The sequence below is a fragment of the Pteronotus mesoamericanus genome, unplaced genomic scaffold, assembly GCF_021234165.1.
Source record: "Pteronotus mesoamericanus isolate MK-2021 breed Mesoamerican mustached bat unplaced genomic scaffold, CSHL_Meso_final contig_55, whole genome shotgun sequence".
NCBI lineage: Eukaryota > Metazoa > Chordata > Mammalia > Chiroptera > Mormoopidae > Pteronotus > Pteronotus mesoamericanus.
In genome coordinates, this window is record NW_026555198.1 from 8,767,194 (window position 1) to 8,839,282 (window position 72,089).

The window sequence follows — 72,089 nt, forward strand, 5'->3', positions numbered from 1 at the left end:
TAGCCCTGGGGCACCTCCGGAGTTTCCTCCTTCCTATCTCTTGCCTCAATATGGGTGTAAAACCTTTCAAAAATTTGTGCTTCCTAGCTCACTGATGCCTCCAAAGTTTGATTCTACATGATCAAATCATTCCTTGCCTAAGAAAATTTGACTTCCCTCTGCAAAATATCAGATACGCTAAAAAAACAGTGGACTAAAACTCCAAAGAATGAGTTGCCAGGTAGAAAGTATCTCTTTTCAGGACAGGTACCCCAGCCATCCACTTCACTTGTCCTGGAACCCTAAAGTATCCAAACCCATATAGAGCAAGAATCAAAGCTCACAGGTTGCTTGTAGACTATTGTAGGGGTTCAAAACAAGCCACACCAAGATGTGCTGTAGAATCTGGATTATTTTGAGCTAAAGGCAATTTTGGCTTCAGGCTCAAGAGAAACTTCTGCCCCTCCCTTTAACTGCCTAGAAAAACCTGAAAGAGGGACCTTTCCCCTAAGAGATTACCAGTAATACCCTTTTGACCAAGCTATATGGCAGGGATTTTTATTTACTAATCATTCTTCTTCTTATCAGCCTTCGAAGACCCTTTGAAGCCCCCAAGGTGCATGGCCTTCATCCCTAGCTGAGAATGTATTATATACTTGATTCCCCTTTCTATCTCTGACTCTCTTATGCATGTGGGGCCTCTGATTCTCTCATGCTCATGGGGCTCCCATACATAGGCATGTATTAAATATGGTTATGTTTTCCTGCTAATCTGTCTCATGTCTTTTTGGTTATAAGATCAGCCAGAAGAACATTAATGGTAGAGGAAACTTAGTTCCTCCCCCACAGCTAGTGCTGTGAGCAGGATGAACTCAATGGCTGGAACTCCGCACTTCCCCACAAGACTGCTACAGATGAAAAGATCCTGGGCCATCAGACACAGGCCAGCAGAAAGTAAGGGTCCTTACCATGTCAGCACATCCCAGATATCTGTCTGTTGGATTCAGTGTAAGTGAAAGTGGTTAGAACCTTTTGCTCTCACCCAAATTTAGATTAGCAAGAGAAAGTATTTGTGAAACCGAAACCAGAGAAGTCCGAGTTCGTGCTGCTTGTCACTAGCAGACCCAATAAGCAAAGACACGGATTGAATCATTATGGGCGCTTTACTCAGCTGGTTGGCAATCTGAGAAGATGGCAGGTTTGTACACTAACAAACCATCCTGAATTCAATTTTAAACCAACTCTTTTTATAAGAAGAAAACTGTAGGTAAGGGGTTTGGAATTCAGGGAAAAAGTTAATCAGATAAAAGGTGCAGCATTCCTTCACCCTTGCCCTGGGCAGTGGGCGTCTCCCCCTGGAGCACAATAGCTCAAATACCATCTTGATGGCTTGCAGTCCTCCTGAGGGGAAAAAGGTGGGTCTGCTTATGCTCTCCTGGAGTCCAGGTGGGTCATACCTTCAGCTCCTGAAACAAGAGCTCTTTATATACATTCATTACTAAGCTTATTAGCCATTACGTAAAACTAAAAATTTTCCAACATTTGAGTCCCCCATCAAAACCACTTTTTGCATTAGCAACTCTGGTAAGTTGATATGAGCATTCATGGGTTTTGTTTTGCTCTCTCTGCTTTCTTTCCTTCATCTTGTATATCCCTGAGAGCTTGGCCTTACGCCTAGTGAGAACATTTTCTCTGTGGCTTCTACCATCAAGAGGGTACATTTGCTAAGGTGTAACTTGCTCTCTATCTGGCCATGACAAGCTCTCAAGGAGCTTACTGTGTCTATTCTGATCCTAGATGGTCTATAGATTGTGGATCCAAGCTTAGGGAATCTTGAACCTTATTCTGTTCAAGATGGCAAAGTAAGTAGTACCCTGTGTTTTAGAACAGCTGTTTAAAGATAGGGCCCTCCATCTTTCTTAGGGAACTCTATAAAGAAACTTTCTTGTGAGGGTTGCATCTTTTGCACTCTCCTTTGGGGATGCCTTGTGGCCATAGCAATGGTTCAAGTCACTATAGATTCCAATGTCAAGGGCATACAATGGATTCCTTTTAATTGGAAAAACTTCTAAATGGAAAAGAAAAAAAAAATTTTAGAGAGCTGTCACATTGTTATAATAGCTGATCATTAACATACATGCTAAACAACAAAAACAGACCATTTTCTTACACCATAGACAACAATCAACTCAAAATGGATTAAAGGCTTATGTTAGACTCAAAACCAAACAAACCCTAGAAGGGAATCAAAAGAAAAAAAATAAACAAATGAGACTACATCAAACTGAAAGGTATTTGCACAACAAAGGAAACCATCAACAAAATGAAAGGACTGCCCACTGAATGGGAGAACATATTCACCACTGGTACATCTGATAAGGGGTTAATTTCCAAAATGAATAAAAAACTTATACAACTCAACACCAAGAAGACAAACAATCTAATTTAAAAATAGGAAAAGGACCTGAATAGAAACTTCTCCAAAGAGGACATACAGATGGCCAAAAGACATATAAAAAGATGCTCAACGTCACTAATCATCAGAGTAATGCAAACTAAAACCACAATGAGGTATCATCTCATACTTGTCAGAATGCCTATCATCAATAAATCAATAAACAACCCTGATTGGAGTGTCTCAGTGGCTGGGTGTCATTCCACAAACCAAAATGTCACTGGTTCCATTCCCAGTCAGGGCACATGCCTGGGTAGCAGGCTGGGTCCCCAGCTGGGAGTGTACAAGAGGCAACGGGTCCATGTTTTTCTCACACATTGATGTTTCTCTGGTCTTTCTCCCTCCTTTTCCCTCTCTAAAAATAAATAAATAAAAACTTGAAATCAATAAATCAAAACCAACAAGAGTTGGTGAGGATAAGACAGGGGAGCCCTCATGCACTGTTGGAAGGAATACAGATTGGTGCAGCCACTGTGGAAAGCAGTATGGAGTTACTATAAAAAATTAAAAATGAAACTGTCTCATGACCTAGCAATTCCACTTCTGGGAATATATCCAAAGAAACCTGAAATGCTAATTCAAAACAACATATGTATATCTATATTCACTGTGTGTTACTTACAATAGTCAAGATTTGAAAGCAGCCCAAGTATCCATCAGTACATGAGTGGATATAAAAACTGTGGTACATTTATATGATGGAATACTACTCAGCCATTAAAAGAAGGAAATCTTACCCTTTGCGACAGCATGGATGGACCTGCAGAGCATCATGCTAAGTGAAATAAGCCAGTCAGAGAAATACAAATACCATATAATTTCACCCATATGTGGAATCTAAAGAACAAAATGAAGTAACAAGTAAAATCGGGACAGACTCATAGAAGGAGAAAAGACTGATGGCTGTCAGGGGAGAGGGTGTATAGAATTGTACACGCAAAACCTATAATTTTATTGACCAACGTTACCTCAATAAACTTTTAAAAATTCTCCTAATCAGATGGAAAGACAGAAATTAGAACAAAAATCAAAGTCCATTCAAACACTTTCCTATTTACTTTTAGACATTTGCAGATATTGTAGAAGTCACAACATTGGAAATTTAATTTGTCCTGCACTTAAGAAGAAAGATGAAAGAAAAAGAATGGTAAAATCTTACTAAAAGACAACCTAAATATTGTGTGTCCTAAGAACTTGATTTGGTCACTCAGGTTGGAAGTTCCAAAACATGGCCAGACAGAAATGGGGACTAAACTTCATTTATGGCTAAGGTCCTCCCAAGCTGCTGCCAGCCATCAAAGAAATTATAAATTAACTCACAATGGTTATTACAAGGAATTTGCCAATTAGAAAAAAAATGAGCTAAATAAAATAGACAAGGTTAAAACGAAGGTTTAGTACACCACTACCAAAAGGCTGAATGGGCCAAGGTGACTCGTGTTTATCCCCCAAAATTAAAGGGTCCCAAATAAGTCTGCTACATTTACTCAAGTGTGGATAAATTTAAAAAACTGAAGGAAGGAATTATAATAAGAAACCTGACCAGCAATCCCTTGAGGAAACAGGCTGGTTAAATCAAATTAAAGATTGATAACAGGGTCAGGGTCTTTGGCTCAACTCCTCAATGAGGGCACAAAGCGTTTTTACTCAAGAGTAGGTAAAATGACAAGGAAATAGAAAGAGAAATTTTCAATACTTCTTCATATGGGAATTCCTGAACTGTGATAACAAAACCCATGGGTGAAGCCCTAACTCAGGGTACAATTAGATTTTTAAAATATGGACGAGTAAAGATTGATAAGATTTGGACTATTGTATACTTTAAACAGGCTTTGTTAGAGAAAGCAGTTAATGTCAACTTTAATTGATTGCATCTCTTTTACCTGAAAGTATTGCAAAGATAGACATTGTGCCTCATTCTGGAACTGGGACAGGCTGTCAGTTCTTTTGGCTTTCAGAAGGAAAGACTCTGGAAGGTCTTTACATCCTCTTAGGTCCATTGAATTGCTTAATAATGCCAGAAATATTTATTATATGTCCCAGCTAAAACCTGATAGGATATTTGAAAGGATTCAATAATTTTTTTATCAGAAATTTAGGCAAATTGGAAACTGTCACAGCCTGATAGGAATTTTTTATATTTTCAGCCCCTCCCAAAGCTAAAATAAATCTATATATTCAGCGGGGGGGAGAGCAAATAACAGATTATGCAGTGTGGAAGAAAAAGGAACACATGCAAACCTGACAAGCTCCTGGGAGGCCTGTGTGGAGGCCTTACAAACTCAGAGACCTAAAGTAACCACAAGGGAAGGTCTGAAATGAAAACTTTTTTACTAAAAGCAGGTCAGGGCTGATAGCCTTGCCCTAGGCCTGTATTTTTCTCTAACAAAGGTCAATCTTAACCTTAACTGAGCCTGTCTGTTGTCTTTTTGCATACCTTTGGAATGACTAATTTTCTTTTGCACCCTCACCATGGGGAGACCACAAATCCCCTCATTGTTATTGTTATGTTAATTATTGACTGTTGGCAGTACCTACCTATGTAAAAGATGGGTCTATCATTTTACTTTTTCTCAAATCCCAGATGTTTCTCTGCTTTGCTGCTTCCTGTCTCCCCAAACTATCACCAGTGGATTTCTGTAACCCCCTTAATGCCTCCTCTTTTGATTGCAATGTAGAAAATAAGGTGCAAAACTGCTATCCTTCAGAGCATTTTCTCAACTGGTTGAGGTTTTGCTTCCCAGCAATTGTCATCAGTTTGGTTCAAATAAACTAAGAATACTTCTCTAGAGGTTTGAATGTTTCTTAAGCTGACTAGTTAGACAGATAGGTCAACTTATAAAGTCACAAGTTTAAACTCAAATTTTGAGAGCAACTGTTATCTTACACATCTTTGTGAAACCAGAAGTGCAGCTCTAGAAGCAGGTCAAACCTATCTTTATCCTAATTCCAAAGACTGAAGATAAAAATACAGGAGACTGTATTTGTACTTTTGAAAGTACAGCCTGCTTCTATGGTTCCAAGTTCCTCTTGCTAAGGACAAATACAGGGTGAGACTAAAGTAGGTTTACAATTTTTCGTATGGAAAATGATACAGTAATTAATAAGTAATACAACAAGAATAAACTCTTGTTTCATGTATTCACAACTGTATACCTACTTTTGCCAAACTCTGTACACATCTTAAGTGGTTTTTCCACAAATATTTTTAAGAAAAAGCTTTAGGTACTTACACAGGTAACTTTAATTTATTCCAAGTCTCAGAAACATAGTGTGGATCCAACTATTCTTGAATAATTCGCATTACATAATACTTTTATTCTACATGAGTTTATAAGTCAAATAAATTCATGTTATCTCTGTTGCAGAATTTGTTGGCAAGGAAAATACCATAACTTAATATGAAGAAATTTCCGTAAGAAATTTTACCTTAATTGTTTGGAAAAAGTAAATTAAATAAATGTAAGTGGGATAAAAAGCTTTTTAGGTGAACTCTTTAGCAATAGTTATACTGTTAAAAATGATCTCCTAAATGTTTTTTGTAACTTAGAACTTTAAAGCTTTGTTAGATAAATTAAATGATGGCTACTCATTGAATGTCTAGACCATTTCCAAACAGATACAGATAAAATAATGAAGCATTAACTACTGAACATAGATTTATGTACTTTTTGCTTATTACAGAAAAAAATATTTGCGTCTATTAGCAAACATGTCTTGTGCCACAGTTTGAAAGATTGTGCTATGAGCTAATATAATATTTCTAAAAATTAGGATATGTGTTAATAAATACATCAATCTAAAAACTACTAATGTAACAGATAGTTCACAATTGCTAACTTCTTAGTTTCAGCAGAAATTAAGATCTTTTTTAAGGTTAAGAATTCTAATATGTAATTGAAGCTATAAAAATACTATTAAGGAAAACAACTGTGTATATAAGGAAAATAGAATATGTTTTGTGTTTTAAAACGGGGGGCTATGAGAGCTATGAAGATGTATTTTTGAGGGAAAATAAATTAATTTTGTCCTAAAGTAAGTAAGATCGGTTGTTTCAGAATGAGACAGAGGAAAAAAACACAAAAATTTGAATATGAAAAGGAAAGATACAGAATGTTTCTGAAACATAATCATGAGAAAGGAAATTTTAATCAAGTAAATGAATTTAAATATCAAAAATAAGCTGATGCAAAAGTAGAGTTTCATTGTTCTCTCTCTGGTAAAAGGACTCTTTAGCTTTCTGGTATTATAAAAAAACTGTCTAAAAAGCAAAAATTATTTTGTGTTCTATCAAAATAATTTTCTGTGTTGTTTCATTCAGGTCCTTGATTACTTAAAAAAAACTGACTCTCCTCAATAGTAAGTACTAAGCTTTGCTAACAATTAAATTTCTGTATTTGTGTTTGAAATGTTATATAGCCACTTTGGATAAATGGATAATTAAGTATTGCTTCATAAAGACATATAGATCCTCTCTCATAAAGATCCTATATAGTCGAATGTCCAAACCTCATATTTTGACAAATTTCCATAATTTAAATTATAAAGAGAGTTTTGATCTGGTAATAAATTTGAGGTTTATTCCAGAGGAGCTCCTGGAACACCTAAAAAGATTTGTTTTCTCTCCTAACACAAGAGAAATATTAAAGTAGTTAGGCTTATTTCTGGTGTGTTGAAATTGTGTGGGAAACACTGACAAGTAAGAAACAATATTGAGCCTTCTTTATGTTGTATTCAAGTAAGTATATAAGTGTTCCAGAAATTATGTGAAATTCCTGGAAATCTGATATGTTCTGCACCAAGTGTCAGTCATCAAAACTGAGGGACACACTGAAAGGGCTGAACCTGAGTCTCACATTGTGGCACATGAGGATGAAGTCCTGTCTGGTTTGGCAAAAATGACCCATCATTTGCCAGACTTTTGCCCTTCTGCTGTCCTGGTAACATGGCAACAGTCTGCTTCTGAAGCAGAGACAATAAGAAGGGCAAACAATCGTTATAAATTACATGAATAGTTGGTGGTATGGGAACCCCAAAATGGTCATTTGGTTCTTCCCTGATCCCTGGCTTTTTTGTTTTTGTTTTTGCATGTCTTCATCCACCATAGTACCTTTAAGGGGGACTTCATTCAATGCCCATCTATTTTGGATTATCCTGTTCCTGTTGTATGATATGGGGTTTTGTTTTTTTGTTTGTTTTTTGGATGAGTTGAAGCTTTCCTCTGCCACGAGGCTGATGCCCTCACAGTGGCAAAGAAATTATTCCCCGCTGGCGGTACACCTTCCACAATCTCTAGTGATCAACACGCCCACTTCACTGAGCAAACCTTAACAGTCTTGATGAACAGCTTTGCAAACTTCTTGGAATTATCACTGACCCTATCATCCTTAATTGTCAGGCAAGGTAGAAATAACTAATGGAAAAACTGGAGTCAAGCAAAAGAAGTTTAATTATACAGGAGTAAAGAAACTGATGTAAATGATTTTTTTTTTTTAAATTTTTGCTTGAAATTGCTGTTTTTCCTTTAATCTTTTGATTTCCAGAAAAAGGAAAACCTGATTCTCTCAAACTATATATGACTTAGCAATTGGGTTAAATGACAACTTTGTAAGCAGGACTTACACATTTACATTTTTCTCCCTCTCGGATCCCTTCAGCATTTAAAAATTCTTAATGAGTATTTTTACTCTCATGACAATGTTTGTTTTTGTAAATTCGATGAGAATCTGTTTTCTTTATAACAGGACATAAGGCTTTCACTGGAATGTTATATTTGAGAGAGACATGCACAGACTCAGATATGACCAAAAAGCTTTAAGGAATTAAGATTGACTTTGGAAGCCAATAAAGGCCCCTTGAAAAACATCCCGGTACCTTGCTTAACATGTTTTACAGTAGTCTTTCCAAGGATCAATGGTTGGTTGCTGGGAGATGATGCAAGGAAAGAACCTAAGGATGCACCACGAACCTCAAGAAGAGAGGAATTAATTCGAAATCTATAGGTATTGCAGGCCAAGTATGATGGTAAGTATGTGGGTTGGCTTTTTCTTGCCTTGAGAGGACTTTTTAAGTTTAATCTAAAGATTCCATATAAAAAACTCCAGTAGAGCAGACTTAAGGGAATCTAAGTGGTTAATTAGAATTCTTGCAAATAATCTTATAAAATGATTAGGCCAACTTCATGGAAACTAAAATTACTTTGCAAATAGTCTGAATTTGGCTATCTCTTGTTTTAAAAAATAAGGGTCATTTTAGAGTGAAAACTTGTTTTGACAGAAACTGTAACATATCCTTGTGGATATTAGATTCTAGTGCTATTCATTGTCTCCTGAGTCTTTTAAAAATTTTTCTACCTATAAATTAGACTGGATCCTGAATTTTCCTAGTTTTCTTAAATCTTTGGACGCAACCCTCCAAACTAACATTTTCATTTTCCTATCCTTTGACTTGAAAGCACTGAGAACTAAAACTACCCAATTCCTAAGGCTATCCCAGCTAAAGTGAGACAACTTGATGTAGACTTCAGAGAAATCCCCACAACAGCTCATCTATGGACAATCATCCTGGCTGCTGCACAAAGATCACCAGAGACATTTACACAATATGCCAACAGAACCTATCAAATTGTAACTGCTTGCCTTCATTCTATTTGAAGATGATTTGAGACAGACATCTAGAATGCTTATTGACTACCTGCCTTCAGAATTCAGAGACTCACTTCAAATCGAAAAGACACAACACAAACTGAAAGTAAAGGGTTGGAAAAATATAGTTCATGAAAATGGAAACAAGGAAAAAGTTGGGGTGGTACTACATATACCAGACCAAAGAGACTTTAAAACGAAGGCCATAACAAGAGACATAAGGACCCAGCAATTCCATTTCTGGGTATTTATCCGAAGAAAACCAAAAACACTAATATGAAAAAGCATATGCACCCATATGTTCATCACAGCATTAAAAAGCCAACATATGAAAGCAACCTAAATGCCCATCAATAATCAAACGGACAAAAAAAAAATGGTAGTAGATATACACGATGAAATATTACTCAGTCATAAAAAATAATGAAATCTTGCCATTTGGGACAGCATGGACCAAGAAGGTATTATGCTGAGTGAAATAAGTTAGACAGAGAAAGACAAATACCGTACAATTTTACTTATATGAAGAATCTAAAGAACAAAATTAATGAACAAGCAAAACAGAAATACGCATAGATACAGAGAACATTTTGACCATTGCCAGGGGGAGGAGACTTGGAGGGAATTGGTAAAAAAGGTGAAGGGATTAAGAAGCAGAAATTAGTAGTTAAAAATAGACATGGGAATGTAAAGTATAGCATAGAGCATATGGTCAATAATACTGTGATTACTATGTGTGGTGCCAGATGGGACTAGGTTTTTCAGGGTGATCACTTAGTAAGTTATATAAGTGTCTAGTTACTAGGTTATATGCCTGAAACTAATATAGTATTGTACATCAACTGTACCTAAAAAATAAAAATTATTTCAAAAAAGAAAAAAATACTTTTGTGTGCCAAAGTATGTTGTTAAGAAAATAAAAAGATAATGTGCAAAATAGGATAAAATATTTGACAATTATGTTCTTATATCTAGAATCCAGAATATATTTAAAAAACTCTTACAACTTAACAACAACAACAAAAAAAAAAACCAGAAAAGACTGGAAAAGACATGTCTCCAAAATGGCTAACAAGCATATGAAAAGATGCTCAGCATCATTAGTCATTAGGTTAATTAAAATCAAAATCACAGTAAGTTATCACTTCATACCCACTAAGATGACAGTATAAAAATGAAATGCAAAAGAACAAGTCTTGGCAAGGATGTAAAGAAGTTGGGAGCCTCTCCTCCACAAAATATTAACAGACTAAATTCAATGTTAAATAAAAAGAATCATACACTATGGTCACATGCAATGTTTCAAGGGATACCAGGACGGTTCAGTATCTGCAAATCAATCAACATGATACATCACATTAACATAATGAAAAATGAAAACCATAATTATCTCAATAGATGCACAAATAGCATATAATAAAACTCAACATCAATTTATAATAAAAATTTAACAAGTTGGGTACAGAGAGAAAATACCTCAACATAATAAAGGCCACATGTGACAAGCCCATAGTTAATTCATACTCAACTGTGAAAAGCATAGAGTTTTTTTTCTAAGATTAGGAAAAGAAGGTAAGAAAAAAATAATACCATTTACAATCACATCAAAAACAATAAAATACTTAGGAATAGATTTAATCTAGGAGATGAAACATTTGTACACTGAAAACTATGTCTGATGAAAGAAATTAAAGACAAATAAATGAAAAGATATGCCATGCTTATAAATGGGAAGAGTTAATAATGTTAAAATGTCCATACTACTGAAAGCACTCTACAGATTCAAGGAAATCTTTATCAAAACTCCATAGGAATTTTTTCCATAGAAAGAAAGTAAAGAATTCTAAAATTTGTATGGAACCACAAAAGACCCTAAAGAGCCAAAGCAATCTTGAGAAAGACAAACAAAGCTAAGGACATCATATGACCTAATTTCAAACTATATTAAAAAGCTACAGTAATCAAAATAGTGTAGTAATGCTATAAAAACAGACATATAGTTCAAAAATAAATAAAAACAGAATACAGGGCCCAGAAATAAATACACATGAAATAGAAACTGAACTGTGTCTGTTTGCAGTTGATACGACCTTTTATACATAAAATTTTAAAGGCTCCACTAAAAACTGTTAGAATAAATAAATCCAATAAAACTACAGGTTATAAAATTAACATGAAGAACAGCTGTATTTCCAGCCCTGGCTGGTATGCCTCAATAGATTGAGTGTCGGCCTGCAAACTAAAGTGTCGCTGGTTTGAATCCCAGCCAGGGCACATGCCTGGGTTGTGGGCCAGGTCCCCAGTTGGGGGCGCGCAAGAGGCAACCACATATTGATGTTTCTCTCCCTTTCTTTCTCCCTCCTTTCCCCTCTCTCCAAAAATAAATAAATAAAATCTTTTTTAAAAAAGCCCCGGCTGGTGTGGCTCAGTGGATTGAATGCCGGCCTATGAACCAAAGGGTTGCTGGTTTGGTTCCCAGTGGGGGCACATGCCTGGGTTGCGGGCCAGGTCCCCAGTGCGGGGAGCATGAGAGGCAATCACACATTGATGTTTCCCTACCTCTCTTTCTCGCTCCCTTCCCCTTTCTCTGAAAATAAATAAAATCCTTAAAAAAAAAGAACAGCTGTCCTTCTATAAATTTACAAAAATTATCTGAAAGTGATATTACGACAATCTCCTTTAAAATAGCATCAAAAAGTAAAATACTCCCATTCCATCCATACTGTCACAAAAGAGAGGAATTTCTTTCTGCTGTGTAGTATTCCATTGCGTAAATATACCACAGTTTTTAATCCATTTATCTACTGATGGGCACTTAGGCTGTTTCCAACACTTGGCTATTGTAAATTGCACTGCTATGAACATAAGGGTATATAAGTTCTTTTGAATTGGTGTTTCAGGATTCTTTATGCTAAGTGAAGTAAGGTAGTTGGCAAAAGACAAATACCTTATGACCTCACATACAACTGTAATCTAATGAACAAAGTAAACTAAGAAAAATAGACTCAGAGACATGGAAACATGCAGCAGACTGATAGCTATAGGAGGGGAGGAGGATAGGGTGAGATGGTGGAAGGGGAAGGGATCAGTCAAAGAACATGTATGAATGACCCATGAATGACATGGACAATGGAGAGGAGATTGACTGTGGGAGAGAAGGGTGGGCTGGGTGGAGGGGGGCAAAAGGGAAAAAAATCAGTACAACTGTAATAGAATAAAAAATTTAAAATGTAGATAGAAAAAATAAATACTGCGTAAATGAAAGTGATACAGAATTTATAATTTTTAATAGGATTTTCATAATTAAAATACTTGGATATGAATTTTTAAAAATGAAGTACTGAGGAATAAATTTAAATGAAGTACTCAGGAATGAACTCAGTGAAAGATATGTACAATGAAAACTGAAAGACATCAATAAAAAAAAAGAACTGAAGACACAAATAAATGAAAAGATAATTTGTTCTTGAAGAATTAATATTGTTGAAGTTTCCATACTGCCTAAAAGTGACCTACAGATCCAATGGAATCCCTATCAAAATTCCAATAGCATTCTTCACAGAAATAGGAAAAACTACTCGAAAATTTGTATGGAACCACAAAAACCTCTAATAGCCAGCAATCCTGATGGGAAAAAAGAACAAAACTGAAGGCATCACACTTCCTGATTTCAAACTGTATTACAAAGCAATAGTAATCAACACAGCACAGTAGAGCATAAAAACAGGCACTTAAATCAATGGAATAGAATCAAGAGCACAGAAATAAACCCGTGCATATAAGGCCAACTAATGTCACATCGGTTCGATTCCCAGTGTAGGTCACATGCCTACACTGCAGGCCAGGTTCCCAGTAGGGGGCACAAAAGATGCAACCTCACATTGATGTTTTCTCCCTCTCTCCCTCCCTTCCCTTCTCTAAAAATAAATCTCAAAAAAAAAGTCAACTAATCTTAGACAAGGGCACCGAAAAACACACAATTCATATAGTGCCTTCAATAAATAGTATTAGAAAAGCTAAATATCCACATTAAAAAACAAAAAAGGAAACCACATCTCTATCTTATACCACTCAAAAAAAATTAACTCAGAATGGAAGGAAATACCTGAAACTGTAAAACTCATAGAAAAACTAAATAATAAACTTCTTCACACTTGCCTTGGCAACAATTTCTTGGATATGACTCCAATGCACAGGCAACAAAAGCTTAAATGAACAAGTGCAACTACATCAAACCAAAAGGCTTCTGCACAGCCAAGAAAACAATCAATAAACTGAAAGGTGAACTTTAGGAGAAAATATTTGCAAGCCGTATATCTGATAAAGGACTAATAACCAAAATATTGCAAAAAAACACACCACCACCCAAACAACCCAATAAAAATAGGCAAAGGACCTCTTAAACATCTGTTATTACTTGTTTTTTTGATAACAGCAATAACAGCAGGTGTGAGGTGTTACTATAGTTTTGATTTGCATTTCCCTAATAGCTAGTTGAGTATCTTTATATATCTGTTGGCCATTTGTATGTCTTCTTGGGAGAGGTATCTATTCAGGTCCTCTGCTCATTTTTTAATTGGATTGTTTGGTGTTGAACTATATGAGTTCTTTATGTATGTTGGATACTAATACCTTGTCAGAGATATTTGCATATCCATGTACACTGTAGCGTCATTCACAACTGCCAATATATGGAAATGACCTAAGTGAATGGATAATAAAAATATATATACATTGGAATATTGTGCAGCCATAAAAAAAAGAGATGCTAAAAAAAGCGGGGGGGGGGGCGGGAAATACTGCCAATTGCTACAACCTGGATGGCATTATTCTAAGTGAAATAATGCTAGACAGAGAAAGACAAGTTCACTATGCTATAATATGCAGAGTCTTCAAAAAAGAGTCAGTTTCACAGATACAGAGTAGAATAGTGGTTGCTATGGACTAGCAGGACCAGGAAATGGGAAGAAGGATGTAGGTCAAAGGGTACAAATGTTCACATATAAGATGAGTAAGTTCTGAGAATCTAATGCACAACATGGTAACTATAATTAATAACATGGCTATGTATACTTTAAATTTGCTAAGGTGTATCTTAAGAGTTCTCATCATAAACACACAAAAAAACAACCTATGTGAGGTGATGGATATGTTACATTATCTTGATTTTGGTAATCATCCTACATTATACACTTACATCAAATCACTATGTTGTATACTTTAAATACATACAGGCTTTATTGGGATCCAGTTAAGGAAAAGGTGAATTGGGGATATATGTACTTCGTGTTTAGTAGGATGTAATTGAATGGTTCATGGTAACTTCAATGTACAGCTAAATAATTGCTACCTGTGCCAGTTATAAATAGCTTTCAGAAATATGCCTACTGCCCATTATACAAATTCACTTGGCAGGGCTGGAAGTTCTGATAAAATGTAAACTCATGCTACAGCTTTCAGCACCAAAAATATACATGCAGTAGAGGAATTACAGTCTGAAATGTGTAAAGCCAGAAGCCAATTTGTGGAAAATCATCTAATCACAGAACATATAAAATTGTATGGGGGAGGATTCCGGTCAAGACAGAGGCATAGGTAGACACACCTCACCTCATTGTGCAACCATAAGAAGGAACAAAAGTAACTTAAAAACAAAAAACACCCAGAAGTGCCAGGAAATCACCCAGAAAAACACCCAGAACTGTACAGAAGTCCGATACCCAAGGATTTAAAGAAGCTATATTCACCCAGAAGGGGCAGAGAGGACTTAGTGTGGCAGCAGCAAGCCAGGAGCAGAGAGGCAGCAAAGCGACAGCACAGCAGAGCAGGTAGCCCCACATTCAAGTGTGGTGGATGAAAATCAGGGAGACAACTTGTGAGTAAGTGAGCCCAGCCCCAGGCCAGGCCGCACAGCCCAGGGCTCCACGCCAGAAAAAACAAAGCCTCCTAACTTCTGGCTGTGAACCCAGTGGAGGTTGGGGAGGTGGAAAACACTGCTGGAGAGCCCGAAAGGTATGCAAACCCATCCATCCTGGGAACCACAATCAGGACAGCAGCTGAAGGGGCGTGGGTCACACATGGGAAGTGGGGAAGTGACTGGAAATAGGGCGACGGTCAGCCGAGCCCCCAGAAGTCAGCAAGCAGAGGCACTGTCCCATCTTTGGATCCCCGACACACACATGGTTGTCCTGCTCTGGTGAATACCCAAGCCTCCGCCCCATACAACTTAACAGGTGCGCTAAAACAGAATCAAAGCAGCTCTACTCAGTATACAAACACGGGGTGGCTGCCAAAATGAGGAGACAAAGAAACATGGCCCAAATGAAGGAACAGAACAGAACCCCAGAAAAAAACTTAGTGATGTGGGACTGGTTGGTGTGGTTTAGTGGACCGAGTGCTGGCCTGTGAACCGAAAGGTTGTTAGTTCAATTCCCAGTCAGGGCACATGCCTGGGTTGTTGACCAGGTCTCCAGATGGGGGCATGCGAGAGGCAACAGGTTTTTTTCCCTCTCACACATCAATATTTTTCTGTCTCTGTCTCTGTCTCTCTCTGAAAATAATAAAATCTTAAAAAAAAAAAAAGATCTAAGTGATGTGGACATAGCCAACCTATTAGATGCACAGTTCAAAACACTAGTGGTCAGAATGCTCAAAGATCTCATTGAATACGGAAAAAGCATAACGGAAGAAATGAAGGCTCTAAGGGAAATAAAGAAAAATCCACAGGAAACCAACAGTGAAGGGAAGGAAGCTGGGATTCAAATCAATGATTTGGAACATAAGAAGAAATAAACACTCAACCAGAACAAAATGTAGAAACAAGAATTCAATAAAACAAGGAGAGTTTAAGACTCTGGGGCATCTCCAAAAGGGCCAACATCCGAATCATGGGGATGCCTGAAGGAGAAGAGGAAGAGCAAGAAATTGAAAACTTATTTGAAAAAATAATGAAATAGAACTTCCCTAATTTGACAAGGGAAATAGACATACAAGTCCAGGAAGCACAGAGAGTCCCAAACACACTGGACCCAAAGAGGAACACACCAAGAGACATCGTAATTAAAACCAAAGGTTAGAAATAACAAAGAGAGAATCTTAAAAGCAGCAAGAGAAAGACAGAGAGTTACCTACAAAGAAGTTCCCATAAGACTGTCAGCTGATTTCTCAAAAGAAACTTTGCAGGCAAGAAGGGACTGGCAAGAAGTATTCAAAGTCATGAAAAACAAGGACCTACAACCTAGATTACTCTATCATGATCCATGGACATGAACTAGATGGGGGGAGGATACTGCCGGCGGGGGGCAGAGCAGGGCGGAGGGGGACAAAGGGGAGAAGAAAGGTGGGGTAACTGTAATGGTATAGTCAATGGAATATCCTTAAAAAAAAAACAAAAAAAACAACCTTATAGTTTCTATTATGGATTATGGTGAAAGATTGAATGCTTTCACCTGAAAGGAATAAGACAAGGATGCCCATTCCCACCACTTCTATTCAACACTGTTGTTGTTCTAGGCAGTAAATAATGAAAAAAATAATTAGAGATTAGAAAGGAAGAAGTAAAATTTTTCTTACTTACAGGTGATATGATCCTATACGTAGAAAATCCTAAGGAATCCCTAACAAAACTACAACTAACAAAGAAGTTTAGGAAATATCCAAATACAAGGACTAAGCCCAAAAATCAACTGTATTTTCACAACTAGCAATAAACTATACAAAAATAAAATTCAGAAAATTCCATTCTGGCCCTGACTGGTGTGGCTCAGTGGTTTGGATGTTGTCCTGCAAATCGGAAGTCACCAGTTCAATTCCAGGTCAGGGCACATGCCTGGGCTGCAGGCCAGATCCCTGGTTGGCAGCATGAGAGATGCAACCAATGGATGTTTCTCTTACACATCAATGTTTCCCTCCCTCTCTTTCTCCTTCTCTTCCCCTTTCTCTAAAAATAAATATTTTTTTTTAAAAGGAAATCCCATTCTGAATAACATCAAAAAGAACAAAACATTTAAAAATAAATTTAACAAAAGAAGATATAAAGAAAACTGACACAGACTCAAAGTGTTACTGAAAAACTCATGTTTAGCTGCTGGCCACTCAAAAACCAATACTGAGATACAAATGTGGGGTTGAAAAGAAAATATGCTTTATTCAAGAAGCCAGCAGCCTGGAAAGATGGCAGACTAATGTCCAAAGACCATCTCCAAAGTTCCAGACCAAGCAGAAGAGATTTAAAGGGAAGGAGGGGGGAGGAAATAACAGGAGCTACGTGCTGGCCTGCAAGTAGCCAGTGTGCAGTTAATCATTTTCTTGATTATGCAGAGACTTGCAGGCTCAGCAGCTGATCACAACTCTTTTGAAGATGTTCTTTACTTCTGTAAAACAAACTCTTAAATTCTTCTAGGGACACTAAAGTTATCCCCTCCTGCTTGACAGAGAAACATCAGCAACTTAATTACTGCATTTCTGGGAATAAAAGGAGTTGAGCAGGAAGTCTTTAACATGTGAACAAAGGCCTAATTAAAAATTATTTAATTCTAGCTCCCAAAAATACCAGGGACATTAAAATCGCAAGGGGTTAAGCTACAAATGATACAGAGAACAAACTGATGGTTGCCAGATGAGAGGGGAGGGGGGGCTGGGTGTAAAAATGTGAAGGAATTAAAAAGTACAAATTGGTAGTTACAAAATAATCATGGGTATGGAAGAAAAAGAGGTCATATACTAAACCTGAGAAGCTCAGGAGAGGCCAGCATGGAGGGCCCTACAAACTGAGACCAAATGAAAGTAACCACTTAGGATGGTCTGAACATAAAAATTCCTAATTAAAAGCAAGTCATGATGGGTAGTCAGATCCTGAGCCTGTAATTTCTTTAACAAAGGTCAATCTTTATTTAAGTGAGCCTGTCTATTGTGTTTTTGTATCTAAGAAAATATACCTCTGAAATGTCAGAGTAATGTAATGGGGCACAGCCAGGGCCCCCGTCCCCAAAGGGTATTTGTAACGGGGTCCAGAGATTGGGGTGTCCAAGAAAAATAAATTTTCCCCACCCCAGGGCAGGCTGCCATGGGGATGGGAGCCTTGAGCAGGGCCATTGAGAGTCATTTGCATGTCAGTAACAGGATAGCTTCATTCCTCATATGCAAAGAGGGTTATTTTGCATATCACCAAAGCTAATCAGAAAGGTTTCAAAGACTTAATAGAGAATGTGAGAGAGAGTGGAGAGACGGAGGGACAGACTCTGGGGAACAGTGTGAAGACTACGCGAGAAGAAAGAGGGGAGAAAGGACTCTTGCTAGTGGGCCAGGAGAAGGTGCCACATGGTAATGGATTAAGAGCGGGAGATCGCGGCGACGCAGCGGACGGTGCTGAGACCCGCGAGAGGCCTGCCTAGCCGAGCCCCGCACTTGTGTTCTTCTGAAGGACGGTGCCCCTGACAGGCCTGACCGGCCTGACTGGGCAAAGGGGGGAAGACAGGACAGTGTATGTGCTGGTGGTTGTTCTGAAGGGATTTTGAGGTTTAAGGGTGACCTTTGGCCATTAATCAAACCTATATAACTTTTGAATAAATAGTTCCTTTTCCTTTTCACCAAACTCTGCCTTTCAGAGCCCTAATTCCAAGGGCGGCGGACAAAGGACCTACAACGGAGGAGGGGTCGCCGGGAAGGAGGGTGTCGTTTCGGTAATAGCATCTGGGCACACCCTCCACCACGGGTCCTTTTGTTTGGTAACAGTAATATCTCTATTTTTTAACTTAAACATTGCTTTATTACATTTGACCTTATTAAAAAATCTAGGTTCACACTAGACTGACAATTAAGTGATTTTCACCTTTGAGATCACAGAGATAAGTAAAACAGTTTTATTAACGTAAAATTTATGTTGTATTTTTAAATTGAATTTACTGCGTTCAGGCTGCATTAATTTGCTACATGGGCAGGACAAGATGACAGTATCTCTTCTTTTCTTGACTCCTCAGGGCATACCCTCCTCACCAGAGCACCAAGCCACCAGAGAACTAGACCCCCTCCCTGTTATCTTGTTACCAGTATACCATCTCCGTGTGTTGTAAATGTTAATTACTAACTATCCTGTACTCACCAATGTAAAGGAAATATGTGTCTCTCTATTACACTTTACCCAGTCTCAGAGATTTCCCCACTCTGCTTTCTCCCACCCCCTTAATCTACCACCAAAGGATTTCATGTAACCCTCTTTACAGCTCATCTGATTCTAATGTATAAAATAATCTATGAAATTGTCATTCTCTAATTTTTTCAGTCTGTTGAGATTTTGCTTCCCATCAATTGTCCTCAGTCTGGCTCAGATAAACTCATAAAACTTTGCTACAGGTTTGGACGTTTCTTACATTAACACAAGAATGTAAAATACAGCGTAGGGCATATGGTCAATATAATTGTAATAACTTTGTATAGTGCCAAGTGGGTGCTGGACTTTTCAGGGGGATCACTTGGTAAATTAAGCAAATTCCTGGCTGCTATGCTATAAACTTAAAGTAATATAAAATAATCTTGAATGTGAACTTTAATTGAAAAGTAAAAAATAAAAATCACGCAGGAAAAAAGAGATTTATACTTTAGAAACTACAAAACATTGCTTGGAAGATGCATTATTATTGCGATTGGATTGGAAGATGCATTGCTGTTATGAAGACAACTCTCACCAATCTGATCTATAAAGTGAATGCAATCCGCATCACAATCCCAGCAGGTTGTTTTTTTTTAATGGAAAATGGCAAGCTGATCCTAAATTCAAGGAATGCAGAATACCCAAAACAATTTTTGAAAACAACAAAGCAGCATGTCTTTAATTACCACAGTTTAAAACTTGCCTTAGAGCAAAAGCAATCAAGACAGTATGGCACTGATGAAAGATTAGATACAGAAAATAACTGATACACTGGACTACATCAAAATTAAAAATTTTAATGCTAGACAGACACTATAGGAAATGAAAAGACAAGCCATGTGGTGGGGGGAAAAATATCAGTAAACCATATTTTTGATAAAGGACTTGTGTCCAAGTATATAAAATAAATAAGTATATATTTTATATATATTATAAAATATATTTATATATATATAAACTCTTACAATCCTTCAGTAAAAAAATTAGAATTGGAGAAAAGATTTAAATGATATGCCACCAAATACATATGAATGAGCAATAAGCAAAGTAAAAGATGCTAACCTGTAGAGCTTAAGGAAATGGAAAATGAAACCACAATGAAACGTCACTTTGTACACACTAAAATGGTTATAATCAAAAAGATAGACAATAACAAGTTATGATGAGGATATGGAAGAATGTGAACTCATATTGCAGGTGGGAATGTAAAATAGCACAGCCACTCTGGAAAACAGCTGGGCAGTTTCTTTCGAAGCTAAAAAACTACTTACCCTATAACAGTATTCTACTCTAAATAATGTATGTAAGAAAAATGAAAACATACAAGGACATTTATATTAATGATCATAGCAGCATTTATTAATAATAGCCAAGGGGAAAAAGGAGGGACAAAAATTTCAACTTTCTATTGAGTGCTAAATGGAGAAACAAAACTGCTTTATTTATGAAATTGAATAATATTCAGCTCTAAAAAGGGAATAAAATACTGATATATGCTACCACAAAAAGAAACCCCCAAAAGATTTTACAAAGTGAAGGAGGACAAACTCAATATAATAAATATTACATGCTTCATTTATATGAAAACAGAAAAGGCACACCTTTTGACAGATCAGTGGTACTCTGGTACTGAGAACAGGACTGATTATAAATGGGCTTGAGGTGATTTTTGGAAATAATAAAATATCCTAAAACTGGGCTGTGGTGGCTGCACACTACAAATTTATTAAAAAAAAAAAATGAATTGTGCACATACAATGGATAATTTTTATGGTATATTATACCTCAATAACGCTGAAAAAGAGACAAATTGAAAATTTTAACTAAAAATTACAACGTTTACAATTTGGAAATTCACTTGAGATCTTAATGACAAAATTGAGACAGGACAAAAGAGCCAATCTGGGCAACAGAACAACAAAAAAAAAGTTAAACAGCTTCAGGACCAATATCAAAATGTCTAGCATACAAGTCATCAGAGTGCCAGAATGAGGAAAAAAAAGTGCAAAATATATATATTTGTAGGAGCCAAAAACTTCCCAAATTTGATAAAAGTTCACATATTCAACCACCTCAGCAAACTGTAACAAAATAAACCGAAAGAAAAACACCCAGAAATATCACAAACTGCTAAAAACCAGAATTACAGAAAAAAAGTTTAGAAACAGTTACGAAACATAACACATTTCATACGAGGAATCAATGCTTCAAACAAACTGCAAATTTCTTATCAGAAACTGGAGGAAAAATATGGTAGGAAAACATCTTTTAAAGTGCTGAAAGAAAAGCCATCACCTAACACCTCTTAATCCAGTGAAAATGTTCTTCAGGAATGAAGGTGAAATGAACACTTTCTTAGATAAAGAAAAATGAAGAGTTTATTTAAAGCAGAATTGAGATGAAATGATAGTTTTTTGGTCTACAGGTAAATCATATATCAAGGGGAAGGTGGCATTTTTAGGAATAAAACAACTGGTAAATGACTGAGTAAATATATAGGACTAGTTTTCCCCTCTTTCAGTTCTTTAAAATAATGTTTGACTCTTGAAAGCAGAAAAATTAACAGTCTGGTAAGCTTTCAAATATATAAAACACATGGCAACTATTAAAAATAATCAATGGAGGACTATGAACAGATCGATATGAATGTAAAGGCTTCTGTTTACTTGAAATAGTAATGCTTTAAATATATATTTATATATTACATGAAAACATTTATATATACTTTTATATATTTATATAAATATATTTTAACTTATATAAATATGGTTTAATTTATAGGTAAATATAGTTTAATTTATGGATAAATAAATATATTTTAATTTATATTTTTTGGTTACAAAAAACTTGATTGTTTCCAGTTGGTCCTAGGCTCTATGGTGGTTAAAAGTGTCTCTAGGGATTTCGGGGAGAGGCTCAGGCAGAAGCTGGACACTAGGGAATGCAGAGGTTTCCATTAATGCAAAGGCTCCTAGTGGTGCTGGAGGGCAAGCCTTTCAAAGAGCCAGTCGCCCAGCCCAGCCTGCGGGCTAGGCCACCTGCAGAGGTGAGCCAGGTGTTGCCCATCTTCTTGATGAGTTTCACCAGCTCATCCAGGAAATGGTTCTCAGGGAAGTCACAGCTGAGGAGCAGTGCAGGCAGAATGCAAGGCACGCAGATGCAAAAATGCCTGGTTTAGGTTCTTCTCCAAGGTCTATTTAGGTTCCACCTCGTCTTCAGTTTTACCCCACTCATCTTGGGAAGGCTTCTGCAACATTCTGGAAGAAGGCATGGCCACATGCTGGTTTTACATCTTCAAAAGACTTGGAGCTGAGGGGCGGTGCAGGCAGAATGCAAGGCATGCAGATATAAAAGTGCCTGGTTCAGGTTCTCCAAGGTCTAGGTGGGCCCCCGGCATCCTGAGTTTTACCCCACTCATCTTGGGAAGCCTTCTGCACATTCTAGAAGAAGGTGCAGCCACCTGCTGGTTCTGCATCGTCAAAAGACACTTGGTGCCTCCATGCTTCTCCACCAGCTCTCAGAAGAAGTGGTCTACACCCTGCACAGCCACATGGTCACGGCTGAAATAGAAGCCCAGAGAGAGGTAAGTGTAGGAAGCCCGCAGATGCTGGGTGGCCAGGCGGTTGACAGCAGCCTCCACCTGGGTGGAATTCTGATAAATCTGGGAGCTCAAGGTTGTTCGGCAATGAGGAGTTAAGGTCAAAAAGGGTGTAGGCTGGTCTCGGAGGCTGAAGATGGCTGAGGTGCTTCCAAAAGTAGCTACTGGAAAAGAGGTTGGAGGGTAGTCGGAGGCTGGAAGAAGGGGTGTCCCCGGGGTCTGTTCCGTCCAAACCCTGCTGAAGCAAGAGACAGATCCCAGGGACCGCCAAGGGCACTGTGCAAGGTATATATATATTGTAATCCCTAAAGCAAAGGAAAAAATTTGAGATGTAATCCAAAAGTATAAAAGAACACTAAAATGGAATACTAAAATATGTTCAAATAATGCAAAAGAGAAAAATGAGAAACAAATGAGAAAAAGGAACAAAAATAAGAAAGATTATGAAACTCACACGTGTGGAAAACTAGAAACAGCATCACTACATCCCTTAGGAGAAGAAAAAATGTTTGACAACTACAAGTTAATGATTTTCTTGACATTAGAAATTAAGTCGTGGGCAAAAACTTACAGAAATTTAGAGAAGGGAAGGTACCTGCAGGGGAAAACAGAATCTGAGAATTTGATTACTGGAACAAATGCCACAGGAAGTCATATAAAAGCAGGTAGACAGGTTAAACTAAAAGTTATAATAAACTGCTGAAGGTCAAGTGTGGACTACCATGAGAATGAGAAGCCCCTCTGGGTTTCAAAACGGAGGTCAGGTTGCATTCACTCACTGCAGTCTTTACCAACAAGTAACTCCAGGAAAGATCACAGAAAAAGATTCCCTTGGTGCTCTCTGGGAAAGGAGAGCAGCAAGTATGGCTGAAACTGTGCCCAGATACGTCCCTCCTCCTCTCTCTTACAAAAAAAGGAGAAAACGTTCTTAACATAAAAGGAAGATCATTAAAACCTGGAGCCCAAAGCATGAGAATAGAGGACAGAGCAAAATTAATACCAGGCCTATCACCTTAAAGAACAAAAGCCCAATGTGGGGACACCCACTGGTGGGAAGTAACTATATCTGGGTAAGGGGAGAAAAAAAACAAAGCTTTAGCCCTAGAGAAGGAACAGAAATACATGTTGAAAATAGCATCACATCTGAAGAGGCAAGACTTGTGAAGGCCATACCCCAAGACATGAATTCACAGTGCCTACTTAATACTAAGTCTTAATCAGAGCAGTGGAGAATACCCCTCTCCCCAACCACATGCTGGTAAGCATCAAGTAAAATTAGAAAAATATGTTCACAGGAGGAAGCTGAAGGAGACAGACCCTCTCTGGGTAGCAGTGCAAAGTGGGAAACCCAAAGCCAAGCAGGGACACAAAAAGGTTCAAATTCTTTGGTGTACTGAGAGCAACCACAGTTAATAAGCTTCAAAAACAGCCCTGACTGGTTTGATACAAAAAAAAAAAAATCTACATTGATAGGCTAAACAAAGGGAAGAAGTGCTTTTCTCAAAGAATAAAAATTTACTTCAGTATCTACTATCTTATATATAGCATGTCTGACTTTCAACAAAACTTATAATACATTCCAAAACAAACGGACAAAATACAGACTGAAAAGCACGCAAACTTCAAAACCAGACTCAGATATGAGATTTGGTAACAAACAGAGAACTTAAAATAACTAAGCTATATTAAAAATGTGCACAACAGGCAAGATCACACATGTAATATCAGAAGAGAGATGAAAACTCTAATAAAGAATCAGATCAAAATGGTAGAAATAAGAAATTAACAAACATTAACAAAAATGACATCAGTAGACAACACAAATAAAGAATCAGGGAACTCAAGCATAGGTCAACCTACACAATCCAGTCTAAGATGCAAGCAGAAGTAGAAAAGAAAAATAAAACAAAACCATCATGCAAGACAGGACTATGTATGGAGAAAGTAAAAAGATCAGTGGTTACCTGAGGTTGGGGGTTGGGTGGGGGAGTAGGGGGAAGAGATAAATACAGAGGACTTTTAGAGCAGATACTCTGTATATTTTAATGATGGATACATTTTATTATACATTTATTCAAACCCATAGAAGGTATAACAAACCAAGAACGATCCCAAACGTAAACTATGGACATCGGATGCTGATGTGTCTGTAGGTCCATCAGTACCAATGTTCCACTTTGGTGGGAAATACTGATAATGGGAGAAGTAGTTTGTATGGGGGCAGTGGGTATATGAGAAGTCTCTGCCTTCCTGTTTTGCTATGAACGAAAAACTGCACTGAAAGATAAAGTCTATTAAAAAAAAAAAAAGCCCTGCCATATACTTTTAAGAAATACAGTTTTCACCTAGCAGTAATGCTGTGCTGTCAGTACTGTTTCTACAAAGGCATGTTTTCCCCTAAATGTCATAGTTTCTCTGTGACATATTTTAATAAATATTTGTATAATAAGGTATGTGTTCACACATTTTTTTAACATGTGGTCTTCCAATTGTTTCAGCACGTTTTTCTAAAGATTACCCTTTCCACATTGGTCTTTTGCATCTGAGTTTCAAATATCTAGATTTGTGTGAGTCTATTCCTAGACTCCTTACGCTGTTCCACCGATCTTTGTGTTTCACCAATATCACATACCACAGATTACTCCACCTTTAGAAGTCTATAAATCAGGTAGTGTGAGATTTCAAACTACTTTTTCAGAACTGTTTTTGTTATTTTAATTTCTCTGCATTTTAATGTAAATTTTAGAATAAGCTTAGCAATATCCACGAAGAGGTTGCTGACATTTTGGTTTGGATGACACTGAACCTATAGATGCAACTGGGGAGCTTTTATATTAAATTAGGCTCCCAGACCCAATTCCACCATGGGGGCCAGGGATCCCTCACACCAACAGTTCTCAGACACCAGCAAGGTATCTGAGAATTAAACTCAATTCTGACACAACCTACCTGGAAATAGCGTAAGATTCCAAAGGTTAAGGGTTCAATCCTACAAGACTTCCCCCCCCTCCACACACACATATACACACACTTCAGACACTAGATGCAAGCCCAGGTTACCTGTACTTCTGACCCACCAGTCACAGATTAGAGGTTCCAAAGAGCCCTCCAACTCAGTATGTCGATCCAAATCTAGGTTATCGACTGTATTTGTAACCACCTGTACTTCTGACCAACTGACTATAAATCAGGTTCCCAGAACCCCCTCCTTGGGTTTAATTTGTGAGACAGCTCACTGAACTCAGAGAAACATGTGACTTACAAGATCACTAGTTTACTGTAAAAGGATATAACTCAGAAAAAGCCAGATAGAAGAGATGCATAGAGAAAGGTATGCGGGAAGGGGTGCAGATCTTCCTTCCATACCCTCTCCAGGCATGCCACTCTCCCAACATCTCCATGTGTTCACCAACCCAAAAGCTCTCCAAACCCCAGGCACTTGGGTTTTTATGGCAGCTTCATTTTTTTAAAAAGCACACTTGATTAAATCATTGGCCTCTGGTGACTGTATTTAGTTTCCAGCCTGTTTCACCTCCTCAAAGGCTGGTGGTGGAACTGAAAGTTCCAACCCTCTAACCACATGCTTGGTCTGTGAGCTCATGGACTCTGGAGGGGTTTGTTAGTTTCCATTTTCGCATCTTTCTCTTTTAGAACAATCTTTAGAAAAGGCCTAATTATTATACATTACTAGGATACTGTCTCTCTCAGGGTCTGAAGTTACATATTAAAGGGGGAAAAAAAAAGTGAACACTGAAACCTCAACAATTGTTCTCAACAATTCAGAAGGAAAACCTAGAAAATATTTGCCGAAAAATTACATTTTGATGTGTCTGAAAAAATAAGAGCAAGCTTTTGCCAAAATTCTGATCTAAAAATACTTAGATCTTGGCCTGATGTGTGGTGAGCACTGCAGGTGAAGGGGATTCCAGCCAGAAGCTGCTGGATCTGAGACTCAGGGCCATCCTGTCATTGGAGGGCCCATCTCTCCTTGGGTAGCAGTCCCTGAGGACTTGGCTACCACCCCAAAGGTGACCTGGAGGTTAGTCTCTGGTCCTAAAACTGCAGCAACCCAGCTCTTGATGTGGAAAGCAGAGTGGTGACCAGGGACTCCCAAAGGTCTGCACCATTCTCTCTCCCAAGCAACACCTATTTCTTGCTCCATTATCATTTCTATAGCGCCTACTCAAGCACTGATTTGTCAAGCATATGAGAGGTCTAACTAGGTCCCAGGTACCTAGGAAGAAGAGGGTGGTGTCTCCCCTTTGGCCTCTGCTTGTGGCACAGCCTGTCCCCTGAGGACATTCCCCTGCTTTGCTTTCCTTGGGATTTACAACCTGGTAAATTGGCACTCCCTTCTGAACTTGGGCAGGAGGACAGAGGCCAGAGCACTCACTGTGCTGTACACCTCACTTGTCTCTCATCCTTGATATCCCCTAGGGTAGGTAGAAGGAGGGTGGAGCTGAGACCCTCAAGGGGAAATCTGGCCTTTTGAGTTTCAGAGCATTTGGGAAACTTGCAAATTGTCTTTGTTCCCCTAGCTCCTCCTTCTATCTTACCTTTTCTCAGGTCCTAATCAGCAACGAGAGAAAATAAGGTGAAAAGGTCAAGAGATTTGGCTCCTGCCAACTGGTAGTCCCTCTCCTGCAGTGTTTGTGTGTCAAGTGACAAAGCTGTTTTTCCTGGTGACCCTGAGTATATCCAGTATCTTATACTCTATATGCATAGGCCTGCTTGGTCTTCTCTATCCTGGACTTCTATTTTGCTTTTAGTTTTTCTGTCTGTTTTATTTAATGAACCAACTAGATACACAAAGCAGTTGAAATTTTATGTGTGTGTGTGTGTGTGTGTGTGTGTGTGTATGTATATGTATATATGTATATAGGGTTACTGCACAACTGTATAAACTCCACATACACACACAAAAAGACATGTTAAGGATTTCTTTGGTTATCTTCTGCCTACATATTTTGTTATTCAACTTTCCTGATAACTATTGCACAACTGCCTTTTCATATAAAATAAAATGTTGTAAGACAGTTTGGATTTTAAAAGTGACTTACCATATAGCTGCAAATGTTTTGGAGGGTTTTCTCTGTAACGAACAATTAAAAACAATAAATTTAAAATCTTAAAATGTGTGCCCTAGTGCAAGTGTATGACACTTAATATGAAAGCTGCAGAGCTGCTAAATCTTGACCCCTGATTATTAACTATACTTTTTTAATTTTTTGATTCACAAAAACCACTTTGTCCCTGCTTCATATTTATTGCATAAAAATTTTTCTTATGATTAAAAAAAGACCTGTTAAATCTAGGCCTGTTGCATAATTACATTATTTCTGATCATTGTAGCATAAGACAAGTGAAAATAAAAACAAAAAAATTGGACATGAGTTAGTATTAATCTGAAATAGATGGTTTTAAGTTAAAATGCATATTACAATCACTTGGACAACACTTTTAAAATAAAATAAAAAATACACTAAAATGGCAGTTCTTTTTTTTTCTATTTAATGTGAATCAGTTTTTATTTTGCACTTGTGCAGTGCAATAACAAATTCAACATACAAGATAGCATTACATATTGTAGGATAGCGTTACAGCATTATGCAATTTCACATAATTCATGTTAGCTTTTTCAGATTTTTCTTTTTTTTTTAATTTGACACATTTATTTTATTCTTGAATTTCATTTTTACAAGAGAAGACACAAGGTAAAGAAAGACAACCACATTAGAGAAGGATCATGGTGAGGGAAATGTCACTATCATTGCCATAATAAAAGCCTTCCAAGAAAAGGACTTGCATTATTCCCTCTCCTGAGCAAGCTGCCCCGTGCCCCAAACCAGTTCTGTCTGTTTTCCTATCTAGAGCACTGTTCATAAACATGTACATCTTGTCTGTGCTCCACTGAGAAGAACTGAAAGAGGAGTAACTCATAAAGGGACTTTTGTTATTAGGAAAAACTCTTGTCTTCCCAAAGGAATCAAGTTATCAGCAGAGAAGGACTGATTCTTGGAAAATCAGAAGTGACCATTCCCTAACCTATTCCTGACCACATGCAACAACTAGGATGTGACTCTCTTGTCTTTCAACTGACCCTTAAAAGGAGGCATGCCTCCTTCACCCTTACCAGTTAGCTCTGGGAGGAACAAATGTGAAAGCCGAAGTCAGCTAAGAAACTTTGGGACAGCAAAGTCAAGGGCACGATGGATCAGGCCTGAGGTAGGAGAGAGGAACCCTGTACTGTCTGCCACTTGGCCTTTTTCTGAGAAAGACACCAAGGCAACTCATAGACTACAGAACTCAGCAATTTCTGAGCTTTAGACATTAAGGCGATGAAGAGGAATCATTTAAATTTTTTTTCTAATGGGATTTCAGAATGCTCCTGTCAGATTTACATCAAACTAGCTCAAAATGCCATAAAATGGCAGTTTTTATTGCTACACACCCTGGCCAGCAATTGATAATTTCAAGATTTCAAAATTTTTAATGATTCTAATATGGCATATGAGTATTTGATTAATCTTTTATTAGGATCTCTCTAATTGCAAATGAGCATCTTTTCATTTGCTAATCTGCGACCTCTATCTTCTTTGGTGAGGTGTAAATTCAGGTCTTTTGCCCAATTTCTAATTGGGTTGTTTGTTATTTTTTAGCTTTAAGATGTAATTTTGAAAACTTTTTTTGTTGTCTGTCATTTCATTTTCTTGACTGTTTTTTCAGAATAATTTTAATCTTAATAAAGTCCAATTTAGGGGGCTTGGCAACCTTTGGTGCTAGGACCAGCCCCTCACACAAAGCCGAGAGCTGAGGCCAGCGCTGCGGCATGTGGAGGGCCTGATGGTCCAGAGCCTGCAGCCTGGCACTCCCTCCTCCTGCGGCAGGCACCGGGTGGCCACGGGAGTAGCCTACACAGTAATTCCAGCCATGACCCCCACGCCATCTGCTCCAGCTCACCCATCCTTGGCCTCGGATGCAGATGCAGCTGCCGATGGACCTGGAGCGAGCGGAGGAGCAACGCTGGGCAGCTAAGATTGGGAGCTGCTGCTGCACTCAGTGCTTCAGACGGCTCTGCAGGAAAGTGGGGCAGCTGCAGCGTAGCGGAGGATCCAAGAGGTGAGCATTTAACTGAGGGACAGGGTGCTCTTTTGTTAGTAAGGCAGTAATTCTGGAGGCAAGTGCTGGGCCTGCCCCAGTGAAGACATGTACCAAAATTAAAGCAGCAAGTTGATTTGCAGCAACTCCACAGTAGAATAATCTGAGTCATTTTTTCTTGTTTGAGAATCTAAAAGAAAGTAATGGAGGAGAAAGCCCAGGAAGCAGTCACTGGCAAATTGTTGGCCTAAGAGAGGGGCATTATGATTCTATTGCTGAAAAACAGAAAGGTCTGGATATGAAAATTCAAAAAGAGTTAGCCTTACAAGAAGAGAAGTTAAGACCTGAGGAAGCCTTATATGCTGCACAGCGTGAAGCAGCCAGGTCAGTAAAGCAGCAAAGGCTCCGAGGCTGGAGAAGCAGGAAAAGCCAAGAGCTGTGCATGGGCCACCCTACCAACAGTGCAGGATGTCAATGTCGGGACAGGAAGAAAACTTTCAATCTTGTCTGAGACACAGAAAATTACAGTATGAAGGTATTCCAAGTAGTAGACTCTCCTCAGATGCCATAGTTTTGACAGCAAATATAGAAAGCAGTTGTGATTTAATGACCACAACTAAATCAACTAGTGGAAATGATGACAGCACATCTTTAGATCTAGAGTGGGAAGATGAAGAAGGAATGAATCCAATGCTTCCAATGACAGAGTGTTCTAAGACAGAGAAAGACATTCTCCAGGAAACACTCAGGTGTAGAGGCAAGAAGCCTGAAGTCATCCTGTGTCCACCTCTGATGACTCCAACAGGCTGGAGTGGGAGAGTGATTTCATGAGTGCTGGTGGGTGATAAATGGCAATTCTGAGTCTTCTGGATTTGTAAATCTTGTACTAGAACTGTCTAATTGTGGCATGAGGCAGTCTGATGGAGATCAACAGAAATGAGAGGGTAACATTTTGTGACCCTCCTTGGCAGTTACATCCCAATGCTAAAAACCAACTAGAATGTATAATTATGCTGGGCTTTTTTTCTAGGGAGGTAGGAACTGTGCTGTAACTGCTAGTAGAAAGGACTAGGAATGATGTGCTATATCGGAATTGCTTCAGAATTAAGTGCAATTTCATCATCTGCCTTCTGTTTCTCAAAAACAAGTTAATAGTTCTGCCATGTTATCAATTACATTTATTTTAACTCCTTTATACCATTCCTGTTTACTATTTGTAGGTTTTTATTTTTTAAATAATTTTATTATTCTGTTCCACTGATCTATGTGTCTGTTCTTGTGCCAGTACCAGACTGTTTTGATTACAGTGGCCTTGTAATATAGTTTGATATCAGGTATTATGATCCCTCATTTTTACATTACACATACACATTTTTACATTAAAAAAAAAAAACTCCTACTACCAATTTCTTCTTAAATGGATTATGCTTTTGATGTTGTATCTAAAACTCACCACCAAACTAAAGGTCACATACTCTCCTATACTTTTTAAGAAGTCTTACAGCTTTCCATTCTATATTTAAGTCTATAATCCATTTTGAGTTAATTTTTGTGAAAGTTTGAAGTCTCCCATTAGATTAATTTTTTTTACCTAAGGACATAACAATTGTTCTAGCATCATTTACTGAAAAGACTATCCTTTTACCACTGGACAGCCTTTCGGCCTTTGTCAAAGATCAGTTCACTATATTTGTGTGAGTCCATTTCTGAACTCTTTAATCTGTTGTATTGACCTGAGTGTCTATCCTTTTACCAGTAACATGCTGTCTTCATACCTGTAGTTTCATAGTAAGTCTTGAAACCAGGTAGTATGAGTCTTTAAACTTCGTGCTTTTTCTGCATTACCACTATTACTTGTTAGTAATAATTTGCCTTTCTATAAAAAGTTTAGAATCAGCTTACTAATATCTATAAAATATCTTAATCAAATTTTGATGGAAATGGTATTGAATCTATACATCAGGGAGGGGACAATATTGAGTCTTCCAATCCATGAACATAAAATAATCTCTTCATTTATTTTGATCTTCTTTGATCTCTTTCCTGGAGTTTTCTAATATTCCATCAACAGTTTTCCAACATTCCATCTAATATTTCTGTACCTATTTTGTTAAGACTTATACCTTAAGCATTTAATTTTTGTTTGATGTAACTGGAAGCGGTATTTTTTTAATTATAAATTCCAAGTGTTAATTGCTGGCATGTAAGAAAATAACCAACTTTCATATCGTTACCATGTATCCTGCTTCCTTCTTATCCTCACTTATTAGTTCTAGATTTTTGGAGATTCTCTGAAATTTTCTACACAGACAATCTTATGTGTAAATAAAGATAGTTTCATTTCTTCCTTTTCTATAAATATTTTTGTTTCTTTTTCATGTATTATTGCACTAGCTAAGACTTCCAGTATGATTATGAGTAGGAGTGGTGAGAAAGGACATCCTTGTTCCTGATCCCAGAAGGAAAGTTCCCAGACTCTCACCATTAATATGTGGAGTCTATAAGACTAAAGGCAAAAGGAGCTATTCACAAGCACTATACTCTAGTGGATAAGGTTGTTTCCCACAGGGTCTTTTGAAACCTTTGAAATACGTATACATACATGTATAGCAGAACTGAACAATTAAGTAAATGCACAGCAAATGTTAGGAGCTTGGTTGCTACCTACAGGAGTGGAAAATTATAGACAAAGGGAAATGAATAGAATTACTCATTTAATCATGGTAATGGATTAAAGTTGGAGACATCAATATGAATTCATGTTTGGGTTAATAGAAACACATATAGATAAATATAAAAATATTTGTAGCCTTGGCCACTGTGGCTCAGTTGGTTGGAGTGTCTCCCATACACTGAAAGGTTGCAGGTTCAATTCCCAGTCTGGGCACATGCCTAGGTTGCCAGTTTGGTCCCTGGTCAGGGCACATACTAGAGGCAACCAATCAATGTTTCTCTCTCACATAGATGTATCTCTCTCTCTCTCTAACCAATAAGCATGTCGTCAGGTGAGGATTAAATACATGTATTTAATACATGTAATTTGTAGATATGTATAAACATAATAGTATGCATATTTCTTCTGTCAGCTGAGAGAGCTAACTATAGGATTGAAAATCTACATACAGTAATAAATTGTCTATATACTAGCAATGAACAATCCAAAAATAAAATCAACCCCACACACAACAGCATCAAAAAGACTGAATATTTAATAACTCAATGAAAAACTGAGATTTGTACAATGAAAATTACACAGTGTTATTGGAGAAAGTGCAATCTAAATAAACAGACACATATCTCACGTATAAGATGCATTATGGTCAAGATAACAATTTTCCCAAAATTGAGCTACATATTCAATTAGAATCACTACCAAAATTACAGCAGGTTTTTTCGGGGGGGGCGGTTAATTCTAAAATTTGTATAAAGATGGGAAAAAAAAAACAACTCAGATTAGCCAAAAGTACAAATTGGAGGATTCTCACTACCAAACTAAAAAAATTATTAGTTTTCAGGACAATGTGCTACTAGAGTAAGGATAAGCAATAGAATTGAGAATACTGAAATAAACCTTTATCACTATAGTCAATTAATTTTCAGCAAAAGTACCAAGAGTAGTCTTTACAAATAACAGTGATGAAACTACTGGATATGTACAGCAATAAAATGAACTTAGACTCTTACTTCACAACATACATAAACATTAATCTCAAAATATAGTCAGAAATCTCATTGTAAAAGGTAAAACTAAAATTATACAAAACTAAAAAGCACAAAATAAATCCTTGAGACACTGGGTTAGGCAAAGGTTTGCTGGATATGCTACTAAAAGAATCATCTCTAAAAGAAAAAAAAATGAAAATAAGCCTTTAATAACAATCAAAATTTATTTCATAAGACACAATTAAGACAATGAAAAATGCGAGGCATATATTAGAATACTTGTAAATCACCAAATAAAGCAATTTTCAACTGGTGTGCCGCAAGAATTTTTAAAACATGCAATACCTGACTATTTAGTCTGGAGCACTGATGTCTTTTCCCTTAGACTGTCAAATTTAAAAAATGACAACAGCCAACACAACAATGGCCGTCTGGTGTGAATAAATCAAAATCATACCTATTTTTTTTTTGGTCAGAACAGCAAAAAATATATTTTTTGGTGTGCTGCAGAATTTTAGTAATTAGTCTATATGTGCAGTGAGATGAAAAAGATTGAAAATCACTGACCTAGTACAATACTATTATCCAGAATATATTAAGAACTGTTATAACTTAGTAATATGGCAAACAATCCACTTAAAATTGGGCAAAAATGTTTAACAGACATTTCACCAAAGAAGATACATAAATGGTTAATAAGAAAATGAAAAAAAAATCCTAAATTTCATTAGTCAATAAAGAAATACAAACTGAAACCACAATAAGACGCAATTTTACTCCAACAGAACAAAGTAACAAAGATAAACAAAGACAGAATCATTGATCCTCATATATTACAGATGGGGATGTACTATGTTACCGTTACATTGAAAAAGAAAACTTAAGAGATTTCTAAACAAAGTTAAATACAAATTACCATATTATTGGACAATTCATATACAAGAGAAATAAAAACATATCCATAGAAAGACTTCCAGTGAATGTTCATAGAAACATAATTTATAATAGCCAAGAAGATAGAAATAACTCAAATTCTTATCAAATGTTTAATGGAGAAACAAAAAGTAGTGTATTCTGAAAGTGGTATACAATTGAATATTATTCACAAATACAAATAAATGAAATACTGATACATGTAATAATACCAACAAACCTCAAAATAATTAATGTAAAAGAACTCGAACACAAAAGACTACATGTTAAACGATTACAGAAGGATGAAAGGCCCGGAAAAGTCAAATCTACCAAAAAACAAACAAAAAAAGGGTAGATTAGTGCTTACCTGGGGTTGAGAGTGAAAGCAGAGATTAAGTGTAAACTGATATGAAGAATGTTACTGAGGTGGTGAAAAATGTTATAAAACTATATTTTGGTGATAACGGCAGAACTCATAAAGTTTACTAAAAACTGTTTAATTATATACTTTAAATAACTTTTATGTAAGTTTTTTCCTTAAAAAGTTGTTTAAAAATAAAAATGGTCAAAACAGCAGCAGTGATACGAAATAAAACACAAACCAATTCACCTACCCACTTACCCTATCCAACCTACAAATCCGACCACCAATATACTATAAACCACAAACACACATGACACACACATACAATACAGACACACAAAAATTAAAAAGTAAAAAGATGAAGAAAGATGTAGCATAAAAAAACTAACCAAAGTAAAAGGTTGAGAATCAATATTAATTTGAAACAAACTAGACATAAAAACAAAGATTATCAGAGGATAAAAAGGAATGTCATGAAAAAATAAAGGGATGACATCTCCAAAAAGACATAATCATATGTACCTGTACCTAATAAATTTTAAAATGCATAAGACAATAAATGATAGATATGAAAGGACAAGCAGGGAAATCCAAAATTAGTTTGAGATTTCAATACTGTTCTCTCAGAAATTAATAATACAAACAGCCACAAACTTGGAAAAGATATGGAGGGCCTGAACAACACTATCAACCAACTTGACATAATTATAGAACACTCCAAACAATAAGGACAGAATACACAGTCTTCTAAAACACACATATGTAACATTCACCAAGGCAGATCATGTTCTGATCTGTAAAACAAATCTCAATGAATTAGGAATATAACAGCCCTGGCTGGTGTGGCTCAGTGGATTGAGTGCGGCCTGCCAACCAAAAGGTCACTGGTTCGATTCCCAGTCAGGGCACATGCCTGGGTTGCGGGCCAGGTTCCCCAGCAGGGGGCATGTGAGAGGCAACCGATCAATGTATCTCTCGCATATTGATGTTTCTCTCTGTCTCTTTCTCCCTCTCTTCCCCTCTCTCTAAAAAGTAAATACATAAAATCTTTTAAAAAAATAAACAATTTAAAAAAATAACCCAAAGGGCATTCTCAGCACATAAAATTAAACTAGAAATTAACAATAGAAAGATATCCAAAAATTTCCAAATAATTGAAAAAACAACAAAATTCTAAATAACACATAGATCAATGAGAAAATTTTAAGGGAAAGTAAAGAATGGATTGAACTAAAAGACAATGAGAATATAATATAGCAAAATCTGCCAGATGCAGCTAAAGCAGCGCCAACAGAGAAATTTATAGCATTAAACAAATATATTAGGAAATGAAGACCTAAAAACAGTAACCAAAGCTTGCACTAACGAAACAAAAGCACAAATTAAATCTAAAGCAAACAAAAGTCAGAAATAATAAAGATCTGTAGGGGGCCACTTTAAGTGGTATCAGGGACAGTAGTCCTGCGCAAGCTGGGGCCTGGGAGACAGGACCTGTAAGACTTGGACAGAACACTGATAATGTGGTTGATCGGCGGGACCCGATAATAACTCCAAGGGCCCCCGGGGGAAATCAGGTCTAGGAGTAGTTTATTTCTCCTTTAATGGCTGTAGTAAGTCCAAAAGTATAGGGTGAGTGAAGCCTATTGTCTTTAATACTTTTCTTAAGATCTTTAAAGATTGCAAAAGGTAAAGGCTCATGCATAGGGTTACCTTTCTGCCTTACAATAGGGAAAGCAGCTAAAGTTTCCCAATCTCCCCCTTTCGCAGCTTCCTTTAGACAATGCTGCAGGGTGGGGGTGCTGTGATTTAAAATGCGACCTGGAGATGGACGATGGACCGAAGAGTCTCTTAAATCTAAGTCCCAACACAGCCACCAGTTTGGGAGAGATTTGGGAGGTGGTGTTTCCCCTTCCTCCTCCTCGTCTTTTTTTAGGAGTAGCAGAGAGTAGGAGTATCAGAGGGCCGTTCCTTCAGACCCTCACTGAGTCCCGCGTTGAGTCTAACCAGGTTGCTTTAATATGTAAAGGAGCTAATGCAGTTCTTATCAAGCTCCAAATAAAAGGAGTCTGAGGGCCAATGCTAATCCCATTCTCCTGAAGCCACTTTAACATCTCTCCTAGTTTTTCCCATTCCTCAAAATCTAGTGATCCCTTGTCAGGGAACCACGGACAATAGTCTTTTACTGTCTATAGTAAGTTAACCAATCTTTGTTCTTTAACCTGACATCCCGCAGCTTTAAGAAGCTATTGGAGCAATTGGAAATAGACCTGCTGCTCCTTAGAGAGTCCCAAGCCCATTTTTGCAACTGGGAAGCTTTTGTTCTCATCTTCCAGCTCTGCCTTCTCTCAACTCCAATCTGCTTTATTTAATCCTATAAACCTCTTCTGACTAATTGCTAGGGAATGAGAAAAGTGTGATGGGTCAAACTGTGCTGCTTGTGAGAAAAGGCTCCCAAGGGTGTCACCCCTTGGCTACCTCCAACTTTCTTACGTGTCTCAGTTTCTCCCAATTGTCTAAAACAGCCAGGGGGGTTAGGAGTGATGGGTGACCAAGCCTTATATCACACATCCCTCAATGAGCTTAAAGTTATGTTATCGTGAGTGGAATTCTCTGTGAAGCCCCTGCATGTCTTAGGAAATAATCCCAGACATCCCTGCAAGGCTCCTACTCAAGTAGGAACACCCGTGGACGCGTGGTCCTGGTCCGGGGCCAGGGGAAAGAAGCACCTCTCATCTTCAGAGTCCAGCCGAGACCAGACCAGAGCACTCATTCAAATTCTGACTACTTAACTATTTAATTGCTGGAGGCTTCCTAGTTATATTTGAAAGCAGTGGGAGGAAAGAGAAAAGAGGTCTAGAAAAACAAGCACTTTCTATTTTCTCCCCTTTTGGGAACTAATAGGTGGAAAATGTGCCGCAAGGGTAGGGCTGTGAGTGTTTTTACAATGGGCCTCTCCTAGCAAGGACTTTTGCTTGCGGCTGGCAGGAAACCTAGTGCTCTGTCCTGGTCCATGTCCAGCTTATCCTTTCACGGGAGTCTTTGTTGCGGCAAGTGCTCTTGTGGCTTTTAAATGCTCCACCTGTGCCCATGGAAGGTGGCAACCCCTCAAGAAGGAGAAAGCAAGATCCTGCAAAGAGTTTCTAGATTCAAACTGAACTGCTAGATGGAACTGCAGAAAACGGTCCTAAAGAAAATTCCCCTCCATCTCCAACATGTTGGTGGCCTAAGCACATTGATGGTGCTGCTGACCCTTACCGGTGGGATTAGTGTGCACAAAAATCCCGTCGTTCTAGACGTGCCATCGGCGACGCAGGCTTGTAACCTATTGGCCGCTACAGGTCCTGAAGCGAGGGCCCCTGTTCAGGTGCCAGATATGGGGGACTCTGGCTTGCAAAATCCCCCAATTCACCGCAGATGAAAGAAAGAGTTGTTCCAGACACCGTTTGCCTGTCAAGGAAAGGGGAAAGCGATTCTCTCTGAAGGAGAATGCCCCAAGCCCCAGTGTTCGATGGCTTTTATTGAGAGGGTTACAAGTGGGGGATAGGTAGCAGGAATGTATAGGTAATCAAATTACATCAGTAACTTAAGCTTACAGAGAATAGGTTATGTTTAAAGAAGACAATGGCAGGAACACACCATTGCTTGGGTACAAGATGAGCAAACATTATGATGCCAGGTGGGATTTGGGTCAGAATCCAGGAATTTTGTAAATTTCTTTCCCAGCCTTGAGCTGGTTATCTGGTATAAGATTAACAGAGCTTGAGTGAGAAACAAAGCCTGCTTCGAGGAGCGTAATTTACTTCTAGGCCTGATTTTCCCCAGGGGCTCACAGTTATTATCGGGTCCTGCCTATAACCACATTACCAGTGTTCGGCCAAGTTTTATGGGTCCTCTCCCAGGCCCCAGCTTGCATGGGACTACAGTCCCTAATACCACTCAAAGCGGCCCCCTACAAAGATCTAGAGCAGATATAAAAAACAAGTGCAATGCCAAAAAAATTAATAAAACCAAGAGCTGTTTTTTAAAAAGCACTGATATAATTGATTAATCTGTAGCCAAGCTGCCCACAAAAAGAAAAAAGGGGAGAGGAGGAGGGAGAGAGAAGCTGATGACATTAAGAGGAAAATGAAGGAATACTACAAACAACTCTATGCTCATCAATTTGATAAATTACATAACAATGGAACAATTGTTTGAAAGACACAGGCAATCCAAACTTGCTCAAGAAAACTTGAATAGTTCTATACCTAGTAAATAAATTGAACTGAAAGCTACAAACTTCCTAAAGATAAAAATTTCAGGCCTGGATGGTTTCAATGGTGAATTCACCAAATAATCTAACAGGAAATAATACCAATTCAACACAATCAATTCCATTAAAGAAGAGGAGAAAACATATTGCAATTATGAATCACTGTTCAAAAATTACCAGAAAAGTATGAATCAGAATCTTTAATGAACACAGGTTAAAAAAAATTGCTACAAAATATTAGCAAATCAAATACGGTAATATAAAATATATAAAACATATCCCAATCAGGTGGCTTTCATCCAAGGAATGCAAAGTTAGTTCAACATTCAAAAAAAAAAAAATTGAATGAAATTTTGTACCAACAATTTAAAGAGGACCAATCATCTCAATGGATTTAGAAAAGGGAATTTGAAAAACCATACTTTCATGATAAAAATTCTCAGAAAACTGAAAATAGAATGGGAAGAAACTTACCCTAATAAAGGACATCTAGGAAAAACCTACAGAAAACAAATATTGGAAAGAAGGAAAATATGCCCCCTCTCTCTACCCTATTCAACATTGTATTAGAAGAGCTACCGATACGGCCAGAAAATTATAAGGCACACATGTGGAAAGGGAGGTATTTAAAAGATCTTTATTTGCAGAAAACATTACTGTCCATCTGAAAAATCTCAAATAATCTACCAAAAAAAAAAACTCTTAGAACTAAAAAGTGAGTTTAGCAATACTGCAGAATATAAAGTCAGTAAACAAGAGTCAATCATATTCCTATATACAACTATTAATAACTGGTATTTGGAATGAAACAAATAAAAATACAATTTATAATAGCATCTCAAAAAATAAAGTTCTTATAAATCTAACAAACTAAGTGCAGAACATAGATGCTAGGGAAAAAAAATCAATGAAATAAACCAAAGAAAATATAGATAAATATGAAGAAATACAATGTCCATGAATCAGAAGACTAAGATATCAACTCTTACCAATATCATCTATAGATTCAGTGTCATCCCAATCACTGCTTTTTGTAGATAAGGGAAGGACAATAATGTGGAAAGAGACCTTCTCTGAGACACAGCACAAAGGCAAGACTCAACCTGAGGGTGACTGACAGTCATTTAGGAAAACCAGAAGCTACTATCCTAGCCAAACAATCTTGCTCACTAAGTAGGGGTGTCAACTCTGAAAAAGCAAGCCACCCCTTCTATCTTTAGCTCCACAGCAGCAGGGAAAGGTTTTGCCAAGGGCAGAGGCAGGCTGCAATAAACACAAGATATCCCCAGGGGAAATAACTTAATTTGCAACACACCAGGGGGAAGTTCAACCCAGAGGGTACTCCCCAAAAGAATAGAAATTTGAATTGTAAGCAACTAAGAGGAGACTGTTAAGTACTTGAGATTAACAAGTGAAAGAAACACCAGTTAAAATTTTACCAGAGAGAACCAGGGAAAAGGAGAGATAAGAGTGCTACTGAGTTCCAAATGTATGCTCTCTGACTACAATGGAATTAAACTAAACATCAAGAACACAAAGATAACTGGTAAATTCCAAAATACTTGCAGATTAAATAAGACACATCTAACTAGCACATGGATCAAAAAATAAATTTAAAGAGAATTTAAAATATATTTTGAGTTAAATGAAAATGAAAATACAACTTATCAAAAGTTGCAGGATGCAGTGAAAGCAGTGCTTAGGGGGAAATTGTATCATTGAATGCACCTGTTAGGGAAAAAAAAAAGATCTAAAATCTAAGTTTCCACCTTAGGAAAAGTAGAAAAATAAGAGTAAATTAAATCCAAAGAAAGATGAAAAAATAAATTAAAAACACAGCAGAAATCAATTAAATTAAAACATCAAACAACAGATAAAAATCAACAAAACCTAAAACTTATTCTTACTAAATAACCAGTAAAATCAACAAACTAAAGCAAAGACAACTGAATAAATACAGAGAAGACACAAATTACTAGTATTAGAGATGAAAGAGAGGACCTTACTATCAACTCCATGAACATTAAAAAGATAATAAAGGAATACTGTAAGCAACCTCAGCTACAAGTTTGCCAATCTAGATGAAATCAAGCAATTCTTTGAAATAATCTGCCAAAATTTACACAAAGATAAACAGACAATCTCATTAAGCCTGTATTTATTAAAGAAATGGAATCAATAATTAAAAGCTTTCAAAACAGAAAGTGCCATGCCCAGATGAGCTCACTGCTGAATTCTACCTAACATTTAAGAAGTTATACCAATTCTCTACATTCTCTCCCAGAAGACAGAAGCAGAGGGAATACTTCATCATTCTGTAAAGCCAACACTACCCTAATCCCTAGTATCAAAACAAAGACATTACAAGAAAACTACATGCCAATACCTTCCACTAACATAGACATGCAAATCCTCAACAAATTAGCAAACAATCAAACAATGAAATAAAATCTTATACACCACGACAAAGTAGGGTTTTACATAAGTATGCAAGGCTATTTCAACATTAGAAAATCAATGAATGTAAACCATCATATCAACAGCTAAGTTAGAAAAATGGTGTGATTATATTACTTGATGCAGAAAATGCATCTGACAAAGCAATACCCATTCATGGTAACTCTTGGCATATTAGGATACAGGGTAACTTCCTCAACTTGATAAAGGACAAAAAACTTAAAGAGTTAATAGTGAGAAACTAGAATTCCCACAAAGATCAAGAAGAGGGCAAGGCTGTCCCCTCTCACTGCTCCTTTTCAACACTGTAGTCGAAGTCCTATCTAATGCAAAAAGACAAAAAAAAAAAAAAAAAGGAAATAAAAGGGATACAGACTGGAAAAAAAAGAAATATGAGTATCTTTGTTTGTAGATGACATGACCTTCTATGTAGAAAGTCCTGAAGAACTGACACTCACAAAAAAACCCAAACCTGGCATTAATAAACAATTATACCAAGGCTACACAATACAAGATTAATATACCAAAGTCAATCATTTTCCTATATACCAGCAATAAACAGGTGGAATTTCAAGTTAAAAACACAACACATAAATACATAAAACAAAATACTTAGGTATAAATCTAACAAGTATGTACAAGATCTATATGAGTAAAACTACAAAATTCTAATAACAAAAATCAAAGAAGAACTAAATAAATGGAGACATATTCCATGTTCATGGATAGAAAGACTAAATATTGTCAAGATGTCAGTTCCTCCCAACCTGATCAATACTCAATGCAATCCCAATCAAAATCCCAGGAAATTAATTCATAGATGCTGACAAAATGATTCTAAATTTTATATGGAGGGGCAAAAGATCCAGAAGAACCAACACAAAATTGAAAAATAATGTTATAGAACTGATGCTATCAGACTTCAAGACTTGAGCCCTGGCTGGCGTGGCTCAGTGGGCTGAGCACCTGACTGTGAACCAAAAGGTCGCCAGTTCAATTCCCAGTCAGGGCACATGGCTGGGTTGTGGGCCTGGTCCCCAGTGGGGGGTGCATGAGAGGCAACCATAAATTGATGTTTATCTCCCTCTCTTTCTCCCTCTCTTCCCCTCTGTCTAAAAATAAATATTTTTTTAAATGACTTCAAGATTTGATTAGCTATAGTAATCAAGATACTGTGCTATCAGTAAAGGAATAGACAAACGAATCAATGGAACAGAAAAGAGAACCTAAGCCCAGAAACAAATTCATATAAATGTAGTTAACCAATTTTTGACAAAGGAGTAAAGGCAACAACAACAACAACAAAAAAGATAGTATTATCAACAAGTGGTGATGGAACAACTGGACATCGACATGGAATAAAATGAATCTAGACACAGACTTTATATCCTTCACAAAAATTAACTCCAAATAGACCACAGACCTAAATGTAAAATGCAAAACTATGAAACTCCTAGAAGATAACATAGGAAACTTCTAAATATAAATAAATAGCATATTCTGTAAGTCCAAACATTACTGTAAGTAAATGCCTAGGAAGCCATCAAGTATAAAATTGCAACTTGATCAGCTGGAAGGTCTGAGTCTAGGCACTGACTACAGAATAACTAAATCTGTAGTTCCACCCCAACTACGAGTTAAGACAAACCATTTTACTACAAAAAAATCTAGTATGTAGTATGACAAGGGTGAGCCCTGACTACATATGCTTCCACCAAACTGAAGTTTTACTCTATATTACTAGCCTTCATTCCTGTTAGAATAGAGTCTTAATCTGATTTGCAGAAGTACTTCATACATACTTCCCTTTTCATCACACAACATGAAGACATACTCAAGGATCCATATCTAATAATATTAATAACATCTGTTCAAAGACATGTTATAACAGAAGCTGGCTATCTTTTCTTTTTCTACAGGTGTACAGTGAAGAACACAATGGCTACTGGTACAGTTTGATGCCACTATCTTTATTCATACTTAGGCGGAGGCATATTTATGTTGTGATGATTTGAAATCATCATTGCAGATGTAAACACAATAAAAGTGAATGTAACAACTCAGTACTATATGAAAATATTTTCCACTTCGCAGATTCCTTGAAAAGCCCACATACTGAAAATTCTTTTATATTGTTAGCCACTATGTCAGGAGATATGTTCTCCTAGATCTGCTCCCATGCCACTATGACTTATTTCCCTTTCCCAACAGTACTACTGATGTCTGTATCAGTCTAAGCAGTGACAACCTCACTGTCATCTAACTTCCCATCCTGTAGAAAACAGGGGCTTAGGAAAAAATCACTTAATTTCCAAATCAATAAAGGTTCCTCACCCTTCCCAGGAACTATAAAAGCAGTATCTTCTAAATAGTTTGTTTCCTTAACTAGCTGAGGGCTTAGACCAAAAGAAAACTGGTTTTTGAACTTTAGAATGGAATCCTAAAATGTGTAACATGCATTTCTACCTAACAAAACAGAAAATAAACTATAACTTAAACTTTTTCTAGATACCCTTTACATTAAATTGCCCCCGACTACTCTATTTCATACTTTTATATTTGTCTCCTCACTTGCAGTCAGGCTGTATGAGCTGCTACTTTGTAATAACAATCAACGTATCATGCTATTGCCACTCTTCTACCTGATAAATGTGCCATGGACTTGGAAACCAGATATATTAGGTTTATATATTAAAGGCTCCACATGAAGCATACATTAAAATGAATTCAATACGAGTTCTAGTGCACAGACATTGCGGTACCTCTTTCACCTGTTCAAAATTCATTTTATTCCACTTTTTGGTTGTGTTCAAAACAAGTTAATTGGCTAATGATGGGTTCCAAATATTAAGATGATACTCTACTTCCATTTAAAACAAGGGCTTGTCCAGATAATTGAAATACACACAAAAAGAGCACTGAAAAATCAACAATTCAGGATCAGAGTGCTTTTAACTAAACCTCTAATTTTAGGACAATTGTAGTTTAACATGCAGTTGTAAGAAAAATACAAAGATAAACTTTTTACTATTTATCCAGTTCTCCAACAGTAACAGCTTGCAAAATTTTACATCACCCAGCATCAAGGTACTGATATTGACAAATCAAGATCAGAACATTTCCATTAACACAAAGATATAACATCCCTATTACCTTCCTATATCCAACCCTACCCCTGAAACTTAACAATTACTACTCTATTCTCCTTTTCTGTAACTTTGTTATTTTCAGAACACACTAATGGTATTTTGCAGTATGGGACCTTTTGAGATTGAATTGTTTTCACTTGGCATAATTCTCTAGGGATTCATCCACCATGTTGTGTTTATCAACTTCATTCATTTTCATTCCTGACTGGTACTATGTGCATCCAGAGTTAAGCTAAGCTACTCCGTAGTATTACTGCCTTGACACATCTTGCTTGTTGTCTGAGGACAACAAATGCCCTAGATAACAGCCCACAGAGACACAAGTAAATGTAAGTCCTAACAGACCTCCCTAGTGGCTACTGTGATAAAAAGTCTCCCTTGCCTTTCCTTTGTGCACCCATCAGATTAAGCCCCCTGGAAGTTTAGCAAAACCCTACTCTTTAATTTGAATTGCCCTATCCACCCTCAGCCTGGAATCCTGAAGCACTTCAACTATAGATCCTAATAAAGCCATGTGCCTCAGGTCCTGCCCTTCAAACTCAGCCTACACCCTGCCTTACCCACCCCATGAGGCCCCTAATGAGATGGCTGTGTCCTATCTCCAGGAACTGTGAGGAATAAATTTCTCTACTTCAGTTTTCCTTGTGGTCATTTGTCAAACCTCAGGGGGCCATATTTAACAATTTTTAATTTAACAAATTCACGACAACATGTAATGAATTTATAACTTATTTAGCTATTCAACCATTATAAGACATCTGGGCAGAGAAGGTACAGACCAAGGAATAAGAAGACCCGGAACTCACCCCCTGAGGGCTGATTGTACAGCTTCTGCACAACAAATGAGAGAGACCACATAAAGCTGGTTGAGATCTGTGTGGACTCTCCAGGATCATAGGTGTCATTGAAAAACATTGTTTGTGTTCCCCTTCCACCTAAATAGTGCAGATTAGAACTCTGTCCAAGTCTTCTAGCTGACCTGCAAGACTTCCCACAGCGTGTTCCTGCAGAACCATCCCAAACACACTCCAGAAAACAAACTGATGGTTGCCAGAGGAGGGGGCGGGGCATAGGCACAAAAGGTGAAGGGGAAAGGAGGTACAAACTTGCAGTAATAAATATGCCACGGGGATATAGTATGCAACACAGGGAATATAATCAATAATATCATAATAACTTTGCAGAGTGATACATGATTAATATAGTTATTGTCATAATCACATCATAAGGTATAAACGTTAAATCATTATGTTGCATACCTGAAACTAATACAATATTGTATACTAACTATGTTTTAATTTAAAACTTTTATGTAAAAAGACAAGACATCTGGGCATTTCTACATTGTTACTATTATGAATACAAATGCTATGAGCATTCATGTACAGGTTTTTGTGTGAACATAAATTTTCATTTCTCTAAGATTTATTTTCACACTCAAGAATGTAAGTGCTGGATCAGATGGTAGTTGCATGTTTGGCTTAATAAGAAATTGCCCAATGAACAAATAGGACCTTATCAAAATAAAATGCATTGCATAGCTAAAGAAAACTTCAGTAAAATGAAAAAGGAACCAACCATGTGGGAAAATATATTTGCAAATGATACCTTGGACAAGGGTTTGATCTCCAAAATATATAATGACCTTAAATGACTCCACTCCAGGAAAACAAACAACCCTATTAAAAAATGGGCAAAGAACCTGAACAGATACTTCTCCAAGGGGGACATATACAGGGCCCAGAAACATATGAAAGGATGTTCAGCATCACTAGCCATCAGAGAGATGCAAATTAAAATCACAATGACATTGCACTTCACACTGGTCAGAACAGCCATCATAAACAAATCAACAATGAGTGCTGGCGAGGCTGTGGAGAAAAGGGAACCCTAGTGCACTGCTGGTGGGAATGCAGACTGGTGCAGCCACTGTGGAAAACAGTGTGGAACTTCCTAAGAAAATGAAAAATGGAACTGCCTTTTGACCCAGCAAATGCACTGCCAGGATTATACCCTAAGAGTCCTGAAACACCAATTCAAAAGAACCTATGTACCTCTTAGAATGCACACAAACCCACCCATCCAGGAATCAGCACTAGAAGGACCCAATTTTCTTGTGGGTAGTGGGGGAAGTGACTGAAAGCAGGCTGGGAGCCCAGCCAGGGGCACAGTTCCTTTCTGACCCCTCACTCACACACATCACTGCAACCCAGTGAAATAGGTTGCCCTGCCCTGGCAAATACCCCTTACAATGTAACAAGTGTGCAGAGAAAAACAAATATGGCCCAAATGAAAGAACAGATCAAAGCTCCAAAAAAGAACTAAGTAACAAAGAGGTAGCCAACGTATCAGATGCATAGTTCAAAACCCGGGTAATCTGGAGGCTCACTAAATTGGTTGAGTAGGGTCGCAATATGGAGGAAAAAGTGAAGGCTACACAAAGTGCAACAAAGAAAAATATATGGGGAACCAACAAGGAAGGGAAGGAAATCCAAATCAATGATTGGGGCAAAAGGAAGAAATGAACATTCAACCAAAACAGAAGGAAAAAACAAGAATTCAAAAAAAGAAAAGAAAAATGAGGAGAGGCTTAGGAATCTCCAGGGCAACTTTAAATGTTCCAACATCAGAATCATAGGGGTGCCAGGAGATAAGGAAGAGCAAGAAATTGAAAACTTATTTGAAAAAATAATGAAGGAGAACTTTCCCAATCTGGAGAAGGAAATCCAGGGAGTCCAGGAAGCTGAGTTCCACAGAAGTTGAACCCAAGGAAGCATACACCAAGGCACATCATAATTACATTATCCAAGATTAAAGATAAGGAGAAAATCTTAAAATCAGCAAAAGGAGACAGTTACCTACAAAGGAGTTCCCATAAGACTATCAGCTAACTTCTCAAAAGAAACCTTGCAGGCAAGAAGGGGCTGGCAAGAAGTATTCAAGGTCATGAAAGGCAAGGACCTCCATCCAAGATGACTCTAACCAGCAAAGCTATCATTTAGAATGGAAGGGCAGATAAAGTGCTTCCCAGATAAAGTAAAGTTAAAGGAATTTATCATCACTAGGGCCTTATTATATGAAATGTTAAAGGGACTTATCCAAGAAAAAGAGGAAGATAAAAACAAGGAATAGGGAAATAAACTCACAAGTATCAACAACTGAACCTAAAAAGCAAAAACAAAAACAAACTAGGCAAACAACTAGAAAAGGAACAGAATCACAGAAATGGAGATCACATGGAGGGTTAGCAGCAGGGAGGGAGAAGGGTGGGGGAAAATGGGGGGGAAAGTACAGGAAGTAAGAGCATAATTGATAGGTACAAAATAGACAGGGGGAGGTTAAGAATAGTATAGGAAATGGAGAAGCCAAAGAACTTATATATACGACCCATGGACATGAACTAAGGGAAGGGGAAATGCCTGTGGGAGGAGGGGTACAGGGCAGAGGGGGAAAAAGAGGAGAACAAAATGGGACAACTGTAATAGCATAATCAATAAAATACACTTTAAAAAAAAGAAGCTGAATATTCCTCTAGTAATAAATTGCTTTAAAAAAAAAAAAAAGGCACAAACGCAAAGGCCTGAAGGAAGGCATTCTGGACCTGGACAACTTCCTGGACAAATTGTCGGATGCCCTCCCTGTAGCCAGCCAGCCAGCCAGATGTTGCCCGCAAGCTGACTCACAACAAGCTCTCATTCTCCACATCTCCTAAGACTGTCAGGACACAATGCCACTGGCCTGGGCAGGTTCTCGGGCTACTCCGTGCCATCATTCAATGTGAACAACTGATGCTGTTTCTTTTGCTATTTATTTTAAGATTTCTGAGACAACAGAAATGCCCTGGCTGTAGGGACTTATCTGGCTGGTCGGGGAGGTGGGCGGAGACATCCAACACTTTTTTTTTTCTATTTTTGAGGAAAATGCAAATGTTAAAAAAGAGAATTAAATGCATTAAGAGGTTTTTTGGAGTAAATAGCCCATAATGGACTTTCCCCAGAAAGGGGAAAGGGACAAGCAGGTAGACATTTCTGTTTGGACAGAAGCTAGAAGACAGAAAACCTGTGCAATGTCACTGTGAGCACCTCCAGCTGTATTAGTGCCATTGGAATAACACATTTGACTATGGTAGGATAAAAGAAAAATACTTGGATGCCAGTCCTCACCAATCATATCAGCAATATTTTAAAAATGTGAAAATTGGAAAATGTGAGGAAGATCAGTGGGTTGTATCAATGTTGATTTCTTTGTTATATTTCTTACAGGTTTGCAAAATGTTACCTTTGGGGGAGAAGTGAGTGAACAATACATGGCTCTCTCTGTATTATGTCTTATATCTACATGGGAACCTACAATTATTTTGAAATTTGAAAAAATTATTTTTTATAAAAAGGCACAGGTCCTATTTCTACTAACAAAGATTTAATCTCAGATATGACTCCAACAATAATGCGAAAATGCATACACTATAAAGTTTGTTGCACCATTATATTTAATCGTGAAGAGATTGAATAAAGTTTCGTTAAGAAAGGTTGGTACAAATAAGGAAAAAGTAAGAACCATTGAAAATATATGCACATATATGTGTGTCTAAGCATTATATGTATATATGTGGGCATAGTTATGACCACTGTTTATTGTTAACTGCAAAATGTACAAACAGCATGTTTGGTTAAGATCCTATATTCATTCAAAACTAATATACACACACATATGCATGTATTATATATAAGGAAAATATATTCAGCTGATGAAGCTGTGAGGCCACAGGCACTTTCACACCCAACTGGTTCAAATACAAATTGTACAATTGTTCTGGAGAGATACTGGCAATACTTAAAACAGCAAAAGCAACTAACTCCTATAGGAATCTATTCTATAGATACATCTTCAACAATACAAATATATATACCCACAAATTTATTCACTGTAGCCTTGTTTGTACTTGGAAAACACTGAAAGAATCTAAATGCCCATACTCATGAGATTAGTTCAATAAACTATAGTCCATCCAAACAATAAAGTACAATACAGCAAGTAAAAAAATGAGAAAGATCTCTATTACCTGATATGGAGCAATTTCCAGGATATACTGTAAATGGAAAAAAAAAAATCAGACTCCAAAAGAAAAACTATAGTATACAACCTTTCATGTAAGAAAAAAAAAAAGGGATACACAAAAATTATACATGTATCACTTCATCTATGCAAAAGGAAAAACACGGACGATAAAGCAGAAACTACAATACTAAGACTGGTTACTTACAGGAAACGGTTGGGAATGGAGTGGTAAGAACCAGAGAATGGGAAAAGGGTGTTAGGGAAGAGAAAAACTCTTGTTTTTGTAAACCTTTTTTGTATAAATCTGACACTTGGAACCATGATAATGTTTCATATAACCATAAAAAAAAAAAATTTACCCTAACCATCATGTGGAGGAACCCCAAAATGGAATGCAAAGAATATCAAACAAACCTAATGTATAACAAAGGATAACATAAATTGAACTGGGTAGATAAGAAAATAACTGACTTAAGCAACTCTAGGAACAGCATTTTTGACTACATATGGCAAAAAAACCCAAAAAACAAAACAAGACTACACACTAGTAATGCACTCTAGTTAGGAAATCTGCTTCTCAGAGGGTTTGTTTTAGTAAGTCTGAAACTCTGTGTTTCAGACAGACAAAAACGAACAAAAAATCCTAACAATCTAATACTGAGCAAAGTAGCCCTGGCCTGGTAGCTCAGTTGGTTAGTGTCATCCCAAGAGTCCAGGGCTGCGGGTTCTATCCCCAGTCAGAGCACATACCAATGGATCAACCAATGAATACATCAATAAATGGAATAACAATTCTACGTTTCTCTCTCCCTCCCTTCTACTCTCTCTAAAATTAATAAATTAAACAAAATTTAAGTAAAAATAAAATTAAACAAAGTATATATGTTGAGGATAATGAGAGCCAAGTTTTTTACTTTAAAAAAAAAAGAAATTGCGATTAAGACTAATGGAAAGACTAGAGGAGAATGAACCCTGTGCTTTTAATTGGAATCTGACATATCAATATGAATTCATGGTTTTACATGAAACATACATACAACCACATATAAACACATATGTATAGGAAGACACACATAGAAATGGGATATCCATGTATATCAGTATAAACAAACATTTACGTCTTAACTCCGTTGACTGAGATGACCTAGAAACAATGATACCCCAGTAACAATGAACACACAGATAATGTTTTGTAAAAGCCATTCTCCAATAACAGAAACCAGGGGTCCTTAGAGAAATGATTGATTCCAGAGTAGCGGTGGGGGAAAAACAAGATGTGCCCAGAACATATTGTGATGCTAGGATGTATAGCAGTACTCAGAAAAATGAGAGTGCATGTCAAAAGAACACAGGAGTTGACCTGAATGAAAGCCCAATGACCAAACCTGAGAGCCATGGCAACATAATGGTAGTATTAGGTTATAACCAGAAGAATGAAATGAATATCAAAGAGTCCACACTAAGATAAATATTTGGTTAAATAACATGGGGAGAAGGAACAACTCTTCCTTGCAGAATTCCAAGTAATAAACACATAAGGAATAACTGAAATTCTAAATAACCATGAAACAAACACTAAAATTATTGCAACAGGTAAGAATCATGAATGGGTAAAATTAGTAGATTAAGGTGCGATGAGAAACATGACATTTGTATAATCTCAACATATACCCCACAGGATACATATAAAATCGAAAGGAAAAAGCAGTAACTTTATAGTGGAAATCCCCGGAACACTTCAACCAACCAATAACTCACAGTTAACAACTCATGTATTAAGATATACTGACATCATGTGTATATGATGCACAGAAAATGGTACAGCATTACTTCTGTAGCATTATTGCCAAAATTGCTTAACATGAATTAAATCATAAAAAATGCCAAGCTGACAGTTCTTGAAATTACCAGATAAAGACTTTAAAACAACTGTTATAAAAATTCTTAGACATGCAATCATACTGTTGCAACAAATATTGAAACAAAATACTGTCAATAATATGGCATAAAGAACAAGTGGAAATTTTAAAGTTAAAAATGCAATAACTAAAATTTAAAAATAAATGGACAGGCAAGTTACTGCGGTGTTCTCTGAGTTCCTGTGTCCCTGCCAGTGCTGCCCAGACAGCCTCCCAGAACCACGACCCAGCCGCTGCTAGCGTTGCCGCCTGCTGCCCGTAAAAGAGCCAAGCCCGGTGGGTACACTGCCTGGGGCCCTGTGGGCAAGAGGTTACAGCAGGAGCCGATGACGCTCATGATGTCTGGCAACAAAGGAATTTCTGCCTTCCCTGAATCAGACAACCTTTTCAAGTGGGTAGGAACCATTCATGGAGCAGCTGACTCAGTTATGTGAAGACCTGAGGTATAAGCTCTCCCTAGAGTTCCCCAGTAGCTACCCACACAATGCGCAAACGGTGAAAATTCCTCAGGCCCTGCTACCACGCCAATGTGAATACCCAGAGTTAGATCTGCCTGGACATCCTGAAGGACAAGTGATCCGCCCTGTATGACGTCAGGCCCATCCTGCTCCCCATCCAGTCTGCTAGGAGAACCCAACATCGATAGCCCGGCAAACGCACATGCTGCCGAGCTCTGGAAAAACCCCGCCGCCGTTAAGAAGTATGTGCAAGAAACCTATGCAAAGCAGGAGTCCAGCCTCCCTCCTCATGCTGTCTTTTTTTTTTTTTCCTTAGGTGATCTGTCCTTGCCTTGATTTCTGTATATGACTCTGTATCTTTAGTTGTGGTGTCATTTTTGTGGGGTTTTTTAAATTAAGTCTCTGTTTGAACCCCTGTAATAACTACATTAAATAAATATATATTGGTGAAAAAAATAAAAAATAAAAATAAATGGACAGGCAACAACACAATGGAGATGGAAAAAAAACAAACTTAATAGAAATAAATAGAACGTATCCAACACTAAGAAAGAAAATATTGAATACAAATGTACAAAGGCTCAGGGCATTATGAAAAAATAACAGAAGGATAAAAAGAAAGGGTGTGGGATTGAAAATATTTGAAAAAACTGATGCCTGAAAACTTTCTAGGTTTGGCAATAAGACATAGACCTACAGATTCAAGAAATGGGGAAAAAAAAAACTTCAAAAAGGATAAACGCAAAGAAACCCACAGCCAGATATAGCATAATAAAATTATGAAAAACTAAAGCCATAAAAATATCATATAAGCAGTAAAAGAAAAATGAAACATTACCATACAAAGGAACAATAATCATAACTGATTACCTATTTAAAAAAAAAAAGAAAGCCAGAAGAAAAGTGACACACATGTTTAAATGCCTGAAAGAAATTGTCAACCCAAAATAATCTATCCAGGAAAATTACTTACAGGAATGGAAGCAAAATGAAGACATTCTCACATGATGGATAACTAAGTGTATGTAGCCCATAAGATCTTCTCTAAAAGAGAAAAAGAACAAAACAAGTTTTTCATGTACATGGGATATACCAGAAGGAAACCCAAATCATCAGGGATGAAAAATAAAAATAACAAAATTACTTAATTGGATATTACAATAGATGATTTATATCTCTTGAGTTTTGTAAAATTGAGGATTGAAAACAAAAGACAAACATTTTCTGAGAGTTTTCAATGTATGTAAATACAATACATGACAATTGTATGATTAAAAGAGAGAGAATTAAGGGACCTTTAAAAATGTTAATGTTTCTACATTCAAAATTACAGGGTAAAATACAGACAATGAAAACTTAAATATGTATTGTGTTACCTCCTAAAGCAAACACTAAAAAGGGCTATATATAATGATAGAGTCAGAGATATGAGATGATGGCAGAGTAGGTGGAAGCTACACTAACCTCCTCCCAGGACCAAACTGGAATTACAGCTAAATTACAGACAAATCATCCTGAATAACCAACAGAAGACTATCTGGAGAGAAGTCTTATAACCAAGGACTTACAGAAGAAACCACACCACCATATCAAGACTGAAAGGAACTGTGGAGGCACAAGAGGGCTAGCTGGGATTCCATGGCGAGTAGCTGAAGTTCCAGAGGGGTATTTCAGCAGCCAGGGGTTTTGCCCTGAGGAGTGCAGGGGAGTCTAAACCTCAAGCCATATCCACAGCCTAGAGCGCCAGAATCAAGAAAGGCACCCCACACAATATCTGGCTGTGAAAAGCAGCAGGGTTTCTGTCCAACAGGGAGGGACGGCTAGAGACACAGATACACTTTTAGAAGGCCAATGCATGAAATTTCATTTGTGGCCACTTACCCTGGGCTCCAGTGAAGGGAGGGCATAGCAGACTAGAGCCACATGAGGAGAATCTGAGATCTGTGGCTCCGGGGAGAGAGCTGAAGGGTCAGCCACGAGGATCCGTGTGCTGAGTCATTCGCCATACCGAAAAACCCATCTTTGTCTGGCAGAGTGCTCCTCTCTACGCAGCAAAAGCATAGGTCAGAGGAGGGGGGAGAGGGGGAGGGGGGAACTGCCCAACCGGCAGGAATTTCAGGAATCCCTCTTGTCCCACCCTCTTGCCCCACCCTGTGGAGCTTAAGCCCTGCTGAGGAATACAGTAAGAAGCATATCTCTGGGTGCTTTGAGACTTTACCTGACACTCCCCCAGGCCCAGTGCTGGTAGAAGCCAGCTTTGGTGCACAGCTTGATCCTAAGGCCCAGCCCCAGGCCCTTGCACCCAGGCGCAGTAGAGAGAGCCACAAGCTGTGAATCACTGATAGTTCCAAACAGGTTGCCCAATGCCACTCACAAACAGCATATGACACAGATATGTACCAGAGTCTTTTCAGATCTACCTAATACATACAAACGCACACAAAGAGGCAGACAAAATTGGGAGACAAAGAAACAGGTTCCCAAATGAAAAAACGAGAATTCTCCAAAAGAACTAAATGAAATGGAGGCAAGCAATTTATCAGGTAGAGTTCAAAGTAATGATTATAAGAAAGATCAACAGCATGAAAAAAGGCATAGAAACCATAAAAAAGGACCAGTCACAAATAAAAAATGCAATATTTGAAATAAATATCCTGGAAGGAATCAACAGGAAGTTAGATGAAGCAGAGGATCGAATCAGCAATTTGGAAGACAAGGTAGGAAAAAACACCCAATCAGAGCAGCAAAAAGAAAAAGAATTTTCAAAAATGAGGATAGTTTAAGGGACCTTTGGGAAAATATGAAGTGCAACAATGTCTGCATCATAGGGATACCAGAAGGTCGAGAGAGAGAGAGAGAGAGAGAGAGAGAGAGAGAGAGCGAGCGAGCGTGAGCGAGAGCGCGTGCGCGCAAGGGATCGAGACCTATTTGAAGAAATTAGCAAAACTTTCCTAACATGATGAAGGAAAAAGACACACAGGTCCAAGAAGCACAGAGAATCCCAAACAAGATAGACCCATGCCCTGGCTGGTGTGGCTCAGTGGATTGAGTGCCGACCTGTAAACCAAAGGGTCACTGGTTTGATTCCCAGTCAGGGCACATGTCTGGGTCGCGGGCCAGGTCCCCAGTAGGCAACCACACATAGATGTTTCTCTTCCTCTCTTTCTCCTTCCCTTCCCTTCTCTTTAAAAATAAATAAAATCTTAAAATTAAAAAAAAAAAAGATGGACCCAAAGAGGCCCACTCCTAGACAAATCATAATTAAAACAGTAAAAGTTAAAGACAAAGAGAATCTTAACAGCCTTTAAGAGAAAAGCAGTTTGATATCACAAAGGAGCTCCAATAAGACTGTCATCTCCCTTCTCAACAGGAACATTTCAGGCCAGAAGGCAGTGGCATGAAATATTCAAGGTGATGAAAAGCAAGGACGTATAATGAAGGCTACTTTGCCCAGCAAGGCTATCATTTAAAATTGAAGGAGAAATAAAGGGCTTCCCAGAGAGGAAAAAGCTTAAAGAGTTTGTTACCACCAAATGAGCATTTAAACAAATGTTAAAGGGCTTGCTTTAAGGAGGAAAAAAAAAAAAGGAGGAAAATAGTTTAAAAAATAAAATGGCTATAAATACGTCTCTATCAATAATCACTTTAAATGTCAATAGTTTAAATGCTTCAATCAAAGACATAGGGCAGCCTTAGCTAGTGAGTCAGTGCATTGAGCATCAGCCTATGAACCAAAAGGTCGCTGGTTACATTCCCAGTCAGAGCACATGCTTGGGCTGCAGGCCAGGTCCCCCGCTGGGATGTGCAAGAGGCAGCAAGTCGATGTTTCTCTCCCTCTCTTCCTCCCTCCCCTCTCTCTAAAATTAAATAAATAAAATCTTTTAAAAAAGACATAGGGTAGCTGAATGGATAAGAAAACAAGACCCATATATGCTGTCTTCAAGAGGCTCACCTCAGAATGAAAGACACACACAGACTAAAAGTAAACGGATGGAAACCAGATTATTTCATGCAAATGGAAAGGGAAAAAAAGCTATGGCAGCAGTACTTATATCTGACAAAATAGACTTTAAAACCAAGGCTATAATTATAATAAGAGACAAAGAAGAATGTTACATAATGGTAAAGGGATCGATCTAACAAGAGGATATGACCATAGTAAACATTTATGCACCCAACACAGGAGCACCTAAATACATAAAGCAACTCTTGATGGACATAAAGGGAGAGACTGACAGAAATACAGTCATAATAGGGGATTTTAACACTCCATTGACTTCAATGGGTATATCTTCCAGACAGAAAATCAAGGTGATGGCAGCCTTAAATGACACATTAGATCAAACGGATTTCATTGATATCTTCAGAGCATTTCACTCCAAAGCAGCAGAATATATATTCTTTTCTAGGACAGATCACATGTTAGGACACAAAACACGTCTCAATAAATTTAAGAAGACTGCAATCATTATCAAGTATATTCTCCAACCACAATGGTATGAAACTAAAAATCAATTCCAAGAAAAAAACTGAAAAAAAAAAACATATGGAGGCAAAATAACACTTTACTGAACAATAAATGGGTTCACAATGAGATCAAGGAAGAACTGAAGATACCTAGAGACTAATGAACACCAAAACATAAGTCAATCTATGGGGCACAGCAAAAGCAATCCTAACAGGGAAATTCATACCAATACAGGCCCACTTAAGGAATCTAACCTTACACCTAAAGGACCTAGAAAAAGAACAAAGCCCAAAATGAGTAGAAGTTAGAAAATAATAAAGATTATAGTGGAAATAAACCAAATAGAGTCTCAGAAAACAATACAAAATATGATTAAACTATTCCACAGCGGCTGCACCAGTCTGCATTCCAACCAGCAGTACACTAAGGTTCCCCTTTCTCCACATCCTCACCAGCACTTGTTTGTTGATTTATTGATGATAGCCATGCTGAGAAGTGTGAGGTGATATCTCATTGTGGTTTTAATTTGCATCTCTCCGATGATTAATGAGGTTGAGCATCTTTTCACATGTCTATGGGCCATCTGCATGTCCACTTTGGAGAAGTGTCTATTCAGGTCCATTGCCCATTTTTAGGTTTTGGTTGGTTTGGGGTTTGTTTGTTTTTTTTAAGATTTTAGTTATTCATTTCTAGAGAGAGGGGATGGGAGGGAGAAAGAGAGAGAGAGAAACATCAATGTGTGGCTGCTTCTTGCATGTCCCCAAATATGGATCTGGCCCACAACCTAGAAAGGCAGATCCATTTTTAGTTTTTTTGAGGTATCTCCATACTGCTTTCCACGGTGGTTGCACAAGTCTGCAATTCCACCAACAGTGCTAAAAGGTTCCCTTTGCTCCGTATCCTTGCCAGTGCTTGTTGTTTGTTGATTTATTGATGATAGCCACTCTTTGTCCATTTTTTAATTGGATTGTCTGTCTTCCTGGTATTGAGTTGTATAAGTTCTTTATTGACCATAGTCACCATGCTGTACTTACATCTCCATGACTTATTTACCTTTTAATTGTTAGTTTGTACCTCTTGATCCCCACTTCACCTATTTTACCCACCCAAAATTATTCTTAATTGCCTCAAAGTGGAAATACCCTAAAGTCTACTCATGGATGAACAAATAAATAAAATCTGACATATCCATACTATGGAACATTATTCAGCAATAAGTAGAATGAAGTAGTGATACACACTACAACATGATGAACCTTGAAGCATTATGCTGAGTGAAAGAAGCCAATTGCAAAAGACCACATATTATATGATTCCATTCATATGAAATGTTAAAAACTGGGAAATCTATAGAAACAAAAAGTACATCAGTGGTTGCTTAGAGCTGGGCACATAGGGTTCAAGGGAGTATGGGGTTATAGCTAAAGAATATGGATGTCCTGAAGTGATGAAATGTTCCAAAATTGACTGTGGTGATGGCTGCACATATACTAAAGAAAAATCACTGAATTGTACACTTTAAATAGGTAAATTGTGTAATATGTGAATTATATTTCAATAAATGTCAGAAGAGAATTGAAAGAAGAAATTAAGACATTCCCAGATAAACAAAAGCTGAGGGAGTTCATTGCTAATAAGCCTACAGGAATTGTCAAGGGGCCCTGGCCTCATACCTCAGCTAGTTAGAGTGGTGTACTGATACCTCAAGATTGTGGTTTCAATTCATGGTAGGGAACATACAAGAATCAACCAATAGATGTATAAATAAGTGGAACAACAAATCGATGCCCCCCTCCCCGATCTCTCTTTCACTTCCTCTCTCTCTAAAATCAATAAATAACAATTTTTTTAAAATAATTGTCAAAGGGAGTTCTTCAAGGCTAAAATGGAAGAATTGAAAAATGATGTTAGGACAACTGGTTAAGCACATGTAAAAGAATAAAGTTATATCTCACATTGTATACAAAAATTAATTCAAAATAGATCAATGATATAAATGTAAGAGCTAAAATCATAGAACACTGAAGGGGAATATGTGGTGATAAATCTTCATGACCTTGGGTTTGGCAAGGAATTCTTAAATTTGGCATCAAAAGCACAAGCAAAAACAACAACAAAAATAGATAAATTAGGCTTCAAATTTTAAAAAATCTGTACATTATGGGACATTATCAAAAAGTGTAAATAAAACTTGCATAATGTGGGGGGGGATTGCAAATCACATATATAATAATTCTACTACCCAAAATACATAAAGAATTCATTCTTACAACTCAGAAATAACAAAAATAAACACCCAAATTTTAAAAATGAGTAAAGGAGTTGAAGAGACATTTCTGGAAAGAAAATATGCAAATAGCCAATAACTACATGAAAAGATGCCCCAGATCATTAGTCATTAAGAAAATGCAAATCTAAACAACAATGACATACCACTTGAAACATACTAGGGTGGTTGTAATTTTTTTAAAAACACCAAAAAACACGAAATAACAAGTGTTGGCAAGGAAGTATAGTAATTCTAAGTTTAACTTATAGAGAAATCACCAAACCATTTTCCACAGTGACTATACTATTATATCTCCCAGCAGCAATATACAAGGGTTCCAATTTCTCCACTTCCTTTCCATGACTGATTTCCTGTTTTGGGTTTTCTTTTTTTTTTTTTTAATCAGATTCTATACTCATTTTATAAGAAACTTCAATTGACCTGTTACTGGAATCCAGGTAGCAGGCACTTAAAAAATACTTTTATAATTGACTTTTCTCTTTTAAAATTTCTATTCAAAATTCACATAAAAATAATACATGCTAGCCCTGACTGGTGCGGCTCAGTGGGTTGGGCTTCATCCCACAAAGTGATTCATTCCAGTTCAGGGCACATGCCTAGGTTTTGGGTTGGGTCCCCAGATGGGGCACGTAAGGCAGCTGATCAATGTTTCTTTCTCACAATCGATGTTTCTATTTCTCTCTCCCTCCCTCACCCTCTCTCCAAAAATAAATAAATTAAAATCTTTAAAAATTAAATAAATTCTAAAAATAACACATGCTAGAAAAAATGCATGTGTCAAAAAGTTTGAGAAATGCAGAGGAAAAATAATCACTCTTTAACTTAATGGTTACCTCTGGGGATAAGGGAAGAGAGAAAGATACAATCAGGGATGGGTACACAGTGAAGTTCAACTATAACAGTAATTTGTTATTTTTTATGTTTGGTTGGTGAGAATAGAGGTTCATTGTATTTTTCTTTGTGTACATATGTCTTCAGTACTTCATAACATACAGAAAGCCTCTCAAAAAAGACAAAGAAAAGAAAGTTAATCTTACATATTTTTATCACCTCCCCCCCCCACCAGCAAAAACATAGGATCACACTATATAGGGCATTCTGTAACTTAACTTTTCTCACATAGCAATCTCTACATCAAAAGAATGTAAAGAGGTATATCTGTTTCCACAGTTGCAAAATATGCCGTAATACAAATGTCCTACAATTTATCCAAACACTCTCCTATTGATAAATACACAGGTTGCTTCCAGTAACTTGCCACAAAGAGAAAGCTGCAAAGGCATCCTGTTCACATGCCTTAATACACTGGTACTTTTATCTTGGTAGGATAGATTCTTAAAAATCAGACTATTAGGTTCTAGTATTCGGTCAAATGGCATCTGTACTTTTTATTTCCCTAGATATTGCCAGGTTATTTATTCAAAAAATTGTAGCTAGTCATATTCTCTCCAGCAATATATGAGTGAGATATGAGCACTTTTCAACCAACATAAGCATTTAACAACAGATTAGATATAATTTTTTTACCGTCTTCTCCACGTAGTAAACATGCTATGTAGATAATAAATCTTCACCAAGAGATCTGAACTGGGGAAACCTAGCTGTTCTCTTACTCAGCGAGTAATCAGCAATCCACAAAAAATATAGCAATTACCCCCCAAAGATTACCTGTTTACACACACATACACACACCCCTCCACACCCCTCTGATGTTCCAGAACAAATGTTAAGTATTATATGCCCAAATGCCTAAAAGTCCTCATTTGGGGTATCTATAAGGGGCACAGGAAAAATTTTTTTTAATCTAGCACATAATGAATGTCACAAACTGATTGGTTTATCAAAACTATGACGTTTGCACACGAAAAGCAGCATGAAAAAATACGGACGAGTAGGCCCAACAGGTTAGGCTCTTCCTGAAAGCACTCTGCGGAGACAGTCTTTTATTTCAGGGCGACATGGTGTCAATAAAAACCCATTTAAACAAGGAAAGACGAGAGGAAAACAACCCAAAATCCCTCCTAGGAGCCAGCAAGTGCTGGCAAGGTGATTAAAGAGAGAGATTATTCTCTGATATTTTGAAGAGAGGAGAGCGAGAAAAATGAAATACAGGCCTGCTTCTCCCCCCACTCAGACAGGCGCGATCGCTAAGGGTGTAGCCTGGCTAACAACCACTTTTCTACCAATTTGAGGTTCAGCACTCACCCCAACACAAAAACTGGCCAGTTTCGGGACTTTCCTTAGTAAATTCGCCCTTTGGCCGCTTCCCCACAACTGGTACTCAGGCTGTACTTAGCCCCGGGGAAACGCCGCCATCTTAGGTCTTAGAAAAGGGATAGGGAACGCGCCGTTAAGACTGTGATGGGCGTCACAGCCAAATAGGCCCCGCGCCTAACCGCAGTGCACTATCCAAATGGCTCCGCCAGCAACATAACCCAGCAGCCCTGCGTCCCCACCTTCAGTTTTCCTTACTGCTTGCACTTCTCTCGCAGCCTTTATCTACACTGAAATTTCATCGTTTTTCCTTCTTATCTTTCCCTTAATTTATTTTTTATTTTTGCAACCCCAATATTTTTTTAACTTTGCCCTGACTTCTTTCATCTTTCCACATTTCTAGATCTTTTTTTATTGTATTTTTCCATTACCATTTATCACCCTTATACCCTCTGCCACCCCCACCCCTGCCCCAATCACCACAGTGTTGTTGTATCAATAAGTTTTTTCGTTTTTGCTCAGTCCTACCCCTAACCTTCTCCCAGAGCTGTCAGCCTGCCACCTATATATGAGTCTGTCTCTATTTTGCTTGTTAGTAAAGTGTGTTCATTAGATTCCACATATGAGTGAAATCATATGGTATTTGTCTTTCTCTGACTAGCTTATTTCACTTAGCATAATGCTCTGCAGGTCCATACATGCCATTGAAAAGGGTTAAATTTTCTTCTTCTTTACTGCAAGTAGTATTCCACTGTGTAAAGGCAAAATGACTGTTTTATCCACTCATCTATTGCCAGACACTTGGGCTGCCTGCAAATCTTGGCTATTATGATTAATGCTGCAATGAACATAGGCGTTCATATATTTTTTTGAATTAGTGTTTCGTGTTTCCTCAGATAAATTCGCAGAAGTGGAATCTATAAAAACCCTAGAAGAAAACATAGGAAGTAAAATCTCAGCCACTTCTCACTGCAATATTTTTTCTGATTTATCTCCTCGGGCAAGAGAAACAAAAGAAAAAATAAACAAATGTAACTACATCAAACTAAAAAGTCTTTCAACAGCGAAGAACACCATCAAGAAAATGAAAAGGCAACCCACTGATGGGTGAACATATTCACCAATACATCTGATAAGGGGTTAATATTCAAAATTTATAAAAGTCAAAATTTGTAAAACTGAACACCAAAAAGACAAACAATCCAATTTAAAAATGGGCAAAGCACCTGAATAAACATTTCTCCAAAGAGGACATATAGATGGTCAACAGACATATGAAAAGACGTTCAAAGTCACTAATTATCAGAGAAATGCAAATTAAAACCACAATGAGATATTACCTCACATCTGTCAGAATGGCTATCATCAATAAAAAGTGCTGGAGCCCTGGCCGGTGTGGCTCAGTGGATTGAGTGCCAGCCTCCAAAACAAAAGGCTTCAGGTTTGATTCCCAGTCAGGGCATATGCCTGTGTTGTGGGCCAAGTCCCCAGTTAGGGGAGTATGAAAGGAAACTGATCAATGTATCTTTCACACATCTATGTATCTCTTGCACATCAATGTTTCTCTCCCTCTCTTTCTCTATCCCTACCCCTCACTCTAAAAAATAAATAAATAAAATCTTTAAAATTTTTTTTAAATAATAAAAGGTGCTGGAAAAGACATGGAGAAAGGGGAACCCTTCTGCACTGTTGGTGATAATGCAGATTGTTGCAACCACTGTAGAAAACAGTATGGAGTTTCCTCAAAAAGTTAAAAATGAACTCTCTAGATATCTCTTATTCTCAACTTTTATTTACATCAATGTGTGGGGCATCTTATAATAAACCCATCTTTTTGTTATTTTGCCAAATTATTTCAATAAGATAAGCTGAGGACTGATTTTGCCCTATTTTATGGATGAGGAAACTAGGGCCCTGAGAGATGAAGCATTTTCGCAAAACCTGAAACACCTGTTAAGTGTTAGAGTCAACAAGAACCTAACTTTTTTCACTCCAGTTGAGCCTTATGCTTCGCCTAACTAATTGAAAAGATGGGAAAACTAAAGACAGAGATGGGGGAGGTTTGGGCCTAAATTCATATTGTGAGTCAATGACAAAAATGGATTCAAAACAAGTTCCTTCCTTGTTTAATTCTGTAATGGAAAGCATGTTCGTGAAGGGGTTAGGATGCTATTCTTCAGCCTAAAGTTCCTTCCTATTCTTTTAGACTCAGCTCAAGTCCTTACTCCTCTAAGAAGACCCTATATTTATCAAAACGTTTATCTTTTTTGTTTTTGTTTTTTGGTCTCTTTCTATGGAGGAACTACACTAACTGGATGCCAGCCCCTAAAACATTTAAAAAAAAAAAAAAAGAGGCTGAAGCTTGTTTGTAAAGTATTATGAGTGAATGGTATAGAAGGTTAGTGGGAGAAGGTTTGTGCTGCACAGGTAAGGAAAAGACAGTTGAGAGGTCCTAATCCCTCTCCAAAAATATATTTTCTGCCTACATTCTAATGTTATCTCTAGCTTTCTACAAGAAACCAGCATAGAACACCTCTTATTCTGTTCATTTGCATCGTTACTTTTTCTTTATTTTGCTGTTTTCACATTCAAATAGAAGGCAATGGTAGAGAATTGTGTAGATATTTGGGCCCTGATGTATGGCAATTCTTATGTAAAACACTTCATGGAGCCCAACTGTTTTGTCAGTAATGTGCGCAGTAAAGTGAAGAGTTCTTAGTTTAAGCTTAAATTATGTCATTTCCTATGGTTGCAACTTGTCTGTTCATCTCAGAAATTGGTAGGACAGACACCAGAAGTCAACTGCAAAAACAACTGCTGAATTTTGAGGAAGAAATCCTAAGAGAAGAGGTAGGCAGGGTAAATAAAGGCTCAGTTCCGAGTATTGCAGAGGAATCTGTGGCTTCAATCATCTTTTTTCCATTAAGTAGCATATCTGCTGGTTGTGTGAAAAACTGTATTTATTATGAGCTAGGTCCACAACAACTCTGAAGCAATTTTTAAAATATTTATTTTACTTAAAGAGAGGGAGAAAAAGAAAGATGTGAGAAAGAAACTAATCTGTTGCCTCTGCACATGCCCTGACACAGATGGGGTCAGCAACCCAGGCAAGTGCCCTGACTGGGAATCAAAATAGGGACCTTTCTATGTGGAGGACGACTCCTAACCAAATGAGCCATGCAGGTCAGGGCTGAAGTAATTTAATGGTAAGTAGAAAAAGTGGAGAAAAATTAGTGAACTCTATTGCAGCATTGCTTCTGATGACTTAGGATTTTTTGTGGAACAAATGACTATTTGGATTTTAAGGAAATACACATATGTAAATAATTAACAGGAAACAATAGTAGAATAATAAGCTTTGTGAAGCTGGTAGTCAATTCAATAGGGGTAGGAGATGGATGCACTGCTTTTATTTAGTGGCTTTTCAAATTTTAAAATGCTAGTGCCAGCCCTGGCTGGTGTGGCTCAGTGGATTGAGCACAAGCCTTCGAACCCAGGGGTCACTGGTTTGGTTCCCACTCAGAGTAAATGCCTGGGCTGTGGTCAGATCCCAGGTTGAGGGCATGTGAGAGGTAACCAGTTGATGTTTCTCTCACACTTGGATGTTTCTCTCCATCTCTTCCTCCCTCCCTTCCTGTCTCTAAAAATAAAATGAGTCTTTTCAAAAAATCCTAGCTCCAGAGACCTAGGTGTAGAAAAGCTCTCTCCATTAATTCACAGCCAAAGTAAAAACTTTGTATCCCTGCCTCCACTCACATTTCCCCTAGTCTGCTTTCATTGATGCCAACCAAGAAAAATGCCTCCAGAAAACATGAGAGAGAGGTTTATGGCCAGGCTACAATATTTGCTCTTCAAGGCTGGTCCTCTTGGCTTTCTAGGCTATTGGTCCAGTCAGAACCTATTTCATTTTCTATGGCAGCCTAGTTTTCCTCTTTCATAAGTAATTGTTCTGAAAGTTAGAAAACTGTTTCCTGCAAGGATATAAAATCCAAATAGGCAAAAGAAGAGTTGGGATTTCGCCATCATTCAGCCATTTGGCAGGCACTTACAAAGGGCTCTCAGTTGGAGAATTTACAAAGCTTACTGCACAGTCCAATGACCTCTGGGACAAAAGTTTCTGTTACCTTTGCATTCATAATTTAAGACAAATAAATGAGTAATGGACCTATAAATGACAGTCAAAATAATAGATGCATGCAGAGTTAGACTACAACACATTCATTCAAAACATGAATTAGGGAAAAGTACAATTTCATATGGCAAATGGCAAAGCAGATATAACATAGAATTTATTCATTCATTAAGAACATACAGGTGTCTCTGGCCAGTGTGGCTCATTTGGTTGAAGCATCACCCCATAATGAAAGGGTTGCAAGTTTGATTCCCATTCAGGGCACATACCTAGGTTGTGGGTTCAACTCCTGGTCCAGGCATGTAGGATATCGTGTCCAAGCAAGTAAAGGAGGCAACCAGTCAGTCAATGCTTCTCTCTTGCATCGATGTTGCTTTCTCTCCCTTTGTCTCTTTCTGCCTCTCTCTCTAAAAAGCAATGAAAAAAAACGTCCCCAGGGAGGATAAAAAAAAAAAAAAAGGCTTACAGGTGAAGAATAGGGCTACACAAGGGCATGAGAAAGAGTATAAAAATGAACAAAACCCACTATTGTTCCTCAAAGAGATAACATGCAAGTTATGTAGGGGAAAATAAGAAGAGTTATAAGCATTGTACTAGATACAAGATGGGAATAAAAGTGATGTTTGGGTGTTGAAAGAGTATAGGGGTGAATCTACCATGATTCTTAGCTTCATGGAATTTACAACTAATGGGAAAAACTAAAATGTGAAGGTTGGGTAATATTTTAATTAGGGGACCCGAGGAGATGAAAAAAATATTTAATACTTATTTTTCAACACTTAAAATGATTTATTAAGTCATACATTTGCAAGTCACTGTTACTATGTGACATAGGAAATGGGAAAACCAACAACAAAATATATAATTGTACTGCAAATCAAAGGGAGCAATATATTAGAATGAAAAATGTATCATGAGACATGTAAAATCATATTGCTTACACTGTGTATAAAGTTGACCGGTCCTGAAACTTTTTTATTGAGATATCATTTACATACAGTAAAATTTATTATTTCAAAGAGTATGATTCACTGATTGTTAGTACATTCACAGGCTTGTGTAACCCTTACCACTATCCAATTTCAGAACATTTTCATCATCCCAAGAAGAAATCTCATACCCATTATCCTTCATTTCCTCCTCTACTAAACAAGTATTCATCCATTTCGAACATTTCATTAAATCACATAATAGGTGGCTTTTTGTGCCTCACTTCTTTTACTTAGCATGATATTTTCAAGGTTCATGCATTTTTATGGCATGTGTCAGCTCTTTATTCCTTTTTATGATTAAATAATAGCCCATTGTATATATACACAGCATGCTATTTATCCAATATGCATGTTTCAGTTGTTTCCACTTTTTGGCTATTATGAATAATGCTGTTATGAACATTCATGTACAAGTTTTTGCATGCTCTTATGTTTTCAGCTGTCTTAGAAATACATCTAGGAGTGGAACTTCTGGATTATATGGCAACTTTATGTTGAACCATTTGAAGAATTGCCAAACTTTTTTCCAAGGCACTGTACTATTTTATGTTCCCATCAGCAATGTATCAGGGTTCCAGTTTCTCCACATTCTTGCCAAAATTTATCATTTTAATTATAGCCAGCCTAGTAGGTGTGAGGTATCATGTCATTGTGCTTTTGATTTGCATTTCCGTGGTGATAATGTACAGTACCTTTTTATGTGCTTATTGGCCATTTGTAGACCTCCTTTGGAGAAATGTCTCTTCAAATCCTTTGCCCATTTTAGAGTTGGGTTATTGATCCTTTACTGTTGAGTTGTAAGAGTTTTATATGTATTCTGGATACATGGCCATTACCAAACATATGGTTTACAAATTTTTTCTCCTAATCCATAGGGTTTTTTTCAATTTCTTGATGTGCCCTGTAAAGTACAAAAGTTTTTTATTTTGATTAAGTATAATGTATCTGTTTTTTTCTTTTGTTCCTTGGCTTTGATGTCATATCTAAGAAACCACTGTCTAACCTAAGGGCATGAAGATTTTTATGTGTTTTTTTCTTCTAAGAGCTTTATAATTTTATCACTTACATTTTTATCTGTTTTGAGTTAATGTTTGTATATTGTGGGATGTAGGGATCCAACTTCTTTCTTTTACATGTCAATATTCAGTTGTCCCTGCACCATATGTTTAAAAGGCTAATCTTTGTTAAAAATTAGTTGAACATATATGTGAGTGTTCATTTCTAAACTATCCATTGTATTCCACTGATTTAATATGTCTAACCTTGCCAGTATCACAAGTCTTGATTGCTATAACTTTGGAGTAAGTTTTGGAATCAAAAACTGTGAGCCCCAGACAGGTAGCCAGTTGGTTAGAGCATTGACCTGATACACCAAGGTTGTGGGTTCCATCTCCAGTTGGCACACATAAAAGAAGCAACTAAGTGGAACACTTAGTGGAACAACAAATCGATGTTTTTTTCCCTCTCCCTCTCTAAAATCAATAAATTTTTAAAAAGTGTTAATGCTACACCTTTATTTCTTTTTTTTCAGATTGTTTTAGCTTTTCAGGTCCCTTTAAATTCTATATGAACTGTAGGATCAGCTTGGCAATTTTTTAAATAATCGAGCTGGGATTTTGCCCTGGTTGGCGTGGTCAGTGGATTGAGTGCTGGCTTGTGAACCAAAGGGTCACCCGTTTGAGTCCCAGCCCGGGCACATGCCTGGGTTGCAGGCCAAGTCCTCAGTGGCGGGGCATGAAGGAGGCAGCCACACATTGATGTTTCTCTCCCCCTCTTTCTCCCTCTTTTCCCCTCTCTCTAAAAATAAATAAATAAAATCTTTTTTTAAAAAAGCTGGGATTTCAATAAGGATTATGTTGAATGTATAGAAGATGTGGGGAGTAGTGACATCTTAACAATATTAAGTCTCCCAATCCATGAACACAGAATGGATGTTTTCTTATATACTTAGGTCTTCTTAAATTTTTTTCAGTGACATTTTGTACTTTTTTGTTAAATTTATTCTTAAGTGTTTTTGATGCTATTTTAAATGGAATTATTTCCTGAATTTTATTTTCAAACTATTTTTTGCAAGTATATAAAAAATACGACTAAGTGTAGTATACTGGTTTTATATTGTAAAACCTTATTAAAATGGTTTATTAGTTCTACTTTTAGTAATTTTTTATAGATTTCTTAAGATTTTAGGTCATTTGAAAGCAGACATAGTTTTACTTCTTTCTTAATCTTGATGCCTTATTTCTTTTCCTTGCCTAATTACTCTGGACAGAACCTCCACTACAAAGCTGAATAAAAGTGGTGAGAGCAAACATCTTTGACTTGTTTATGATCTAAGGAAAAAAAGGGTTTCATAGTTGCTATATTAACTTCCTATTGCCACTATAACAAATTACTGCAAAGTTAGTGACTAAAGAAAATGCAAATTTATTTTTCTTAACACTTCAAAAGGTCAGAAATCTGAAATCAGTTTCATTTAGTTAAAATCAAGATATCAGAAGGCCTGTGTTCCTTTTGGAGGTTCTAGGGAAGAATCTGTTTTCCTGCTTTTTCTTATTTTTAGAGGCTGCATGAGTCCCTTGGCTTATAAACCCCTTTCTCCATCTTCAAATCTAGCAGTGTAGCATTATCTCTAATCTCTCACCTCTGCTTCCTGCTTCTCATCTTCTCTCTTTAACTCTGATCCCCTGCCTCTACTTATAAGGAATCATGTGATTACATTGGACCTACCCAAATAATCCAGTACAATCTCCCCGTCTTAATTAGGATCTTAATCACATCTTCTTTTAAGTTTCTTACCGTGTAAGGTACCATGTTCACAGGTTTTGGGGATTAAGATATTGGCCATTTTTCAGCCTACCAAAGATGCTCTTTTTCAGTGGGAGTAAATTCTCTTGTATTCTTAGTTTGTTGAATGTTTATGTCATGAAAAGTCTTGGATTTTGTTAAAGGGGTTTTTTTCTATATCTATTGAAATGATCATGTGGTTTTTGTGGTTTTTTTCCTATTAATAGGATGATTGATTTTCATATGTTGAACCAATCTAGCATTCTTGCAATAAATCCCACTTGGTCATAAAATGTAATCCTTCTTATATATTTCCAGATTCAATTGGGTGATATTTTGTTGAAGTTTCTCTGTCTATAGTTACAAGAGATATTGGTCTGTAGTTTTCATTTCTTATGTCTTTGTCTGGTTTGGGTGTCAACATAATTCTGGTCTCAGAGAATGAGTTGGAAATTATTCCCTCATCTTCTATTTTTTTGGACGAGTTTGCAAAGATTGTTAATTTTTCTTTAGACTTGGTAGAATTGACCAAGAAAGCCACTTGAACCTAGGCTTCTCTTCATGGGCTTTTCCTTGATTACTAATTCTATCTCTTCATTTTTAAAGGTCTACTTCTTCTTAAGTAAGTTGCTAATAATTTGTGTTTTTCTAATTTTGCATGCTACTTAAAACTATTTGAGCCCTGACAAGTGTGGTTCAGTTGGTTGGGCATCCTCCCTCAGAGCAAAAGGTGGCCAGTTTGATTTCCCATCAGGGCAGATGCTTTGGTTTCAGGTTCAGTCCCCATTCAGGGCACTTAGGAGAGGTGATCAATCCATGTTTCTCTCTTGCATTGATGTTTCTCTCCCCCTCTCACTACCTCCCCTCCCATCTCTCTAAAAAAAAACAAAAAACAAAAAACAAAAAACAAAAAAACACCAAAACTATTTGAGAAGAAAGTTCTAAAGGACTTAAGTCATCAAATTTTCATGAACCAAGTTATTGGCTGCTTTTTGTAAATCAGAAATATTCATAGAAAATTATTTTTCTAGTTAAAAATGAAAATTGTGAGGATACTTTGTTTAATTTTTCTCATCGCCACTTTAAATGTGGAATTAGGGGACTTTGGGCCAAGATGGAGGCACAGATAGATACACTTTGCCTCCTCACACATCCAAAAGAAAGATAACAACAAATTTAAACACAGAAAATAACCAGAATTGCCAGAAAATCGAACTGTATGGAAGTCCAACAACCAAGGAGCTAAAGAAGAAACATTCATCCAGACTAGTAAGAGGGGCTGAGACGGGCAGCATGGAGAAGAGGATGCTTGGCAAGGCGGCCGCTGGCAGACCAAGCAGTCCCATATTTGTGTGCGGATAAAGTGGAAGCAAGACAGACCACACAATGCAGGGTTCCAGTGTGGGAAAAGAAAGCCTCAAAACCTCTGGAGGTAAAAATCTGTGGGAGTTGTGGTGGCAAGAGAAACTCCCAGCTTCACAGAGAAGTCCATGGGAGGAGAGAGTTACCTACAAAGGAGTTCCTATAAGACTATCAGCTGATTTCTCCAAAGAAACCTGGCAGGCAAGAAGGGGCTGGCAAGAAGTATTCCAAGTCATGAAAGACAAGGACCTACATCCAAGATGACTCTATCCAGCAAAGCTATCATTTAGAATGGAAGGGCAGATAAAGTGCTTCCCTAATAAGGTCAAGTTAAAGGAGTTCATCATCACCAAGCCTTATTATATGAAATGTTAAAGGGACCTATGTAAAAAATAGATAAAAAACTATAAACAGTAAAATAACAACAAACACAACTATCAACAACTAAACCTAAAAACAAAGCAAAACCAAAAAGCAAACTAAGCAAACAACTAGAACTGGAAAAAAATCATAGAAATGGAGATCAGATGGGAGGGAGAGGGGGAAGAATGGGGGAGAAGGTACTGGGAATAAGCAGCATAAATAGTAGGTACAAAATAGGCAGGTTAAGAATAGGGAAGGTTAAGAATAGTATAGGAAATGGAGAAGCCTAAGAACTTATATGTATGACCTATGGACATGAACTAAGAGAGGAGGATGCTGGGGGGAGGGTTTGTACAGGGTGGAGGGGACTAAAAGGGAGGAAAAAATGGCACAACTGTGGAGAATTGAGATGGTGGAGGAGTGAATGGAAGTCATACTGACCTCCTCCCAGGACCAATCTGCAATTACAACTATCATATGGAGAACCACCTAGAACAAACAACTCAACAATAATGAGGAGTTTTATAATCTCGGACAGACAGAAGAATCAGCTTTAGCACAACCTAAATGGTAAGAAATACGGTAGAGACTCGAGAAGGTGGGCGGGGCGCCCACAGGCAGCAGCACCAGAAGGATATTGAAACATCCATTTGGATCCCCCTGAGAAGAGTGGGGTCTAAACCAAAAGCGGGGATCTCTAGCCCACAGCACCAGAGCCCAAAAACTACACAGATAACAGCCAGCTGCGAAAAGCGGCAGGGTTGCTCCCTGCCAGAGATAGGCAGCTGGAGATGCAAAGAGCCGTTTAAAGGACCAATGCATAAAGTTTTATTTGCAGCCACTTACCCTGGGCTTTGGCAAAGGCAGAGGCAGAGGGGGCTAGAGACACCTGAGGAAAAACTGGGGAAGGAGGCTTTGGGGAGAGAACTGAGAGAGTAGCCGGCGGAATCCTGGTGCTGACTCATCCTCCAGACAGCAACAGCCATCTTGCTCAGGCAGACCACTCCCCTGAGTGGTAACAATGTGAGAGGACACGATAGTCCCACCCCCAGGAGGGACTCTGCCCTGCCCTGAGCTGTCTAAGCTGGCCTGCTGAGTGCAGAGAATAGATTAACAGCTGAAGGAGACAGCCACAGACAGTAGATTCCTGGAAGTCTCGAACAGGCTGCCTAAGGTCAGACAGAGACAACATCTGACATCCTCAGAGGCAGACCCAGAAAGAAACAACAGTGATTTCCTACCATAAAAGTTCACACCACAAAGTCAGGAAATCAAGACGGATCAATTTAAGAAGCAGAAGCAAAAAAGAAGAAGCTCACAAATAATGG

The 72,089-nt window shown here is 37.6% G+C and overlaps 2 pseudogenes; both read left to right on the forward strand.

The window, feature by feature from the left end:
• Positions 1 to 22,166: 22,166 nt before the first annotated feature.
• LOC129075543 (AP-1 complex-associated regulatory protein-like) lies at positions 22,167 to 30,887 on the forward strand (annotated as a pseudogene).
• Positions 30,888 to 49,999: 19,112 nt separating this feature from the next.
• Positions 50,000 to 52,492, forward strand: LOC129075544 (ubiquitin-conjugating enzyme E2 C-like; annotated as a pseudogene).
• The last annotated feature ends 19,597 nt before the right edge of the window (positions 52,493 to 72,089 follow it).